This window comes from Mercenaria mercenaria, chromosome 5, assembly GCF_021730395.1.
Source record: "Mercenaria mercenaria strain notata chromosome 5, MADL_Memer_1, whole genome shotgun sequence".
Taxonomy (NCBI): Eukaryota; Metazoa; Mollusca; class Bivalvia; order Venerida; family Veneridae; genus Mercenaria; species Mercenaria mercenaria.
The window spans coordinates 14,662,609-14,732,684 of NC_069365.1; the positions used below are offsets into that span (position 1 = coordinate 14,662,609).

General features: G+C 34.4%; 5 protein-coding genes across 6 annotated transcripts; 1 reads left to right on the forward strand and 4 right to left on the reverse strand.

Annotated features, from left to right (window-relative positions):
• Positions 1 to 9,135: 9,135 nt before the first annotated feature.
• On the reverse strand, positions 9,136 to 12,547 carry LOC128557441 (uncharacterized). The gene is made up of 3 exons (XM_053544815.1): positions 11,829 to 12,547; positions 9,671 to 9,961; positions 9,136 to 9,297 (listed from the first exon to the last, which is right to left on the reverse strand). Exons 1-3 carry the CDS (start codon positions 11,875 to 11,877, stop codon positions 9,215 to 9,217), a joined length of 423 nt encoding a protein of 140 aa, XP_053400790.1. The 5' UTR covers positions 11,878 to 12,547; the 3' UTR covers positions 9,136 to 9,214.
• A 55-nt stretch (positions 12,548 to 12,602) lies between these two features.
• Positions 12,603 to 15,556, reverse strand: LOC128557442 (uncharacterized). 2 transcript variants are annotated; one of them, XM_053544818.1, is made up of 3 exons: positions 15,440 to 15,556; positions 13,898 to 14,203; positions 12,603 to 13,341 (listed from the first exon to the last, which is right to left on the reverse strand). In XM_053544818.1, exons 1-3 carry the CDS (start codon positions 15,495 to 15,497, stop codon positions 13,262 to 13,264), a joined length of 444 nt encoding a protein of 147 aa, XP_053400793.1. In that variant the 5' UTR covers positions 15,498 to 15,556; the 3' UTR covers positions 12,603 to 13,261. The 2 variants fall into 2 exon arrangements, with proteins under 2 accessions (XP_053400793.1, XP_053400791.1); XM_053544816.1 differs by lacking the exon at positions 15,440 to 15,556 and adding an exon at positions 14,679 to 15,094.
• Positions 15,557 to 24,382: 8,826 nt separating this feature from the next.
• Positions 24,383 to 30,093, reverse strand: LOC123556502 (dynein axonemal heavy chain 2-like). The gene is made up of 4 exons (XM_045347267.2): positions 29,962 to 30,093; positions 27,271 to 27,470; positions 25,433 to 25,618; positions 24,383 to 24,853 (listed from the first exon to the last, which is right to left on the reverse strand). The coding sequence occupies exons 2-4, from the start codon at positions 27,457 to 27,459 to the stop codon at positions 24,830 to 24,832; spliced, it is 399 nt and encodes a 132-aa protein (XP_045203202.2). The 5' UTR covers positions 27,460 to 27,470; positions 29,962 to 30,093; the 3' UTR covers positions 24,383 to 24,829.
• Positions 30,094 to 36,674: 6,581 nt separating this feature from the next.
• On the reverse strand, positions 36,675 to 42,356 carry LOC128557443 (dynein axonemal heavy chain 9-like). The gene is made up of 4 exons (XM_053544819.1): positions 42,246 to 42,356; positions 38,759 to 39,006; positions 38,293 to 38,478; positions 36,675 to 37,659 (listed from the first exon to the last, which is right to left on the reverse strand). The coding sequence occupies exons 2-4, from the start codon at positions 38,942 to 38,944 to the stop codon at positions 37,636 to 37,638; spliced, it is 396 nt and encodes a 131-aa protein (XP_053400794.1). The 5' UTR covers positions 38,945 to 39,006; positions 42,246 to 42,356; the 3' UTR covers positions 36,675 to 37,635.
• A 2,280-nt stretch (positions 42,357 to 44,636) lies between these two features.
• On the forward strand, positions 44,637 to 47,853 carry LOC128556882 (cytoplasmic dynein 2 heavy chain 1-like). Its single transcript, XM_053542752.1, has 4 exons — positions 44,637 to 44,712; positions 45,618 to 45,817; positions 46,460 to 46,645; positions 47,523 to 47,853. The coding sequence occupies exons 2-4, from the start codon at positions 45,641 to 45,643 to the stop codon at positions 47,544 to 47,546; spliced, it is 387 nt and encodes a 128-aa protein (XP_053398727.1). The 5' UTR covers positions 44,637 to 44,712; positions 45,618 to 45,640; the 3' UTR covers positions 47,547 to 47,853.
• The last annotated feature ends 22,223 nt before the right edge of the window (positions 47,854 to 70,076 follow it).

Consider the following 70,076-nt stretch of genomic DNA (forward strand, 5'->3'; position numbering starts at 1 on the left):
ATCTTGGTATATAAGTAGGTGAGGAGATGTGCAGAGTGTATGAATAATATCTGTAAGACAAAGATCAAGGTCACAGCAAGGTCAAATCTACCCGTCATACCTTTTTTCACGAGCATAACTAAATAACCATTCAACCCTACAGTACCTCACGCCCCCATTCCATACAAAAAAAAGATGAAATAAATTCTATATTCTTGTGCAGTAGTATTCGAAGGCTTGGACTGGGATTTTATGTCAAAGATAAAGGTTAAAGCATGATCAGATCTGTCCGTCGTGTTTTGTGTCCAGGGCATAACTTGAAAATGATTTAGGTTTTGACTTCAAACGAGACATATAGATAGATGTGCAGAACGCATCAACTTTGTCGGTAGGTTAAAGGTCATGGGAACAAATTGAGTTTTAATCTGTTCTTTGTATTCTGTGTCCGGAGCAAAATTTCAAACAATTCAAGGAATTGACTTCAAACTTGCACATAACCCCCATCCGACCCTACATGTACACCCCTATAGAAAAAGAAAAAAAAACACTTTATATTCACGTGCGCATGATGAACCAAATCCTTAGGTCAAAAATAAAAGTTACAGCAAGGTCAAAGCTGGCCGTCTCTATGTTTATTTACTTTGGTATGTTAGTGGATGCATGAAGTAAGTGTGAAATAAACGAACTGAATTTAATTTTGATCGGAATTTACGATTGTTCTGAAACCTACGAGATATGGTGTCATTATTCATAACATTATATAATCTGCTTTCAACATACATAATCAAAGCAAAACAAAGCACTTACGGATCAACGAATACTTGGAATTCAGACGCCGGAGCCAACACTGTCCATTCATTTATCAGAACACCATTTACCCACTCCGATGTAGAGGAATCAGGATTATGTATTGTAACGTGCCAAGGGTACTCATAACGATCCGCATTGCTGCCCCCAATAAATCTAGGCTTCGTCCCTTTGGTAACGAAAGCTTGACTTAAAACTTTTGATACTTCTACTTGTAACTGTTTCAGACGACCCTCTTCTAGAGTACCTTGAGACCGAGCATGCGCACTCCCAGTCGCATCTGAAGAATATATTGTGTTACCTTTACTAATTTGAATATGAGAAAACACGGAGCATATTTTCAGACATTAACGACATTAACATATCTGGTTTATCAAGCTAATAACTTATTCATTTCCAAGAGAAAGTAGGGGAACGCCGCTTTGTTAACGATAGAATTACCAGATAAGGCCCTAATTCTGTTTTCCAAGAGATCTAAACTGATATAAGTGATGAATACGACCTGGCATAGAAATCGGACGATTACCTGGCGCACTTGCAAACTAGAATTGATTGAAAACACCCTTATCCATCAACTGCACATATAATATAAGAATATAAGAATATTTATAATTTATCTCAGTGCTGAATTGAAATATCTTTTACGAGTGAACACCAGATGCAATATTTTCACGAGTGGCATTGCTACGAGTGAAATGTAAGATATGGTGTTCATTAGTAAAAGATATTTTGATTTTACAAGTATAAACAAAACAAATGTTGTTTTTTATTTGATGCTTTGACCAAATTAACCAATTTTATGGTTTCCTACCAGTGAACAATATATTTGATACTCGTCACTGTGAAAATACCAGATATATTTTACTCTTATATTTCGCAAATTCATTTAAAAACATGTAATAAAGTGTTATATTTCTGTTAAATCAGTTGTCTTTTTTTTATCAAACTATTAAAACAATGCAAATTCATTCATTGTCACTTCCGACGGGTCAAAAGGCCGTCTCACTTAAGTTTTATACACCGTCCGCTACATTACGGCTACCAAATATCAAAGCCACTGGAATCAATTAATTTCTATTGCATTTTACAAAATAGTGATATAGACTGGCTTTCATAACAGAATCTGAAGTTTTTAGGCATAATTTTAAATATTCTGTAAGTGAATGTACGAGTATTTGCCACAGATTCAGTTTATCATTATTAGTTTGTAATATTCTTAACAACTTTTTAAGAAAATTTAAATTGTCTGTAAGTAGTGTTGTTAAATTTTGCATTTGATCTGAACATTTCAACCCGCTTTATACTTACACATAATTCCTAGCAAAATGTAAAATGCCATTTTTACAACAACAAAAACAAACACAAAACAACAGAAATGTCTTCAAAGTGACAGTCGTATAATTCAGATATTTTTGTTTTTGTTTTACATTATGTTAGGCGAAGATTAAATTATAGATATGGCATTACTTAATTATCAAACTATTACAGTCGTATAACATTTTAATTGAATATTATAAAATACAGTATATATTTTAGGTTATGATCCAATCACCAGTTTTGAGTTGTAAATAGACTGGAAAATGATTAAATATAGTGAATATTCGAGAGGAAATGAAATTGTCTACTACAAAAATGTGATGGCAGTGTTAATATTGCTTTTCTTATTATCTAAATGAATAATAATTACAATGTTGCAAAAGTGCCATCACCATAATAAGGCCAGAACATTTATTTCTATTTTGTTTACGTTTTAGTAGTAGTTGTATCCACCAGTCCCATTTTTCGTTAGAGTTTTATTACATTTTTTATTACTTTTTATACCACACAAATTCAGTAGTTAGATCATAATACTATGCACCAATCTCAGGGTGATGTTCTCCAGAGAAATAATGAGGCTAAAGTAATTCATTTTTAGAGTCTGAATCAGGTAAGGAAGTTGTAAAATACTTTCAATAAAGTCACTACTCGTATAGAATACAGGGACTATGCTAACGGAAACAATGTTCCAAAATCAGTCTTCTAGTACACCTTTAACTTTACTTGGGCCATGATACCTCTACCCGCTAGTAGGCCTATTCCGTGATGGGTCATTTGGTAATGGTTCCAGCAGTATTAGTCAGGATTTGATTCTGAGGAAGTAAATATGACACTTGCCGTGGACTCGCCTGGAGATAAGTTGTTCCATCCATTCCAGGTGGGGTGTTACGTCGACTACCCACGTTAAACAAGAAACTTTACCTTTAACTTTACCCTTTTATACATTATTATTTATTATTATCATTATTATAATTCCATGCTTTTCGGAATCTTTAAATACTTTTTACATCACATTGATGTAAATGTAAGCTTTATTCCAAAACGTACATCCTCCATCAAAGAAAAATTGTTTGAATACAAATGATTTTCTGGATACCGAGTGGCCAGAATTCTTATCAAAATATGCATATCATTATTACTGGCGATCTGAATTTTCATTTGGACATTCTTTCTGATCGTGACACCATCAGATTTAACAATGTGTTACAATCTTGTGGCATGTATCAACATGTGAAAGGGTCCACCCACGTCCGCGGTCATACTCTAGACGTGGTCATCACCAGAGACATGGATAACACAGTATCGGCAGTAGTATTGACTGATCAGATAGCTCTGGAAAAATAGCCAAGGACCATTTCGCGGTAATGTTTAATGCACTTGCCGCGAAACCCACTCCGGTAAAGAAAACTGTGACATACAGGAAACTCCGTTCGATTGACGTTGATTCTTTCAAAGCTGATATTCTATCATCCGATCTTTTGAATTTGTCACAGAGTACATCAGATGCAGAAACTCTTGTCTCATCATACAATAGTGAACTTTCAGCTTTAATTGACAATCATGCGCCTTTGTGTTCAAAAACCGTCACATTAAGACCATCTTGTCCCTGGTTCACGGAGGTGCTCGACGATGCCAAACATTTGAAGTGTAAACTATAACGTAATTGGCAGAATTCAAGACTCACCGTTGACCACTTAATGTATAGGAACCAATGCGCAATCGAAAACAAAATGTTAAAAAAGGCAAGAATTGATTATTACTCAGAGAAAGTAGAATCAAGTGAACGAAACAAAAAAGTTTGTTCAAAATAACGAAACATTTATTGAACGGTCCAAGCGAAGTTGCACTTCCATCAGGCAAGAACCCAGAAGTACTAGCACAGGAGTTCAGCGATTTCTTCATAGATAAAATTGAAACAATCAGAACTAATATTGCATCCCAGGATCAGAGTGAATCAGTAACTCCAGAAGACGGACGCATAGAACTATGTGATACTGCGCGTTTGGCTAGTTTCAGTCCAGCAACAGAGGAGGAGGTGAAAAAGTTTGTTCAACAGTCAGCTAATAAGTCATGTGAATTAGACACTCTTCCTACATGGCTCTTGAAATCGTGTATAAACGAACTTCTCCCAATATTGACGAAAATTGTTAACATCTCTCTACAAAGTGCAATCGTGTCAAAATCATTTAAAACATCACGAATAAGACCATTGTTAAAAAAGCTAAGTCTTGACCAAGACACACTCAAGAATTACAGACCTGTTTCCAATCTTCCATACCTCTCAAAAATTCTCGAAAAAGTGGTCAACAGAAGAATTGAGGGACATTTGACAAACAATCAAGTACATGAAATAAACCAATCAGCATACAGAAAATTTCATTCAACTGAAACCTCATTGTTAAAAGTTCAGAACGACATTCTCGAATCCCTAGACAAAGGTGACGTCACAGTACTTGTGATGTTGGACCTGTCGGCTGCATTCGACACCATTGACCATAACACCCTTCTTCATAGACTCGAATTTAACTTTTGATCCGCTGATAAATCTCTTCAATGGGTGGCATCATATCTAACAGACCGCTACCAAACAGTATGCATCGATGGCAAACTCTCTGAACCAGTCCTTATGAAATTCAGTGTTCCTCAAGGATCTGTTCTAGGCCCAAAATTCTACACGGTGTACACTTAGCCAGTCGGATTCATCTGTAGAAACCACGGTCTAAACCACCATTTTATGCTGATGACTCTCAACTCTATCTATCGTTTAAACCAGTTTACCAAGCATCAAAGACAGCCACAATCATGCGAGTTGAACAATGCCTAACAGAAATCATCTCATGGATGAATTCAAACATGTTAAAATTAAATGCAGACAAAACTGAAGTAATTCTTTTTACGAGTCAAAAACACTCTAAACATGTTGAAAATCTAGAACTGAAAGTTGGCGATTCGAGCATAAGACCATCAAAAACATGCACATGGACCATCATGTTAATTCAGTGACTCGAACATGCTATGGCCAAATACGACAAATTGGTCACATTCGACCATATTTGACAACTGATGCCACCAAAACCCTTATAAACACGCTTGTGACCTCACGATTAGATTACTGCAATGCTCTTTTGTATGGCGTGCCAAAATCAACAACGGGCAAACTGCAAAATGTTCAATACACAGCTACACGTCTTATAAGGAAAACAACCCGTTTTGAACATATAACACCAATCCTTAAAGATCTTCACTGGCTTCAAATACAAGATAGAATCAAATACAAAATTCTCGTTCAAACATTCAAGGCCTTGCATGGACAGTCGCCGTTGTATATGAGAGACCTACTGGAGGTTAACGTGCCAACCAGCAAGTGCAGCAACAACCCTTGTGCCACAAAAATAGTCGACTAGTTTCCTACGGTGATAGAAGTTTCAGAGTTGCCGCCGCAAAACTATGGAATTCTCTGCCTGACAATCTCAGAAAAGATTCATCACTAAGTTCATTCAAAAGAGCTCTCAAAACACACCTTTTTAAAATTTTCTACAACACATAGATACAAACTGTGACTGTTTCTACCCATAATAAATATGCTAATGTTATTTTTGTGACACAGAACTACGGCAAGTCATTCGTCGCTGACGAAGATCTCTTTACTGTACAATTCATCATGTAATTGGCAATTCATCCTTTATTTCATCATGTCACATTTTAAGGGTTATGACATTCTATGTGTGTGTTTTGCAAGACTGGAGTTTCACTTGAAGTTGTTCTTATGATTGCATATGTCATGTTTTTGTGAGTTTCCTACATTTCTGCGATAAGTCACATGTTTAATTGTAAAGCGCCCTTGAACGTATATTTCATATGAAAAAGGCGCTCAACAAATCTGGTATGATAATAACAATAATAATAATAATTTCTATTAATAACTTACAACATATAACGCGCGATCGTTATTAGTATACTAAAATATCTTAAAATTTATTTCACGGTCACAAAGTTTACACATTATTTAAAAAGAAAAACGCGGTATAGTATACTCCTATGATTAATAAAAAACTTTTTGAGCCGTAATAGTATTGCAGTAACATAACGTAATTTCTATCTACTTTTTTCAATGTTCATGTTGATATCGGCATTTTCAATACATGTAGTTTACATATTTTGTCCATTTAACTCCCCTTTTTAAGTCCTTTAGTATATGCCTTTAATTAAATAATGTACTTTCAAGACCCAAATATAAACCGTTATATAACAGATAAAGTTCACTGGTTTATTTAAATAACAATTGTTTTAGGTAAAACAAAGGTCCTAACTATGCACACTAAATGCAAGGTCAGGGATCAAATTTAGACAAGCACACAAGCAAAATGCTAGTGGAATTTGAGAACAAGGAGTAGTCTTGGAATGTACTAGCTGATTTTAGGTACCAGGTAGATTTCTTAAAAAATTTAATTAAATTTATTCTACAAGTACATTATTGCCTGTATTTATAAATGAGCTCCCCTTTATTTTGGCTGCCAGAATCCTAAGGCGGTGCACGATTGTTTGTTCCTGCTTATAGGGGTGCATTTGTGTGCTTATGAGTCTAAAGCGGTGCCCTACTGTGTTCTTGTATCTTACTTGTCTGTTTTTCTATGCTAGTTAATTGGATGTGGTTGTGGGTTTATCTTTGGTACATGAATGTCTGCGCTATTGTGTAACTGTGATTAATGAACGTAGCGTGGCTCTGAGGCTTTGTTTTTGGTGCTCTGTGCTTCCGGAAATCTACCCTTACCTATTATCTTTTCTTTAGTTCAATAAAACCCATGTTTGATGTACACATAAGCATTTATAAAAATAAGATAATTGTGCAAAAGAAGAATACATACAATAAAGTAACTCAAGCTTTCACGTAACTAGTAAGTAGATAAAAATGACACTAGCTATTTTAGCTTGCAGAATATTATAATCTGTCACTAGTTGTTGATGTAGATGCTATCCGGTTTATTTACCCTTGAAACGGATATTCCCCTCTGCATCATCAACCAATGACAGATATCTGCAAGACGGATATTTACATCTGTATGGTAGACTATTTTCTTGCATTCTACCATATGTTTCCATATCCTACAATAAATAAAACGAAACGAAATACAATGTACTTATTTGTAACACTCATTCTTAAAGTAAAGTATTTTGACAATTTCAATGTCCGTACACTGATGTGACGTCATGATGTTTCAGTGACGCACAATAACCAAGTTCCAATTAGTATTATCGTTTGTAGCGTACAATAAGGTATTTTGAATTGAGAAATATACTATAAGAAACGAAGATAAACTTTCAAGGTACTAGTATTTGTTTTGTTTCGTATTTTAAACAATATATAATCAATGCATGAATCGTAAGTTGTAATTTACAGCACGAGAGTTATCGTTTGTGAGGCTTTTGTCGGCATAGGTAGAATCTAAGGAAACGCCAGTCTGGTGTGAAAAAACTTGATATTTTTCTTTGTGACTGGTTACTTACAGAACTTAATCATTTAGTAAGTTTGGCAAGTAGAATATCGATAAAATATTTTTGTTAACTTAAGTTAGTAAAAAGGGCTATAGCTAATCTTAACTGCTATAAAATATTGCTAAATTTGACCCCTGCAAGGTACAAACAATCTGACGGGTACAGAAAAGAAGAAGAAACAAAATATATTGTATAAATAAGAAACAGTTGTTCTGTTGTTTGATCTATCCTGGACTTAAGCAAACTATAATTTTACTAATACCAGGTTCACTTCTGAGGCCCACATGGAAGATTGGGAAACCAAATGTGTAGCCTCATTAAATAAAGTCTTTACTTACTTAGATCTACTTACTTACTTACTTTACGAGCTAACGAGCAGAAAATTTCTTTTAAAATGCTCTAGGTGTTCAAACATGTATGCTTGCGTTGTTTAGGTTGGTGTGTTGCGTACACCCCTGAAGCAGATAATGTATACACAGTATTATATATGTGTATGTATGTACACCAGGATGTAGGAGTTTACTTTTTTTCAAAGTTTGGGGACCAGGGTGGGAGTGACTAGGGAGACTTCAAGTTATAAAATATCATATTAGCCTTTGAGAAAAAATATTTTGAGTAGGAATATTTTTAGTGTGCATAGCCTTTGTATGAAGTACAATTGATGATCTGAACATGTCAAATGTCAAATGCTGATTTCTAGGGAGTTTTAGGATATTTCAGTATGGTCTTATATGATTTATATATAGGTATTTCCGTTTTAAACTTGATTCTCTATCAGTACACAAAGTTAAAAGAAATTCTGTCCGTAGGAACGTTTTTGCCTAAATACATTAAGAAACTGTAAGATGTGTCTTTAACGCGGCTGCGGTCTTTGAAGATCGCTACTCATTCTGGATCATTGATCATAGTTTTAGGCTAATACTTACTTCTGGTGAGCCCAAAATAGGCCGTCATGGTCAAGATCATTGACACCAGAAGGAAGGAATTATTTGATAGAAAATTGGAAAAGAGCTATTCAGGAGTTAGTTTGTGATATTGAATATAAAATTCGTACAATTTCATATCTATTGTTATTTATTTGCCAAATGTTTTCAATACCTTGACCAAAGTTGTAAACATTCGTATTTATACACATAATAGGAATGATAGCGTTGACAGACGGATGACATCAAGTACCCAAATTCTTGCAAAATGGATATTCCGACGTTAAGGACAATATTGATGAGTACCTTTCAATAACTTACAGACTTACAGCTCAAGATCGTTTGTTTGTCTTCAAGTTTGATGTTTGTATTTTTTACTTTCTTGATTAGGTACACCTGGTAAACATAAAATAAATTTTAGTAACACTGTAGCCAAGACACAAGATACAACAACGTTGTAAATGTTAAAGTCTCATGCGAGAAACAACTGTTCATAAGTGTATAAGATATCCAAGTATTTCCTTCGTCAGGGATGTATGACAGGTACTGTAAACAGAAAAGCACACTACCGTTCTAGCTTCAAAACTTATCTTAAAAGACAGTTCTTGCGTAGGTGATATAATGACGTTTGCTTAAATAACCAGAATTAATATAAATTTGATTTTAAAGTAACAAGCCTAATCGACTTGCTAGTTTTAACCCAATATCTTCAAAAAGCATGATAAAAATACTAAAGATGTAAATGGTGATATTCCCTGAAACTGTGTAGACTCGCCACCTGAAAGAAAAACAGTAGAAACCCGAATTTTACTAAATGTCAGATAACTATATCTTATAATGATAAAATGCAAATATATGCGTCTCCTGTAAACTAACCTATGAAAGTATTATACAAAATGGAATGGTAATTAACGCAATGCGAATTTTTCACTTAATCTTTTTTTTTTAAATGTGCAAAAGCAAGACGTTGAAATATATTAAAATTTCTTGAACACTTGTCAGTTTGTATCATATTGCCTGTGGTGACGATTAACTTTGTTGGCTGTTCTGACCGTTTCTTTTTATACAAATGTCAAATATTGTTCAATTTTCTTTGCAATTACTTGAGTAGAACACTTAAAATAATAAAACAAACATTACAAAGTTTTCACCTGCTTTTGCAGTATCTACGACTGCCACCGTGACCTGACTAACGATCTCGTTAGAAACCCAACACTTGTACTTCCCTGCATCTTGTCGAACTACATCCTTTATGGTCAGTTTGCTTGTTATGGTCTTTGGTGACCATAACATTGTTGCAGATACCCTCTCACTTAAAGCAAGTTTGCTATAACCTTTGTACCAAACAACTATTCTTGGTGGAGATACCATATCAGTTGCATTGCACGATAAAGACAGAGTGCTTCCGATTTGTACACTCGACGGCCCTTTGATTTTTATGTCTGAAAGAAATAGATTGACAAAAGCTAAGTGCTAGTATCCAAATTCTCTGAAAGAAAACAAATCGTTGTGAAACCATTTTATCGTAATCATACTTTTGTAATTTTCCACAGGAAAACAAGAACAACATTTGATTAACTGAAATATGCTTTTAATATTTCATACCTAAATTCTCACTGGTATACTGGAATATGAAGATATATTAAAATTCATCCTGATAATCTCATTTCATAGTAGTGATATAATCTACAATTATAATAGACCAAAATGATACTACATTAAAAGCTAACCTGTAAATACGTTCATACCAGAACATAAACTAAATACAATAATTGCAGAGACTCAGTTTGATTAAGATTGTGTATGAGAGATAATGTAAAACTTCTAACGATTTCCTACTCCTACCTCACCCTCTCCATCATCAGCATAAGGGATTCCGTAGCATCACAATAGGAAACACTAATCTAAAGTACAATACTGGCCAACATTTTACGGCAACATTTAAAGACCACAGATGTGATAGCTAAGAAAATCTATAAGAACACCCCGTGTCAACGCAAAATAGCTGGTTAATAAAGTATTTTCTTGAAGAGTAATGGAATGTGAATTTTTATTGTCCGTAACAGCTTTTCAAGTAACACTGAACAGATTTCATACAGAAACACCTTCAGCTTTATGGGTCATCCATATTTCACATTTTCGTAGATCACACCTTTCTGTTTACTATGCTGTCTAAAATCTATAGCGTTACGTTTTAATGCGAGAATATAAAATATTTCAACTGCCTGAATGTGTTTTTACTGTACTATATCTTAAAAGGATGAATAGTAATAAATAAATAAATAAAAAAATCAGAAATGAACAAATATCCTACGTGTAATATATGACATGATCAACTGAAAGTCTTGTTTGTGGAAAGAACATTTGTTGTTAATAAAAAGACGCAACATGTCAAACATAGCCTTTGTGCTACAGTACAACATTTTTATGACGACGGCGTTGGGAAGTTTAACTTTGTCCGCTGTAACTAGGTTGTTGTTACAGAGAAGTGAATTTACTAAGAGAGATAGATGTTGAAATTCTTTGCCCATTATTGTGTAGATGTGTCGTAAACTGAAGTTTTACACTAGCGCTTAATCATAAGGACGTCAAAACAATTTAGAATACGTTTTCCGAATGATCTGTAACAAATATCAGAGGTAATTTTTCTTCTGGCCATATTACCTATCTCAATTTCGTAATCTAAGACAAAGTTTACATGACTGCCAAATTCCGAAAACTGGTCTTTTTCTGCTTTATTAGAAATGCCATTAGAAGGTTAAGACTACATTAACGAATCAAATTTTTATTGCACTCAGTACAAAGATTATTGAACTATTTATCCGTTATACATCATATAGGTAAATAAATTTTTATCTTTTGTTTCATTTTAGAACATACCAAATGTGTATGCATTGTTGTTTTTTGTGCTCATAAATGTTGTAATTTCAGATTTCCAGCAAATTATTATCTTACTTATTATCTTTTACTTTCGCGTTTAAGACAAAGTCGATTCATTCTAATACATTCAAAGTTAGATTAATTGGAAGTCTGTAGACTAACTGAATACTTAACAGAATACATGTATATATATGAACTATATCTACTATATAATTATGTTTGTGTCTACATTTTCGCTATGAACAAACGGACTGTTGGTATAGTTTATTCTAAGTGTGTTGATAAAAGTATAATCATTTATCAAGTGGAATATTTGTGTCGGTGAAACACACGTAAAACATTTTGCTCGAAAGTCATCCAGTCGTCTGAGCATTGAAACAATTAATCTTAACAGCATTTAGGAAAAAATCAATAACAATAAATACTTACCCCACGAGCTAACTCCAATAATGCAAATCAAAATAATTAGGTACTTCATAGCTTGTTCGTCTAACTCCTTTTCGTTTTCTCACAGTCTCAGTGATATGTTTACAGATGATTCAATCAACAATAAAAAATGCAGAGATTTGCAGTGTTGCCAAAGAAGTAGGTGTACTAGGTATTTAGATTGTCGATTTATTTGCTTGCTTCCAATTCAATGTTTACAAGAACTCAGATAATTACAGTATACCTTTTGCTAATGACACTCTGGCGAGAATACGCCTATCTGCAAAGGTAAATACTTTTCCATGAATTACATTCTTTGTAAATTAATTTCTTTGCTACAACAAGCATATTTTATCTTCATAGCAATGACAATTAACATGTAAACTGTACTACAAATAAAAAGACAAAATAATCTAATTTTCCACAATTTAAATCAAACATTTCAGATATAGAAGCAGTATAGTAACGCTACAAAAAGCGTTTTAACATCACATGTATTACATCACTACAAATGTTACGGTGGGAAAAAAGTCTAAACATTTCTTTATTGCGTAGGAATGTCTAATTACGGCTAGTTAAGCACGCTTGAGTGTCAATAAAGAGATCAGGGTTGGATTTCCGGTCCAAGAACCAGAAATTACTGAGAATACGCTTGAATGTCTCCCACCCAACTGTGAGGCAGTACATGTGTATCGATGCTCTACAAAAACTAAGGTTTACTTAGTCGGAAAGCCCCCCCCCCCCCCCCCCCCCCCCCCCACTCTCTCTCTCTCTCTCTCTCTTCTCTTCTCTTCTCTTCTCTCTCTCTCTCTCTCTCTGTGCGTGCGTGCGTGTTTGTTTGTTTCACTGTTCTTGGGGCTTTGTCTCACTACGTCCCTCAGGTCAGATCGCTCTGTATCTGCACTGGTAAAGGATGAATGTATGTATGTATGTATGTAAGTATGTATGTATGTTCTTCTGTTGGAATTGTGAAAACACGACACGTTTCTTCTAGAAATATAGAGCACTGGTTGAGTTCAGATGGGAAAAAATACTGTAGGCTTTTGTGCTATTGCTTCTCGAGTTCTCCTGTGTACAAACCAAACGCGGTCCTGTACAGTAAGTACGTGTGTGTGTGTGCGTGCGTGCGTGTGTGTGTGTGTATGTGCCGTACAATAAGTCATGCACATCAGCAAAATTTTATCGCACGTATACAAATAGTTATACGAACAATTGTGTTTTAAAGAAGATGGGTCTACACTACTAACAGGTTGTCAATAGCGGAATTTTTTTAAACTATGCAAACTTTTTATTAATCAAGATGATTACTACAGCTAATATCTTTGCCATCCTTCTAAAAGCATTATGAACACTCGAACGAGATAAACTCTTAAAGGAAAACCATCTCTAGTATATTCAATAGTGTTCTAGTTATAGAGTGAGTTGTGCATTCATCATCATTTTTTAATGCAGAACGCAATCACAGCCAGGGTCAATGCAGCTGTTGACGTTGTCATAAAATACTTCATATCAGCCCCTGAAAAGAAATGAGAAAAAGCATATCAGATGCGGTTCTAAACCACTTCCATTTAAGTCATTATAAATTCGGAATATGTATCTGCAGCATGCTATCCCGTTGTCATTCCTTGATGTATCTATGTTTGATCGACCACAGCCACTTGTCGGCAAGGATCAGACAAATTGTTACTTCTTCTTTCTTTAAACTGTGGAAGGCTAGGTTTCATTTGTTTCAAATTTCTCATCACACTTTAAATACACAAAAATTTAGGCAACGAATTTATCGGTTTACTTGAGAAAAATACCTGCGATTAACGCTATCAATTTGTATGTATTTAGGGTAGATTTCTCGGAAGCGCAATTCAATAACAGCCAGAGAGCCATGCATCGCTAAGTAGACTCGTATCAAAAAGAAACTGTAGTCGAAATATATAGCAAACGGGTTGCTTAAAATTCAACAAAAAGTACATTTTAATTATAAGCAAAATACAAAGGAAAATAACACAGTGGAGCAGAAATGTCGACTGGACACCCAACGTTAAATTTGAATTTAAACGAAGGACAATTATACAAACCTGACTTCATGTCTCCGCTGACATGTACAGTAATATATTTATTCATGGCATTGGAAATCCAGCATTTGTATTGTCCCTCGTTTTGTTTGTCCATATCATTGATGGTTAATGTACTTGATATAGTCCTAACAGATCGATCCATAACTTTTGTATGAACGTTTATATGTATTCTTTCATTCGGAATCAATTTCTCCTCATCTTTAAACCAGTCAAGATTCGCCGGTTGTGACTGTAAGGCAGTACCATTGCATGTTAAAGATAATGTACTTCCAGTCTGAACATGTGTCTTCCCTTCAATTACCAGATCTGTTAATTTAAAGCACGGTAGAGCAAATGATATTGTGCGCGTTATTTTAGATTTCGACATATAATTCCATAAGAACAATATATAAACTATGTACACTATATACGTGTATATGCTGTGGGAGATGTACTTTTGCATGAAATGCAGACTGATTGAATAATGTCAGAACTACAAATGAATGACAATGCAGGAAGAAACAAAGCTTTTGGAAAGCCAACCAGAAACACTGAATCAACAAATTTCCTATTAATTTAACGAAAAGTGTGTACATGTAGTATAAAATAAAAAGAAAAGAAAAAATGTATAGATTTTTATTTGATGATTTTTTAAAGAAATTTAACAGAAAAAAAGTATTATGCTATTTTAAGTAGACACGGCAAGTTGAATATTTGTGAAAACCGCTTCGCAATTTCAAAACATTTGACATTAATATATTGTAAAAAAGAAAAGTTTTCTAAATGATCTACCATGACGTACCGAAGATGTCTACCATGAGGTAGCGAAGATGTCTACCATGAGATAACGATGATTCTACCATGAAGTATCGAAGATGTCTACCATGAGGTATCGATGATGTCTACCATAAAGTATCGACGATGTCTATCATGAGGTATCGAGTATGTCTACCATGAGGTAATGAAGATGTCTACCATGACGTAACGATGATATCTTCCATGAAGTATCGACGATGTCTACCATGAGGTATCGATTATGTCTACCATGAGGTAATGAAGATGTCTACCATGTGGTAACGATGATGTCTACCATGAGGTATCGATTGTGTCTACCATGAGGTATCGATGACGTGTACAATGAGGGAACGATGATGTTTACCATGAGGTATCGATTATATCTACCATGAGGTAACGAAGATGTCAACCATGAGGTATCTTTAATGTCTACCATGAGGTATCTATGACGTGTACAATGAGGTAACGATGATGCTTACCATGAGGTGTTGATGATGTTTATCATTAGGTATCGAATTTAACTGTGTAATGCAAACGATTGTTCGATTACTGCTACGTTACTATGATCATTATACGTCAGGTAATAACAAATAATTGCTGCATTTATGTAAATCAATACTAAAGAGCAGACTTTTTCTTAAATTCTGAAAATGATAAACAATTTTTGTATCCGTAAATAAAATGTGAGTACTATGTCTGTATATTTGGCGACTAAATAATGGAAAAGCAAAAAGATGTTTTTAAATGTTAACATAATCGATGGCTTACCCGAACATTGTAATCCGCTTAAACAAATCAAAACAATGAAACTTATTACTGTAAACATAATTGTTGTATAGCGCCTGTAACGTGTATACACCGAATGTTCAAGATCACAAACACACAGAAAACAACATACAATATTTGCAACGGTGCCAATGTATAAAAGTTGTTAGGTAATAGCCTTGAATGACATAACAGTACACACTACCTGTAGTACTATCGTGCATAAGAAATGAAAAACAAGATGATGAAACCTGGTCGTAGACAAAACTGAATTGCTTATCGGGATCATTTGATGAATACTCAAGATTATAATGCAACACTTCACATTTTCTGGCCTTTTTGGTCATAGAGTCATTTAAAACTGATCAAAACAGACTCGTTTACTTCGCATTTTTCTGGGATAATGGAAAGTTGTAATAAAATTGAGTATGTCTAGTAAAACAAAACAGAAAATGCGCAAGTTTTGTTTGTTTTGTTTTTTGAATTTACATTAATTATCATATTTTGTGTGAAAAGTAAAAAGCGTTTATTTTCGTATTAACAACATTGGCGTAACGATTTCAAGGACGATCCTTTCGCGCAATCTGACATCATTTACACATGAGCAAAATGGCGTCTTGAAAATTGGACACCAAAATTTCAAAAAGTACAGTAAATTACAGCTTAATTTATTTTTCTCACGGTAAAGATTAAAATTGAATCGACAAGACTATATGGTTTTTTCAGTGGATTTAACGTTATTATAAATAATAAACAGGAACAGTAGTTTTATCGGAATGTGAACAATTGAACGTGGGCGGGATACCCATAAAATAAAATGAACAAATGCGCCAGGTTTTTCATACACAACGCATACTAGTAACCTAAACTCCTATACAGCTAACTATAAATTATGCTCAGGTTAAACTTATATAATAGCTATGTTTAACGCGTGTCCCGTATTGAATTTAAGTCACAAATGTTACATTTTGGAGTTCCACATAATGTTGAATCAATAAGTTTGAGACCACAGCATTTCAAAAGAAAGCATGTCTGAAATATATGTACCTACACTAATCGACAGTAAAAGACATGGGACATCATAAGTAGTGAATCATTTTGTGCCACTTCTGAACCAAAATGGCATACAGGCCATCCATTTTTTATTTTGTAAAATTTGCTACATGTACATCCTTTGGTCCTTGTAGAACTTCCTCAACCAGAGTTCCTAAATCTCCTGTGAACATGATAATCATAACAGCAAAAATGTGCCAAATACATCACTTTGTAAAACAAAACAAATACAATATTGATAAAGTATAATTGTTTACATACTTTATGCTATCATTATATATCAGGGTATCCAATAACACGTTAAGATCTACTAAAGTATTTATACGTGGCAAACTGGTCAGAATATTTCGGACAGCTGTATTGTATTTTGTCCATACTTCTTTTGATGAAACCCAACATGTACTATATATCAAAACATAATATCAGCTATTAAAAAAAAAAAACACTATTCTATAAATAACATAGTGAAAATATCATTTTTATTTTTCACTGGTACGGAAGTACACTTGGATGCGAAAGAATATGAATTATAAATAATAGAAACTTCCATGCAAAATATATTTCAGTAAAGATATAGATGTATAGGAATACTAACAGGATCATTTATGTCCATCTGTTCACAACGAAGCACTGACCCTGAGGACTATGTATGGGAAAATATATGAGTGAACTAAGTGTTGAATGAAAAAGGGCAATATTTATTTTGCCGAACAATACCTTAACAAATATATATTTTCACATATCAGGGCAATATTTATTTTGCCGAACAATACCTTAACAAATATATATTTTCACATATCTGGGCGAAAAATACCGCCTTTGCCGAACAATACATTAACAAATATATGTGTTCACATATCTAGGCGAAAAATACCGCCGAAAAATACCTTAACAAATTTATATTTTCACATATCTGGGCGAAAAATACCGCCTTTAACAAATAAATATGTTCCCATATCTGAATGAAGTTACAGCCCAATGCCATAATAAATATATTTATCTTGCCTCCTACAAGTTTCTTGCATTTCTATTGGTCAATAGACGTCACGTGGAGACAGGATATATTCCATATCCTGCTAGTATATTTCAGATATGAATTTTGATTAAAACAAAAAGGCTGCCACACTGCTGGCTTAATTGAACCAAGCCAGATTATTTGTTAGCTACAGTGATAGTATCGTTTCCGAGAGTAAATTTAGTGTTTTCTTGCCGATTTCATTCTACTTAAGTTGAGGCTCATGAAGTTTGACAAAAGTTAGCCGTAAAAGCGGAATAACTCTGTATGGAATACACGGACGTTGAAATCTTGTTTTGGAAGTTAAATAGTTAAATCATCGTGAAATAAAGGAATTGACATATTTGTTGCTCAGCAGTTTGTTGTAGGATCATTTAATCTACGTGCAAGATAAATGATTTAACAGGAAACGGGATGAAAGCCGAAGTATCAAGACATTTATGACATCGTGATATCCGGTAACTTTCGAAGGGATGGAACAAGAAGTTTTTTAATGTTTCTAATCTAAACCAGTTCATAACCTGTGTAAATGAGCTTTTGTGTTTTGTGATTTAACCAAAACACAGGTCATTGTGCATTTTATGGCTGGTGTAAATCAACTAGTGATGACCAAACAAATGATTTGTAGGATTCCAGTCTGCACTGTATAAGTAGCTTTATTAATTTACAAAATGTGTTGATTACTGTATAGCATATAAGTAAAGGGTAGTCGGCAAGATAAAATCGTTACACTGCTTGTTGGTGACAGGATACGGGATATACGCTGTCTCGAAAATCCATATCTCGCCTGATATGGATTTCCTCGACAGCGTATTTCCCGTATCCTGTCACCAACAGAGTAATTTCGAGATTTTCATTTAGCGCAGGGCACCGAACACATCTCTTGTGCAGCTACAAAATATAAAATTTCGTTTACGTTTTGATGAAAATTAGGTCTACTCTTTATTCAATCGATTTTGTACTATAAAATAATAATAATAATATAGATAAGATCTGTAAGAATTTTCTTTTAATTCTGTGACTTTTTTATTTCATCTTTTATCTTAGACATGTTGAGAGATATGCTCCCGTTGGTAAAAAGAATATTATTGTGAAATTTCAAGATATTTCAATATAATAAAAACGATATTTTGCTAAGTGTGTGCTCGGGTGAAGTAGAAAATTATAAAAATAGCCTAAAACATACCAGAGGACGACCTGTGCAAGCTGGAGGAAATCACACCTTCACGCATGTTTGGGTTTTATTGCATCTTGTATAAGATGATATCGGAGGTATTGAAACCTGGTGACTGACTGCCGTGAATTTACTAAGGTAGAAACAAATTTATGACACATAATTTAAGTACCAAGATATTCAGCATTGACATCTATATTTATTAATAAATTGACCAACTGCATGATTTATCAAACACGAAATGCAAATTTCTGATATATAAAGTTACGTTTGTTATTTGCGCTGCGCATTTTGTAAATCGCGCAGGTTAAATTTAAATCGTTGCGCATATAACCAACGTACAAATATTTGTTATATGCGCTGCGCGTTTGGTAAATAGCGCAGATTGGTTATTTGCGCTCAACATATGTTCTAATAATATTCACATATTAGGGCGGATAAAACCGCCGAAAGTATATCAACAAATGTTGATGAATTTGCATATTAAGAGAAATCTTTCAAAATTAGAAAATTGTCACTTGAAAGAGGAGGTGGAATGGGAGTTGGTGGTAAGATAAAACCAGAAATTAGCCAAAATAAAATTAAAGAAAGAAGCGTGCTATTCACTCCTGAATGCTGACGAAGAAGGAAGATGCCGTTTCCAGATTGGTTCAACGGTATCACGTGATAAAAGGAATTCCCAGATTGGCTTTTACCGTAGTACATAAATTAACATAATTCAGAATGGGACCAATTCGCCCCAAATGTACAACAATGACATGCATAATTTTATCTACCTATAAAATTCATTTATGTGCATCTGTTCACAACGAAGCACTGATGCTGAGGACTATGTATGGGAAAATATAAGAGTGAACTAAGTGTTGACTGAAAAGGGGCAATATTTAATTTGCCGAACAATACTTTAACAAATCTATATTTTCACATATCTGGGCGAAAAATACCGCCACGAAAGACCAGGGAACAAGTGACCTGGGATGCCGCCCAGAGACAGACTAGGCCATTTGCGACCAAAATCCTTTTATACTCTAAAAAGTAACCCGAGTATGCGGAAGTTCTTGGATCCGTGCTGATAACAGATAATTTGAGTCATCAACCCGGTGATTACACCGAGAAGTATCTACTTGGTAGCGGCCTGTTTCAGAAGGTTGTCAATGGAAAATATAGCAGATTAGCACTCTTTTGACGTGTTTAAGAAATATCAACCTGTCCGCAAGATCCACAATTGATGATATAACAGTGTTGAGGTCCGCCTCTTCAAGAGAAACCGTTTGTTCCAATCACGAGAGCCACAACGTCCGGAGAACAATTACTCAATGTCCGACAAATTATTCCGTAGTGTTTCGACGTTAGCTCCAGGATAACAAGAATATTTGACCAATGACGACGACGATAGTTTTAAATGGAAATGTCACAAAAGAATGACCCAAAATCTGGATAAAAACCACCATTCTGAATTATTATACGAAGTTTACAGACCATCGCCGTGTACAAGAAAACATCGAAATTTACAAGTATATCCCATCCGTACTGCAGTAAACCACAGTGTAACTGTTAACAAATATGTTGTGTATAAGACTACCATAAATATTCAACCAAATCACTTAAGATAAAACCAGAAATTAGCCAAAATAAAATTAAAGAAAGAAGCGTGCTATTCACTCTTGAATGCTGACGAAGAAGGAAGATGCCGTTTCCCGATTGGTTCAACGGTATCACGTGATAAAAGGAATTCCCAGATTGGCTTTTACCGTAGTACATAAATTAACATAATTCAGAATGGGACCAATTCGCTCCAAATGTACAACAATGACATAAATAATTTTATCTACCTATAAAATTCATAAGTACATACAGTCTGTCAAAACAAAGTGTAACAGAAATCAGGAAACGTAATAGAACTATTTACAGTTTGTCTACATAGATATCCTGACGTCACGACATTATGACGTCATGATGCGATGCACATGACGTTGCGCGGACAAACTGGATATAATTTGGATTAAAACCATTTAAATACATAAAATAAATAGAAAATTTGTTTGTTTCAATGTAAGATCGAATTTTCACCCGTGAACATCATAATTTACATTTTCACTTGTGGCTGCGCCACTCGTGAAAATATTGCATTTTGTTTTACCTCCCACCAGATTCTAGCCCTTTCATTGGTTGAGTAGTGTCACGTGGTTGCCCTCTATATTTCTATAGAGGGTCAGTGGGTGACCCTACATGAGAATTGCAATTCAAAATTGCGTGATGTTGACCATAAAATTAACATTATTATTTTAAAAATTCAAAAGGATCCTACTACCACCTTCAGAGACCTTTCGAGAAGTAATTAAGTGGTCGATAAAACAAATCAATTATTGGGTTTGTTACTGACCCTCTACGGAAATATGTAGGGTCAGTATGCTTTATAGAGAGCTCGGCTTCGCCATGCCCTCTATAAAGCATACTGACCCTATATATTTCCGTAGAGGGTCAGTAACAAACCCAATAATTAATAATAGTGTTCACTCGGTGAAATGTATTTCGATATTACACAAAAACAAACAAATATCCTCTATTTTTTTCAATTTATCTTTACTATTATTTGTTGAATAAGGCATGCAAGAAAAAATTCAATCACTGGTGGTAGGTGCAGATGGAATAATCGGCTCTCGGGTAACTGTTTAAGCGGTAACTCGCCAGAGCCCCGCCACCGCCAAAAACAGTTATTCTCGAGCCGGATATTCCAGTTGCACCTACCATCCGTGAAAGAATCTTATAATGTGCAACACCCTTCACGCCCCCTAGGACCGGCTTAAGCGGAATTCATTTGCACATATATTGAATGGACTCCATGATCAGAAAATATAACAACACTGAATCCAAGTACGGGGGACCTTTTACAGTCGCAATATAGCACTTAAGATAAGTCTACTTGTTTAAGTGCGGTGATGTAAACAGCCGTTTTGTTAAATGCTACGTCTTCATTTACCATTTCGATTCCAGTTTTACCCTACATTCCAAGATCTTAATATACGAGCAATTTTAAGTCATAAGTATAGACTTTGCTTAGAACTGCAATATACATTTTTTTAGCGAATTAAGTTAAATCTCGGTCGAAGTTTTGAATTCTGGACGATGACGAATAGTATATTGTTATGCACACATTCTCATAATATATAAAATGAAAATGTGTTATCGAAAATATACATACCCAGTCGTAAAATTTTGCAGCTGCAAAATTCACTTTTTTGACCTGGTCAGCAGAGTACGAATCTTGAGTATGCCGATGATAAAATTCACTTTTAGAAGCATTATATTTATAACATAACTCGGGTATTGGTATTAGTATTTAAGTCTTCCGCAAAGCCTATGTGATCTTAAAGAAATAATTATATACAACATTTTGTCTAGTTTTACTTTCCAGTTCACGGTTTATCAAGAACTACACAAGAGAAGCCATGCTTTCATAGCTAACTAATATTCATCCAGTTTCTATCGATACGTGAATATTCAATACTTTATTTTTAGTACCCTTGTTTTTAGTACCCTTGTTTCCTTCCCAAGTAAATCACGGTTACTGTCAGAACATCTATTACGGCTGGTGGTGGTTTGAGAAAAAATTTAGTTCCTGTTATTATATCTTTCTTCGACAATTCAGCTAAAGCATTACTTGCTCGAGGAACCATGAAACTCTCAAGCATATCATTTCAATAGTGTTTGAGGAGATGGACACCCACGATTTTCTCTAACCGAAAAACAATTCTCGCTGGCTCCACCATTGCGTCACATGTGAGTCACGTGGGCTAGGTGCTGTATCATCTTATCTGATTAGCGAGAACTAATTGGTACAGCCAATCAAATGAGCGTGTACAGCATATAACCCACGTGACTCATATGTGACAGTATGGCGAAGCCGGCGAGAATTATTTTTTAGCTACGAAAATAACAAAGCATTACAGGACTTTTAGACCCGCTTGTGGTTCAATACCGAGGTTTGTGAGATACATTTTGATCGTTTTGTAAGGAGCATCATTCATTTCCTTTTGTTCGCCTGCCGTACATGAGTTTTACAGGTGATTTTCCATGATCGATCGGTGAACGCGATCGTGTTAGACTACACGTTTTTGATGAAAAAGTACGAATTTTGCATCTTACTGTACAAAAACGGTTTATGATAGCGAGAATTGAGAATGTTTTGTATGGATATTTATATTTAAGCAGTGTATGGGCGTATCGGCTGGTATTTTAACGTATCAAATGAGACTTTTACAGCAACTGATAATGACCATATACCAAAATTGCCATTTTGACAGCTGGATCCCTTGTCTATAAATAGGGGTTACTATACCCCAGACCACCACAAAACCTTTATGTGATGTACCCCTGTAGAAGAAACGGCTTCCACTTAATTGTTTTCGTTGTGATAGAAAGAGGTACAATAATTTAAGTGGAAAAAAGTTGCCAGAATTAATAATTAAGGTAAATTTTATAACAATTTTAGATAAAAAAGAAAATTGTGTTGGTAGTGATCAATGAGAGCGTAGCCGGCAAGGGAGATCACTGCGTAGGAATGAGAGCGTAGCGGCAAGGGAGATGACTGCGTACTTGTTTGCTATTATGGTAGTACACATAACTATTTATCGAATCATACTGATTTGTAAACTCTACCTAAATGACGGACCGTTCTATTATCAAAAGTACAAAAACATCGCTGTTCTCAATGTTTAACCGATTAATTATTGCTAAAGTAAAGGTTAAATTGTGCTACAGCCCTATTAATAGGTATGATAAGTGCTTGTTGTAACAATAGTTAACCATCGAGTTACACTTCTATAAATGGTGGCATTAGACTTTCATATATAGTTTCAGTATTTTAATATGTAACTTTTTAAACCTGCTGAAATAGATATTCTTTCCTACGCTTTTTGTAACTGTAGTGTAATGGCTAGGTTCTGAATTTTAATTTGGATATTTCTTTCAGAGAAGATTTTAAAAATTATACAAAGACTTTACATTTCATAAGGTATAAAAGTCAGACAAGATTGTCAAATCTTCAGTAGCTTGAGGGTGTTGAACATGTACACATCAGTGAATTTTTTTCTACGTATCCTTAAGTGGACAGGAAGTTGAATGATGTGTCTGCGAAGTTTTCCTGTATTCCTATATAAACTCAATGTACACTGTGATGAGAGGGGAACAGTCTAGGTGACGGGCTAGGGACATGGGCCCAGATTTGACTGGCAGCTCTCAGAGGCTGAAACTCAATAATCATTGTTAAAAGCGAGGTTTATAAATAAGAAATTGTGTTCATAGAGTTGGAAACAGAACTGTTGAAAATTGATTACATCTTTGAAATTCAACCGAACATTTACAAGAAACTGTGCATTGCTCTTCTTAAGAAATAAAAATGTTAACTGTTATAATGGTGTTGTGTTTTCAAGAAAGCTTCAGGTACACTGTTTTGAAACAGTGAAAATATCATTTTTATTTTCGCTGATGTATTCTAGTATGAGGGTTGTTCAACTATAACTCTGTTCCTTTTGCATTCAATTTAGTATAACAGGCACCGTAATTACCAGTGACGTGTCCGCTAGCAACTGTAATTATTAGAGTTGAATGCCATCCCATGGAATAAACCTAGAGGCGATTTAATAAACGTAGTAACGCACTAGCGGTCCAATCTACGTTTTGACGTAAAAACAACAATAACTGCTTATAAAATTACACACTTTTCTGTAATAAAAGATAATGTAAACACCGTGAATATATTCTTTAACATTCAAGTGATGTCGCCTTGAAATTTAACGTCAATCGGTCAAAAGATACCATGTATGACATAAAACAAATAGATGTAGTGACAGTATTGAGGCAATATTACACCATGATAAAACCATAATATTATAACGTCAGGACTAATCTCTCTCTCTCTCTCTCTCTCTCTCTCTCTCTGCGTGCGTGCGTGCGTGCGTGTGTGTGTGTACTGCTACATTTCTGTTTGCTATTATTATAAATAAAAGGTTGAAGCTCAGACATTGTAGTAACGTTACATGTTATATCCTTCCAGTAGCTTTACAAATCAAACATATAACATGTAATATGTCCGTTTTGTTAACAGTGTCTAAATGAAGAAAGGTGTTCACGCGAAGTACTCTGATGTCGCCTAGTATTCAGTCACGGCATCAACCTAGAAAAATAAGCAAAAGAAACATATGTTATGGAGTTTTTAGGTCATTTTAATTTTCATAGTTCTTAAAACCATTTCAGCTTACTATCAGGTTTTCATGGATTGGATGTTGTTTGCTGGTCCTTTGGGACCTATTCAATGTTTCTATATATAGAGTTCCGCTTAAGCCTTATGCTAGGGTGTGTAAGGGGTGTTGCAAATTTCATTATCTCTCATGAACAGACTAAATCATACCAAGTGAGCTACCTTTTTTCTTGGTTGAGTTTTGTGCCTCTAAAGACTCCACTTAATGTGTCCATGGTTGTGTTTAATTGGCTTTTCTTCACGTAGTATTTTCTCCTATTTATAAATAATACATGTATATCGATTCTATGATGGTTCTATTCCTCGTTCAGGTGTTAGAATCCGTTTTTATAACACCTGTTTGCTTTCTTGATAGCAGATCTTTTTATTTTCTAGAGATATTACAGGAATGCCAAAACCTGGAGTCGACAAAGCAAGATATTATAAGTTTACATCCGACATTTATTAAATACACTAAGTTTCATAACAGTTATATCTTTGGAAACAAAATCATACCCAAACATAAATTGCCTTGACTGCAAGACTGACTTTTGCTATCTTATCTTCGTCATATTTTGACAGTATTGCTTTGGCCTTCTCTATGTTCTTCTGTGGTATTTTTTCGAGGTCCATATCTGCTACTCTCTGTTGTAATGACTCCTCTCCTAGTTTAGCAAGACATTTCTGAACCATCTTCCAATTCTACACAATAGAATTGAAATCTTTTGTAGCATATTATTGACAACAAAATCAACAGCGTTCATTACATAATTTTATCTGTCTCAAAAAAGACATTTTTTCCTTAGTAAATTGAAATAGAGAATGAAATACTGCCTAGATTTTACAAATGTATGCAACACTCGCGAAGCCGGCCTAAATATCAACTAGAACGCTTATGTTGTAGTTACACAGAAGCTTCAGAGACTACATACTTCTATGTTGCGTACTGCTTAGTGATGTTACATATAACATTCTTTGAACTGATGTAGTAAGCATGAGCATTGAATGTCTCAACAGCACTTTCAGGAAAATTAAGTTATACAAATTTGAATGTTAAAAATTTGAAAACAGTCAGACACACCCAATGTAGTAAATAACCCCAAGTTACATCTACAAAAACGAGTGCAGAATGTAACATTGCACCATGGCAATGTCAGAATGCAAAACGTTACGTTTCAGTTTTCAGTATAACGAATGAAGAATGTAACAATGCAGTATACTTTAAATCGGAATAGCAAGTGTATTTTACACGAAAATGCAATATATAGAATTCAGCATTCCAGTGGTAAAATCATGACATTCACTCGGCAGGTAGTGGCATGGCTCTGTCATACAGCAATATGCAATTTCTACTTCCGTACTGTTCCATACATTACTGCTGATTTCACGTAAAAGAATTTTGATGCTGAAAATGTATACAAATCCTGATGCAATCTGGTCATTGTTGGTCCTTCCCAACGGCACTATCTCAGAGAGAGAACGGTTCTCAATTATTTTGTCGAAAATGCTCAAATGTTAAAACTAAATATGTTGACAACAGATAATTTAACGAAACCTTCTGCTGCGTATATTTGTGAGTGCTTTTGAAGTGGAAATTCTTTACTCAGTATTTTCCAGCAGCACAATTTACTCAACAGACAAATTTCGAAATATATTTTATGACTGGATATCTGTCATGAGGGATATTGAAATATTGGAAAAGTTCGAAAGCATGTTTTCTAATGTAAATCAGGCATTCGTGTCCTTGTTAATCTAAGCCTAGGTCCAGGATAACATGGTGTTATAGGCCTGAATTTCACCAAAAGCGTACATAAAACTTGATAATGTAAGCTTTAAAAATGTCAAACAATAGAAATAAGGTGCATATTGACAAGTTATATAGCGATAGAAGTTCTAAAAATTTTCCTTTAGATTACCTCCCCTGATAATGTTGGTTTTTCATGAGTTATCTCCCCTGAAAACTAGAAAAAAATGATTTTCTCCTTTTCCCTACGGGGAATTTTAGATTTCTTTTTGATATTTGTATCAAAATCATATAATGCAGTTTTCTACCGCAAAATTTTCTCGAAACTCAAGTTCAAATTCTCATAATCAAAGAAATTATATATTTCCCATAGGAATCAATGTTAACTTCAATACCGATTATCTCCCCAAAAATGATAAAATTTCAAAAATCTCCCGGTGAAAAGTTTTTAATTTTGAATGCCTTTAAAGTGACCAAATTTCATTTAAATATTACCGTCCAGTTACAAGACATGAAATATGGCTATTACACCATATTATCCTTAAGAATTTACTACAAGTACAAGCAGATAATAAATAACTATTCGATCTAGGACGATAACGACATTTACCACTTCCGATTCCTGGTGACCAAGTAATAACATAGCAGCCGATAGTACTTCTTTAACAGCTTCAGGAGGCTTTGCATAACTTTTTATTTCCTGCAAATTCCCCTTGGGTAGTTGTGATACAGCCATACTTGCTTGGGAAATAATTGACATTCTTCTGTCGTGCTCCACTGGCTTTCCGGAGCCTTCCATTGTCGTGTCGTCTGTAAGACAAAGAGAACCTTGAAACAATCACTTTGTGGATTATATACTTGTAGATTCCTTGATGTTATGACCAATACTCGTTGTATCCGTTCGACTATGCTGTTGCATACTATATTATACAGCTACGTTCTATTTAATCTTTGTAAAATTAACGAACCTTTGATATCACACCTGTACACGTTGTACGTGCCTTTGATCGACATTTTCTTGAAGTATGGAGTCATTTATAAAAACAAAACAGAATATGAATTGGAAATGTTTGATGTAAAAATACCTAATAACGTCTGGTCTGCAATAACATCATGACGAAATAATACTACCAATAAAGTAATAATCAAACTGACATGTAAATCCAGCAAAATACGACAATAAAAGTAAGAAAAATTCGGCAATGAAAACAATGAGAACTTAGCACTCACCATTATGATTTCGCTATTATTTCGGGGCAGGCGTATTTAGATGGGATTTGTTGTCTAATTTTTTCCTATGAAAACCAAACGACGTTTGTAACCAAGGTGCCGAATGGTCCAAATGTCGTTACAACTGTATCGCCAGTACCTCGTGACTGTAACCTTTTGAATTTGTTTTTATTGAACTATTATAGAATCGGGTCATGGGAAGCCCGGACACAAGCATTATAGAGATTATATGTCCACGTAGTATAAAGTTAAACTGATGCCACTGTAATAAATAATTACCTTATCCACTTACTTAATTTTTATGGAATTTATATATATGTATGTCAAATAAACAGACAAGTTTGTTTGTCAAAACTTGGCATGTGATATGTTTGTTTTTCTCTCTCCTGAAGTAAAAAAATACCGAAAAAATTACCATTTGTTTATACTTCCATACGGTAACTTTATTGTTGTCATTGTATCTTTAAATTCCAGACAATTACATTCATGTGGTAGTTTTTGCTTCTGAAGGCATAGTGTATCTCATTGCCTGTAGACATAGCAAGAAGAATTGTATTGCATTAAAAAACATAAACTAAACTATACTGACATGGAAAAAATATCAACAAGTCAAACAGTCACACGCAGGTTTACATTTGAATCTAGTAAATATCCGAAAACTTCATGAAATTCAGTTAATTATTGACAGCATTTGGACACTATTGGACGCCAAATATGTACATATAACAAATGCAGTTTAGGACGCTCAGTATATAGTATACCAGAACTGCGAAGTTAAAATCAACATTTAGTCAATGTAATGAAGACCTTATTAATTTCTTCATTATCAGTAATATGTATGTTATATGTCTGAAATGTCCCAAAGTAAGTCCATATGAAAGAGTATACAGGCTACAATACTTTCATTTTCTTAAATACTTCGATCATTATCAATAGTAACAGAAAAGCATGTTCGAACACTATTTTATCTCAAATGTAGTGATAATTGTGTTACAATGCAATCACATATCAAGAAACATCTTTTAAAAAGATGCTGGGCGTGGTGAAGTTGAAATATAATGGGAAAAAAATGGCGAAAACGGCAGGTTATTCGTTATGCAAGAATGAAAGAAAGTCATGGTCACGTGACTGAAACAGCTGATGTTAACAAACCCATTCTTCCGTAAATTAACCAAACGGGATACCTACTTCGGATCTACACCTTTGGGATTAATCATCTGAAGTAGTTCCTTAATCTAGAATGAAAATGGCTGTAGTTTATGACGCATAAGCGAAAAAGGTTTTTACCAGAATCTAGACTTAAATCGATTGCGCCTGAAAACCACACCAGTTAATGTAACATGCAGTACGTACTAGTATGACAGTACACATCTCTCTAAAAATTTATAAAAGGAATTTAATTGTATTTGTTAGACATACTTATTATATTTATTTTGACATACCAATATACCTACTAAATGTACTGACCGACACACTCCTTTAAAGCTGAAAACAGTGGAATTCAGGATGAACGGTTTATCACTGTTGCATAAACCTTTCGTTCTTGCAAACTTTGTCACGTGACATAGGTCATTGTATGTCATGAAAACGAGGTTAATACGTATACGGCTGCCCCGTAAAAAACGTATTCTTTTCAATAAGTACATATGGTAATTCTACACGTTCAGATCAATTTTTTCCTACAATGTAGAATTTGATTAACCTTGATTTTTCAAAACTTCAGAAAATTCTTTTCAAATCGGCAAAAAAAAAAGATTAGGGTGGTAAACTTGACCTTTTGCTAGACTGATTAAAAAAATCGATCTAATTTAAGTTTTCATAATGGGCGTCTACGGGAAAATTATTTTCGCCAATAGGTTTTTTCCTAATTCTCATTAACTCACAAAACGATTTTCATTCCCGTATACCAAGCCCGGGTTTTGTTTTACGTTATTCGGATAAATGACATTACCCCATTAATTCTAGTTTATTACTTTAATTAGCTCTTGAAAAGGTTTAAACAGACGTATTTAGTGTCAAACCCAGTTTTTAATCATTGTTTACTCGTAGATTGTAACAATATTATATATACCTTTCGTATCTGAAGTGTTGTTAAAAAATCCGTAACTAAATGATCATACTCGAGAAATTAACACGAAGTATTTAAATTGATTTATCGGGCTGATTGCCATAAACCATTGAGGTATGATCAATAATATATTAGTATTATGTACTTTAATCTTTTAGACATCTTGTAAAAAGTTAATGGGGACTTTCTTGAGTCATTAACTTTTTGTTGGGAAACTACCTTCACGTAGAGCGACAGGCTGACGCAGTTTTGAAAAGATAGGGATCGTTCACGCCGTGCCTCTTTTTCAAAACAAAACCGGCTGAAATTTTCAGTTTGAGGAGAAATTGTAAACAGTCCGAATTTGTACGCACACAAAGATAATATGAACGGCTAACTTTATAAAATGCTTTAATTTGGTTTAAACAAGTATCCTTTAAAGGTCTAGTTGTAGATGATCAGATATTTTACAGCCTTTTATTGAGACAGTATGTGTTATTTTGTAAATATATCTGTATCGTGTTATTTTATGGATAAACTTACTGTCCATTAGCGTATCATTAATGCACATTCAGTCAATATAAAACATACAAATACATAGCATTTGTATTCATGCACTCATGAACAACTCATAATAAAAGATCCCTGACTTTTATTAGATAAAGATCTTTTTATTAAAATCAATATTGATTTTTATTCTTCTTTAAAGTTGGCGTTTCTCAAAATCTTTTATCGAAACGCTATAAAGCGAATATTTCAAACACCAACAAGTTACACGGGAGGGGATCCAACATATGTATTCCCAAATGGGCACCGCTTAAAATCATATGTTGTGCTTCCGGTAGTACATATGTGGTAAACATTTCGCAGAAAAATACGTGAAATTTTTATTTGTGATTGAATATTGTGAAAATGACATTGTTTTGCCAAAAAATCGCGATGCAGTGCAACTGAGTAAACATTACCTAGCATGTAAGTGCATTTACCTTACCTGTATTTGTAGAAATGACGGAGAAAAACGTATCCTCCGTGAAGCGGTATGACTGAAAAATAGCAACATTTTTATAAATAGGTGGAAATATGTTGTTTTGTTGCCCTGCGCCTGTTTAATTTTGCCCTCGCAACCTTTCGTATGCTAAACCCCATCCTGAAGAAAAAATATTTGGCGATCACTTTGCTAGAAATATATTTTTGGGCGAAAAACCGAATGGGATACATATGTTGTATATGGGTTACATATGTGGTGCATTAGACTTTTTTAGAACTCCATAGATCTTGAGCTTAAATGGTACCTGGATAAAGAAACGAACAGGAAATACGTGCCAAGTATATGTCACATCAGTCCAAAAATTATATACATTGGTATGAAAGTGATAACTTATAAACGAGCACAGCTTTAAGCTTATATTAGATGTTGCAGAACATTTCCACTCAGAAGTCAAAGCATCTCTCCTAAATCCACAGGCGTTAATGTGGTGCTTATGCGTGTTGACCTGTGAATGTCGGAAATATGTATGTATAGTTTCACACATTAACCCATTCGGATTTAGGAGAGATGCGTTGACTCCTAAGTGGAAATGTTCTACAGCATCATATGGAAGCTTAAAGCTGTGCTCGTTTCTATTATGTTATCCCTTTAATATACATGTATATAATTTTTGGAATAATGTGAGATATACTTGGCACATATTTCCAGTTTATTTCTTTATCCAGATACCATTTAAGCTTACGTTTTGGCAAAACAATGTCATTTCCGTAAAATTCAATCACAAATAAAAACCTCACCTGTTTTCTGCGAAATTTTTACCACATATGTACCACCGGAAGCACAACATATGAATTTAAGCGGTGCCCATTTGGGAACACATATGTTGGATCCCCACCACCCCCCGTGTGATTGAATTTTACGGAAATGACATTGTTTTGCCACAAAATCCCGATGCAGTGCAACCGAGTATACATTAACTAGCACGTAAGTGCATTTACCTTACCTGTATTTTTAGAAATGACAGAGAAATACTTATCCTCCGTGAAGCGGTATGACTGAAAATTAGCAATTTTTTTTATCAACAGATGGAAATATGTTGTAATTGCCCTTAACGCTTGCTTCAGTTTTGCCCTCGAAAGCTTCCATATGCAAAACCCCACCCCAAGGAAAGAAAATTATGGTGATCACTTTGCTAGAAAAATGTTTTTGGGCGAAAACCCGAATGAGATATATATGTTGTCCACAGATCTTAATCTTTATCTGGATAAAGAAATGATCTGGAAATATGTGCCAAGTATATCTCACATTATTCCAAAAATTATATAGATGTATATTAAAGAGATAACATATTAGAAACGAGCCCAGCTTTAAGCTTACATATGAGGCTTTAGAACATTTCCATTAAGGAGTCAACGCATCTCTCCTAAATCCGAAGGGGTTTATGTGTGAAACTATACATACATATTTCCTACATTCACAGGTCAATAAGCATAAGCACCACATTAACGCCTGTGGATTTAGGAGAGATGCTTTGACTTCTGAGTGGAAATGTTCTACAACGTCTAATATAAGCTTAAAGCTGTGCTCATTTATAAATTATCACTTTCATACAAATGTATATAATTTTTGGACTGATTTGACATATACTTGGCACGTATTTCCTGTTCGTTTCTTTATCCAGGTACCATTTAAGCTCAAGACCTGTGGAGTTCAAAAAAATCTAATGCACCACATATGTAGCCCATATACAACATATGTATTCCATTCGGTTTTTCGCCCAAAAATATATTTCTAGCAAAGTGATCGCCAAATATTTTTTCTTCAGGATGGGGTTTAGCATACGGAAGGTTGCGAGGGCAAAATTAAACAGGCGCAGGGCAACGAAACAACATATTTCCACCTGTTGATAAAAATGTTGCTATTTTTCAGTCATACCGCTTCACGGAGGATACGTTTTTCTCCGTCATTTCTACAAATACAGGTAAGGTAAATGCACTTACATGCTAGGTAATGTTTACTCGGTTGCACTGCATCGCGATTTTTTGGCAAAACAATGTCATTTTCACAATATTCAATCACAAATAAAAATTTCACGTATTTTTCTGCGAAATGTTTACCACATATGTACTACCGGAAGCACAACATATGATTTTAAGCGGTGCCCATTTGGGAATACATATGTTGGATCCCCTCCCGTGAAGTTATATTGATGTGGGAGAGTCATCGAAATCATACTCGACAGACTGCGACTCTAAGGTTCCGTGTTTGAAACCACCACGTGAACGTTTTATATTTTCAGTTTTTATCTTTTAACTGTGTAACGACTTAAATGGATATTCGAAGTTCTTATACGGCGACGAAAACCGAATCTCTATATATCTGAACAAAAACACTTAGCCAAATATGAGCTTCATGTGCGGTCGTCACACTTCAGTTAGCACAAAAATATTACCTTTATACCCTTATCAATTTTTCATAAATATATGAATTACGAAAATATTCTTGGATCATTTTTTCCAATGAATAGATGGGGCGTTGTTAAAGTCCTGGAGTGTACGCAGATATAAACACTATGATCGACTCTGCATTATTTGTTTAGAGATTAAAAATATGTTTCAATGTATAGTCCAGAAAATAAACAAACGTGTTTGTAAACATGGACGGATCCAAACGGAAGGGGAAGAAGCATTTTATTGAAATATTCCGATGGCAAAATACAATACATATCCGTAGCCCTGACCAACCTATAAACCGGGCAAGTCTATTTTATAAGTACATCAACACGGCTGACCCATTTAAACGAGCTGTAGATTAATGTACTTTCCAACTTTTATAAATACACAGTCTTATTATATTTTGATCTAAACTTCTTGCCTGGCCTTTTGGACATACGGGTATCAAATATTTCACTCTTTAACCAGTATGCAAAATTCATACAGGTTTCTTAACATTTGAACATTGATTTCTGTTAATGTAATAATCGATTGTAAGAACTTGCACTCCGGTGTGCCTTTTAAATATTTAACATCATTTAGTTCGTCTGTAGGGTCGAAATGTGGAGATGACTATTTTCTCATCATCCATTTATATATGCACTCACCAGTTGGGGAGTTATTTTTAGTGCAATAGACGCAAAAAGTCCTGCTTGAAAGAATATGCGTCATTTCTAATAGAAGATACACTGAATTATCACACACGAAGACAGCCTCGAGCATTACTAACATGTAACAAATCAATCTGCTGATTAAGTCCACAGTAAGTGGGAAAAGTGCTAGGTATTCCTTCAACTTTGTTTGAACAATTCAACCGCCACAACAACACTGACAAATATTGTGGCATTTCGATCTGATGTATTGTCAAGATAAAAACTGAGGTCTCCACTGTTATTATTTCATACATGTTTTCAAAACATTACACAAATTACGTTATTTTACATGTCTGTATCTGAAATTCATAATATGACATTATAATACTTATATAAGTGTATTATACAGGGAAGATGGAAAGAGAATATGAGATTTAGGTGACTATATTACAATGGATATTAGCGGGTATGTGAATTTTAATGTCCTTATCAAGTGTTCCGTATCTGGCCGGAAACGTATGTCATTTATTTATCTAAAACATGCTTATATTAAGGAGGTAGGTTACCTTGTTACATGGGTTAATTCAAATTAGTTGAACCGCAGCAATATTATATATTTCGTGTAATATGATGTTTTAACTGCTACAATCTCAATTTCGTTTATCTCAGTCCCTTCAAGTTCAATTTTTATCCAGGTTTAAAGAACATGACCCTCCAAAGGTATTTTATATTGAATGAAGAAAGAAAATACGGATATTTAAAACTTTTCAGTGTATTTTAGTTTCATTGATATTCGCAGAAGTCTGCATAGTTGATAATTGTACCAGTATGCGCATTAGCTTTCTAATATAAGCTTAAAATGTATATGTCACGGGGCTCGTGTTTTCATGGTAACGCATTCTCTCTTATTTTTAAAGAACAATGTATAAAAACGGCGTTTTTCGACGGCTTCTGTGCCATTCTGTTAATGACCAACATGGAATATTTGGGTAATATTATCAGCAAAATACAAAGCACTTTACTTTGTACCCTTTTTCTTAAAGTCTAAAGTAACCATGGCAACAGAGATGTTTATAATAGCTTATGTCTTGCTTTTTGTCGTAATTTCTTATAAAAAAATATTGAATAAAATTATCTATCTTGTTAATGTAGCTTTAAAATATATTATTTCTAACGTTATTTTTTCGTTTTATATGCATTAATTTAAACAATTTTCACAGCTTAAAATACTAACAGCAGTACTCTTCGTCTGGCATTTGACATGGAAAAGTCGTTCAGCATGCTGCTATTATTCTCAAGGATATTGTTGAAATGAAAATAAAAAGCTGAAGCTGTGTTCCTTAAATAGACCGGTGTCAACGCTTTTGAATTTTACATTCAGATATATAGGTCACGGGCTTCGTTTCCATGGTAACATCAATTCAATTCAAGAAACCACAATTTTCTACTGAAATTTGAACAATTTTAGATTTTAGTTTTAGTATCAAGTAACAAATTATCAACGGAAACTGAAAAATAGGTATTACAAATCAAACTGCTAGTTTTTTATTTGAAAATCGCCGTAACAAGTATTATAATCCAAATAACATTGGTTACAATCATCAATTTTCTTACATTCCGCATAACATTTCAATATAACTACAAAAAAGAAGCAAAATTTTAATTATTAATCAGAGCAAAAGACTCATGAAAAATATTTCAGCAAATAATGGTTATTTGAAAATAGTTCAAATAAAGAAAATGCACAGAATTACGTACTTTTAAAATAAAAGCTATTAATTTTGCGCGGTGAATGACACGTAACGTCATGACGTCAATGACGTCATTTTAAGGCAACATTATTTTGAAGCGTTTCTTTGGCAATTTATTCATTATTTCTGCATTATAGAACCATAAAGCATCAGATCGGAGACAGGTTCATAATTTGTTTTCAGAAGAATGGATATACAAACACATTTAGTCTGTCGTAAACGTCGTCGTAAATCGTCACGTTAACTTCCGGTTGGACATGCGCACATACAAATATTAAGGTAACCTACCTCCTTAATGCCACTTTCTTTTGTTGGTGGTGGTCTGTATGGCACTGTTAGTTGTGCGGAAATACCACTGATAAATATCTAAGTAACACTCCATGTTACAATCAATGTATTCAAAGTGTTTAAAACCCTTGCAATGACTAGATTCTGTCACACTCAGGCGTAAAAGCAGATCTATTTATCCTGGCATTTTGCCAAACACTCGATAAATAATTTGTCCTCATGTTTCAGCTAGTGCATAGAGCTACTTACTCAAAGTGGTATGAAGCTAGTTAATCACTTAACGAAATGTCTTGTTTTGACAGGTCATAGTAGACAGTAGGGGTACTGCGACACTGAAGTCATCTTGTTACATTTTAAACATTTGACTTTCCATATAACATTTTCGTGTTTGTATAATTATTACTTCGATGTCAGTCAATGTTTGCAGTGACCTGAGGCAGAACTTACAGAATTATTCAGATGGACCTCTTTATTGAGATCCCTTACTGATGATCTCTCTTGTATCTCTATTCTTGCTTAATCTTTTCCTACAGTATAATTTTGTTGCGAAATCCCTCCAGGAAGTTTTCCTGCATTACGAAAATCAATTGCATTTCTTGTTGAAAGTAACAACTCACTGCACTGGTTAATTTAATCATATTTTATTACTCTTTGATATGAAGTTATTACAATAACAATATCAACATATATAATTAAAGGGCAAAAGGATCGGACAACAAGTCCTGACAACATTAGAGACTGTCCTTCCCTTTAGCTGTAGAAAAAAAACGAACACAAAAATAACATCATATAAAATCGAGCAATAATAAACTATAGATGATGGATAAAAAACATTTACAAGAGATAATAAAACAATAAAAAAACACTGTTTCATGATTAAATGAAAAAAAAAAGCGTTCGATGTGATGGCATGAGTCTTTCTGTCTGCCTGTGACTGTCACGAGATGATATATGTATACATATAATTTTGAATAATGGTGGATAACTTAAGTCAAATATTACTAAAATGTATGTTCAATGTCAACTGATTTGTTGTTAATACTATATGCATTATTTGAACCTGTCTGTATGTTTTTTTTAAACTTTTGCACTTCGGTGAGTTTTTCTCTATTGTCAATACTTCTTTACCAAATAATAATTATTGATTTACTTGAAGTATCTAACAGAAACTGTAATGTTATTTTAATTGAAAGACATTTTTTTAAAGTACTAGATCTACGCAGTAGTGATTCGATCTTCTATGTTCGCTATTTTTAGTTAGAACATTGAATGAATGGGAGTGCAATGCAGTAAAACTGGCACTGATGCAAACAACTATAACTTACTTTTATATTTTGAAACATGTTCAGATATATAATACTTTTATTCTATACAAATGTAGATCAACCAATATTGCACTCTGGCAAAGCATATAACTGTTCTGTTTTGTTCTGTCGTTGTACACAAATAAAGTTTTGAACAATTATCGTAGAAACATTATCTATGGAACGCCGTTCAGTTAGACAGTGTTGTTTCGTAGTTTTGTTTGAAAGCTTACCAATAACATCCTCTTATTGCATATTTTACATGAAGCACTTTATTTTCACCTAGTCGTCTGTCACGGCACTAGCCTAGAAAAAGAAGAAAAAGATATTAAATTTTAGGTCATATTACTTTTTCATTGGCAATCATAAATCTTGAAAACATAGAGTAAGAAACAAAGCCTCCCTACACCAAAAGACCATAACTTAGTCAACCGGTAAAATTTTCCGTATTTCACAGCGGTGGTGTATATATATATATTATTATGTCTGTCTCCTATACAAATGTAATGCCAGTCATGTCAATTATTCTGTTGATATTCTTCTCAACTTTATACAAAAGCAAAGTAAAACAACATTACTGTTCTATCTGTTTTTCATTGTCACCTTGTTTCGGCCAGATAAGTTGAAATTTTGAAAGTACTTTCATAAATTAGTAATTGCGAAGCAAAAGTTAATATAAAGTGATTCTGCTTTGTATACTATACAGAATTTATATTGTCTGTTACAAATCTAATAAGGCTGTAGAGTCTGAACATGGTAAAAGCATTAATCACTATATAGCTGATGTTAAATATAAGAACAGTTTACATGATGATATTACCAACTTGAATTGATTTATGACCTTTTGGTATTTAATTCAATGTAATCTGGATGTTGATCTGAAATGTTTTAAATACATAATGATTCATAACAACTTCATCATTCAAATCAAAAACATACCCAAATATATAATTCCTTTAATGCTTGACTGACGTTTGCTATCCCGTTTAAATCATATTTTGCCAGTATATCTTTAGCCTTCTTTAGATTCTCCTCTGGCATTTTCTCCACGTTAAGGGCTGCCACTCTCTCTGGTATTGATTCTTTTCCGGTTTTTCCAAGACAAGTCTTAATCATTTGCCAATTCTAAATAAAAATAATTTGAATAAACGACATTTGATACTAACATTAAATGCATTGCCATTTTTCGACCTTACAATTCCTATCGGAATAAAAACGAATATATTTTTGTGTTCATATCATTATCTTAAGACTATTTGATATCAGATTCTAGTTCCTTTGCTGAATAAGTGCTATGAAAAGTATTCTAGATATTAATTTCAATGTGTATATTGCGTATCATTCAATTTTCTGCAAATGTATATAGAAGTAACAGATAGCACCGTATCTATGACGTGATATTTACTGTTTCTGATTCCCTATGCCCCAGTAGTAACATGGAGGCTAACAACACGTCTTTAACAGCTACAGGTGGGTTAGCAAAACTTTTCATTTCCTGAAAGTCCCTTTTAGGTAGCTTCGATACAGCCGTGCTTGCTCGGGAAATAATAGACATTCTGTCATAATCCAATGGCTTTCCGGAAGCTTCCATTCTTGGATCGTCCGGAAGGAAAAGCGATTCTCTGTATGCTCGTAATTTGTGAAAGCACGAACCTTGAAATAGTAAGATTGTGGGTTAAACACTTGCATGAATACTTCGGTAAAATTTCAAGTATAGTCTTTAGTATCTGTCCGACCGTAATTGGGGCCATGTAAGTACATGTAAATACTATGCATAGCTTATTTGTTCATATTTGAAATTAAGATAAGAAGATAAACTTGAGAATCAAAATAAATATTAATATGCTTGAGGCAAAAAAAAATCATAGTCAGAGATTTTCAACGAGGAGATACGATGTGTGCTCGGGTAATAAATTTTACGGTGAATATAAGCCAAAACCTACTATACGACGCCGATGATATGAAAAATATTTTTCAACAGTTCTTACTGAATCCTCTATAATACATATGCTGTTTATGATTTAAGAAATAATTTATAGCAAAACAGTATTTTAACACTATTTATACACGATGGGCGGTTATACGGCGCGCGTAATAATTTCTCTGAAGCCTGCTGAGAAGAGTTCGCAAGGGGCATGCTCCTCCGTATCTATTTGTAAACGTTGCAATCTAGCGCATTTAGGATTATAATTTCTCTGCTTTATTTTCAACTAGATATCAACTAGCGTATGACAAGTTTGGCGCTCAGTCTCAGTATTTTCAAATGGAGCCGACCATTCGTTCGCATGACTCTAACGTGACGAGCATTGACAACGATGTATGTTTTGGTGTACTGATAACTGTTTCTAAATTATCATAAGGAAACTTTTATTATCATTCTGATCTTGATCTAAATAACGTGTTTTTGCAACAAGTTTGAGTCCAGAAGCATGAGACGCCAGGGTTGGGTAGGTAAGGAGAGGGCTCTGATTAATTTTGAAATCCTAGAATTTGAACGGTGCATTTAAGGCTATTTAATATATTATACTGAGCAAAACTATTTGTGATTTATGTTGCAACTCTGGTTGAAACGTACACTGCATCCACGAGATTTCTTGAAAATATGGAACAGTTTGTCTGTAGAAAACAATAGCTAACTTAGCGTTTTTAAGTCAGGATATAAAAGCATGGCACGTTGTGGCATATGTGGTAGTTATGTAGTGGAGAGAGTGTTCTGGAAAATTTGAAATCAAACAAGTAAAATGATGCATTTTTATGCTATAGGAAATGTAAAGAAGATTTCAAAACGTTTTGTAAGTTGTGTCCACAACAGTCTCGCCAGGGTAGAATTTCGAAAACAAAAACCACAACCAGAGGAACAGACAATATACTCATGTAGCCATCTGTTTTATTTAAAAAGTACATATATAGTATTCCTAGATACTAGCAGTGTTTTACTCTTTTAACATAATAACTTACTCAAGAGAGAGAGAAGTATAGTGATTGTACTGCTCTTTACAAAAATGCAGTTTCCTTAAAAAAAAAACAAAAAAAACACTGACTGACTTTTTTTTTTTACTTATTTCAAAACAGACTAGATTCCTATTTGATTTTTCTGGGAAAAAACGTTTAGGATATCTGGGTTGTTTTTATTTTGACCAGTTTTAGACAACTACTGGGAAACTACGCTCCGAGAAAAAGTACTATTAATCCCAAATAATATTATCTCAGTGTGGCCGATAGATCTAAGGGTTTCTGGGAGCATTCATTCACTACTAAATGTTCTACCTTCTGAAAAGAGTGACGTTATTCATTGCAAATACACTGAGAAACTTATATTTCAGTTCAATCAATATTTGTATATGTAAGAAGTTTCAATACACGGGCATGTAAAGGGAATGTTTTAACCAGCTTTTTTGAGAAAAAAAATCTGACTTTTTATACATGCACATGACCTTCACTGGGGAATGCCCGACATGTCACAAACCAGCTCATGTAAGTACTCATTACATTGATCGATATATAATTACAGCGGGATTACAATAATAGCTATTTATACAATGGACTTGGTCAGATTAGCAATAGAGTCCAATACATAGAGGATATTACATGAGTGTCTTTTCATATTGAATTTATTAAACGAGTTTAATGAAATGATAAAATGAGAGGCTCTGTCGAGCATTTTATCAATTTTATTCAACGAGTTTAATAAATTCAATGTGGAAAGTGACAAATGTAATATTCTTTTTATCGCATGTTAGCTTTTCCTGTCGAAACATTAAAAAATCTACTTTCTTTAACTATTATAAACAAGAATTAGTCAATTTGATCAACGTCTTCTATACTGTAAAATACGTCGACGTCAAAGCTTTATTACACTATATAAAAAAATAGAGAATATTAGGTTACTGTCTGATAAATTTAAATTTATTAGGCGAGTTGAAGAAAATATATTAGGCGAGGATATGCCGAGCCTTATATTTTTTCGTAGACGAGCCTAATAAATTCAAATTTTTCAGACAGTAATCTAATATTCTATTTATCCTACCTGTTCAGTAAATTGGGAAAAAGTCGTTGGAAAGAGCAACAGCGTGCAGACTTGACGTCATATAATATGACGTTTGCTAGTGTAATTCAGTTTGTGGAAAATTGAAAAAATGCAATAACTTTTTTGTTTTTGGATAAAAACTTTTGATTTTACCACTTATTTTATTAGTTAGAACATTTCCAATACAATGATAATAGTTTCATTGAAAAATTCGGAAAAAAATTGTTTTCAAAAAAAAGCTGAAGTGCTGTAAAAGTGAAAAATAGCAATAACATTTTTGTTTCAGGATAAAAACTTTTGATTTGACCACTCATTTTCTAAGCTGAGACATTTCCAATACAATGGTGATGATTTAAATGCAAAATTTTGATAAAATAAGTGATTTCAAAAGTTCCCGCAAAAGTGATATCTTGACACTGACTAGATAAAGCAAATTTTATTAGGCAGGCCGATATTGTGCTATATCTTATATGAGGGTTGGATAAATCATGTTACATTGTTTCTATATGATTACATATCTAGTAAACCATTCTTTACAGAATTATAAAAGACTTTAGTTTTGATATTAAACTACGGTGTTCCGTTAGGGCGCAGTGCCAGCTAGCGCGAAGGTACAACGGTACGATGGCGGAGCACGACAGTACGATGGCGAAGCGCTACAGTACGCTAGATCGAATACATTACAGAATACACTAACAGGCAACTATGAATAATAGCGGTAAACCCAAATATTGTAACTTAATGGTAAATGTTTAAACAAATGCATTTTTTCTGTCAAACGCCATTCAAGAGTGAAATTGTTAAATTAAAAACACGAAATATGTAATACAAAAATGAAAATAAAAATAAACAATTAATTTCTTACCTAAAGTGAGGTGGAAAGTCTGTAAGTATAGTTATTTTGCATATAACTCTATCGTATTTATATTGAAATTTAGCTAGGTGTAATTGCTATAAATAGTTGCTCTACTTCGACGGGGAATCAATAACCTATTGAGACATTGTTTATCTATTAGACGTTTATACCATATTACTAGACGATCTCTTTTATGTTAGGGAAACTACCTTGACGTAGAGCGACAAGTTTAATTTTTACACATTTTACACCAACTGAACGCCCACGAAAAGTGTCATTTAGCAATGTTGATTAATTCGAGTATATCATTTTTTTTTATAGGCTCGCTATTGTTTATTTGATTTTTTATTTCGTTTAAAGCCGTATTGAAAACGTTAATTTAGATCAGGGAAGAAGACCATAGGGCAACTGTATGTTAGAGTAACATAGCTCTGTCCAGATTCCACTTATTCATTTTCAGTTCATCTTGATTTGATTAGGAGGATGAATAATGCATGGAGGACCTGGGGTCTTCCTCCACCATCAAAGCTGGAAAGTCGCCATATGACCTGTAATTGTGTCGGTGCGACGTTAAACCAAACAACAACAACAACAACAAAAAACCATTGTCTGGTCCAAATTATATGACGTTTTGGGACAGCGTGATATCTTTTACTGTCGCTGTCCCGTATGATGGCAACGGTAAGATATCAAACCAACGAGTAAGGCTACCATTTCAAACCAACGAGTAAGGCTACCATCTGTCAAGTTGAAATTAATATTTCTGTCTGACCGTGTCAATCATGTAAGACAGAAGCGTTAATGGTAGGAAAGACATCAGTTTAACATTCGGTGGCAGGCAGCTGGAAGTAGTAATAAACATTTAAGCACATACAGTGTGCAGGTGATTTGTGTGTAACTGAACTGAGTGGAAAATTTATATGACAGCACCAATGCACTAACTTATACTTAAGCAGTAATATTGATGTTACTGTTATAACTTCTAGATGAAATATTCGCCCAAGTTGCTCTGTCAATGGAATTGCTCCATTTCGTTCAAATTTGGCCATTCTATTTCATACAGTTGTCACATCAACTGTATGTATTAAGTTACGATTTAATAGACCCTGCCCAATAACACTGTACCTGAGTAGGGGCTAATTGTAAACCGGTTATAAGTTGAATACAGCAGTCTTAAGATATTATTTTCTCGCTTCGCTAACGCTGGCTGAAAAAAAAAGAGAAATTAGTATTTTAAAACTGCTGTATTCAACTTATAACCGATACTAACGTTCTAGCAAAACCCTAATTTGTCGAGTTTTCGTGTTTTCATGTCGGCAGAGCGAAAACGTGAAAACACGAAACATGTTACGCGAAAACTCGACGTTTAGAGGGCACCGACACGACAAATTTATCTGTCGAGTTTTCGTGTTTTCTCCCCGCCAACACTGAAACACAACATATTTGTCGAGTTTTCGGTTTTCGCCCCGCCGACACGACAACACAAAAACACGAAAACTCGACAAATAAGGTGTTTGTCGAATTTTCGTGTTGTCGTGTTTTCGCCCCGCCGACACGACAACACGAAAACACGATAAATACTTTTCAGACATAAAACGTAGAGTTATTCTGAAACCAGTGGCAAATGGTTTTAGAAGCATTTTTATTTCTATTCGAACGAACCGTCAATTCAGAATTTATTTACAATTCACTAAAGCTGCATCAGGAGATATGAGATTATAAAACAATACAATAATATGTCAGATGTCAGTTATCGTTTTAAGAATACAAAGTGTGTGTAAAACAGACCCGGTTCCAGAAATATTCCATTGGGGTGCGGTGAGCGGCAACAGGTAAAGAATGAAGGCGGCATAGGTGAGCCGAGTGGGGTTAGGTACGGAATGGGGTAACCCCTCATGTTAGGTAGGTCAGAGCGTGTCTGCCTGGAAATATTTGAAATATATGAATAAAACGGTGGCCCCTTCTGCATTTTTTGAGTCCAAAGTTTGAGGTACGGGGGTTAACCCCCTCCTGACAGTGGAATCACAGGGTCTCTCCCTTGTCATTTTTGAAATATAGGTATGGAGAAGGGGCCACCGTTTTATTCATATATTTCAAACATTTCCAGGCAGACACGCTCTGCATTTTTGTCCAAAACTTGAGGTACGTGAGGTGGTCATGCCCTCCTGTTTAGGGGGTCAGATGGTATTCCCATGGGCATTTTTTAAATATATAAGATATTTGTTGTGTCGGCGCCCTCTAAACATCGTGTTTTCGTGTAAAATGTGTCGTGTTGTCGTGTTTTCGCCCCGCCAGCACGAAAACACGAAATGGCAGAAATCAGTCACCACAGATTTCAGACTTTTCAATGACTGTATATATGACTACAAGACGACCCTATGTTTATTTTTTTATTTAATATAGCAATTTCACACACAGATTTTCAATATAAATACGCAGCGGATTTAACCGTGGAATATCTATACCTTTACTTCAGGTAAGAAAGGAATATTATAACAAACTTAAATGTTTATTTGGATTGTTATCATTATGAATATCAATAACGTGTAAAACAAATTTTGAAATACATGTATAATCATTTCACTTTTCACTTTTAGAATTTGTTTGGCAATTGGACTGATTTTTGTTTTTATTTTGAGAGTTGATTGACAGGTTTTATTTTTATATTTGCGCGTGTTTTATGTTACTACAATACAAGTAACAAACTAAAGAATATTAAAGATGTGGGGGATATGTTAAGTTTCTTCCTTTAGAGATGTCATTAAAGCTGCATTGTCATCGTGGTCTTATGAAAGACTTTTTTGTTTCTTCATAAATATTGAACGTGTTCTGGTTTTCGAACTGAGTGCAAAATCGAGTTACATATTTTAGAGTGCTTCAATCAATGTGTACATAGTGATATCGAATTTTGTTTTGTAATCTTACAATTCTGGTATATCTTATATTCGAACGATATAATTTGCCTGATAATGTAAAAATAATCTAGGAGTGATTTGTTAATAACTGTGGCCTAGTCTGATCACCTACTATTGTATAGTATAGTAAGAAAGATGAAATGTTTCTGCACATTTGTGTGATGGAACGAATATTTTGTTGTTGTTGTTGTTGTTGTTGTTGTTATTGTTGTTTTTAGGAGTGATCAGGTTATATTTTAAAATGTAAATCTATGGAAATCTGTCTGTATTCAGCAAGATCTGATGCTTCTATTTCAATAAATCACTACAAAATATACTGACGCATCCTAGTAAACAATGCTATTAAATGTTATTGAAAATTCAATACTAGTTGAGGTCGCTATCGAGATGACCTTAACATAACATTTAAAATCATGATATCTTAATCTACAGTATATTATCCACCAAATGACTGTTACATTTTAAGGTTACAGCTATCTGAAACTACAGATGGAAGCCTCCAAAAAACCAGTTGAGTATGACAGAATTTCCCAAGCAAGTGAGGCTGTGAAAGAAATACCTAAGAAGGACTTTCAGGAAATGAGAAGTTTTAATGCGCCACCTGAAGCTGTTAAGGATGTGTTATCGGCAACTATGCTATTACTGGGACACCCTGAATCGGAAGTGGTAAATATCATTCTCTTCATGCATTGCATTGTTTTTCGCTATTTCTGCACGGAGAAAATTATTTACAATGTGATATATGAAGTATATGCAGATCTTTACTTGAGCCACGCCATGAGAAAACCAACATAGTGGCTTTGCGACCAGCCTGGATCCAGACCAGCCTGCGCATCCGCGCTGTCTGGTCAGGATCCATGCTGTTCGCTTTCAAAGCCTATTGGAATTAGAGAAACTGTTAGCAAACATTATGGATCCTGACCAGACTGCGCGGATGCGCATGCTGGTCTGGATCCATGCTGGTCGCAAAGCCACTATGTTGGTTTTCTCATGGCACGGCTCACTTGTATTCAGGAAAGAAAACAATTTTCTTTTCTGACAATATTAAGATTAAGTTTGAAAGGAGGAAACAGATGTTGATTTATCTAAAAATAACAAAATGGGATGAATATGAAAATATACTCAAGTCCAACATTATCGTTCTTCATTTCATTCAACCCAGGTTTCTGAATCAGAAAACACATGGCGTTACAGATATTTCGTTCTTATGCGTTCACGAAGACAAAAGCTGGTCATGGTATACTGAATTAGCCTACTACATTAGACTGTTGCAAAAAATATGTCTTTAATTCAGTTTATTTTGTGTAGAACTGGACCATGATTAAGAAATATCTTGGAAAATCCGGAGAAGAATCATTACAACACAAAGTGGGGTCCAATGACTTTGCAAAAATACCTCAGGAGAACATAAAGAAGGCGAAGGCAATACTGAGCAAATATGACGCAAATAGGATAGCACAGGTCAGCCAGGCAGCTAAGGAATTATACATTTGGGTATGTTTTTTGTTTTGATCGTGTATGTTTGAACGATGTAATTGTTATACAACATAATGTAAGTATGAAATATTTACAAATTGCACTCCTCACGGGATGACCTCGATTTATAAAGAAATGAAATAGAAAATTGCTAACTTAAGGTTATTGCACAATTAAGGGTTTAAACTTCTTCTTGGCGTTTGGCCGCTGACCATTTCAATGCAGTTGTTTGCTTGTTTGATACCTGCTTTATGTGCGTTTGTTTTACTTTGTGTAATTATTTTATGTAGATTTCTATCAGTTGTAAATGAAATTGCATCTACACTACTGAAGGTTTCATAGTTAGGAGGATCCGTTCTAGGATGTTTTCCTGTGTTCCATATAGCTTTAAAACCCACCCGCTTAGCTCAGTAGGGGAGCGTTGGTCTACAGATCGCGGGGTCGCGAGTTCTATCCCCGGGCGGGGCGTATGTTCTCCGTGACGATTTGATAAAAGACATTGTGTCTGAAATCATTCGTCCTCCACCTCTGATAATTCATGAGGTGAAGTTGACAGTTACTTGCGGAGAACAGGTTTGTACTGGTACAGAATCCAGGAACACTGGTTAGATTAACTGCCCGCTGTTACATGACTGAAAAACTGTTGAACAACGACGTTAAACCCAAAACAAACAAACAAATCCATATAGCTTTAAATATTCATATACAATGTATAAAATAAACGCAATGGAAGGTGTACATACAAAACGCAACATACATTTATTATCTTAAGCTATGAGACATAAAAGATATACCGTCATAAGAAAAGTTGAAAGAAAGTTCAGAGGGGATTTCATAACAAAATGAAAATGACCTAATTAGCTTCTGTAATGTTTGTTTCTGCATTTCTTTCTAGGCTGATGCCGTGGTGGACAACTAGGTGATATAAAACTGCTTTTTGTAAACATGTCCGACGATGAAGTCTATTGTCAAATCTGTAGCGATGAAAGATGACAGGCGCTTCATACTAAAAATTACAAAGACGTTTCATGTATAAAAAAATAGTCTGCATGGCGTATTTAGAGAGAGAGAGAGAGAGAGAGAGATCGTATGGTTCTTATAAATATCAGTTTTGTCATTATGCAATATTATTCAAAAGTATGAATAATATGATTATTACCTATACATGTAGTTTTATTGAATATCTTCACCATATACCAATCAAGTGAACATGTCGCAAAATAAACAAGAGGGCCATGATGGCCCTATATCGCTCACCTGTTATCATTGCACTTAAGGACAAGTCTTCAAGGTCAAAAGATCATAATAGAAATCAATGAAAAGAATTATGAGAAAATATAGTTGAAATTTTCTTTAAGTAACTTTAAAAACAAGATTTGAAAACTTTTTGTAGAGGTCCACTAGGCAATGCTACATGTCAAATATCTAAGCTCTTCTGGTTTATTTTTAGAAAATTTTGAAGATTTTTCTATGTACAATCAAGTAACCCCATGGGGCAGGGTCAATTTGACCCCAGGGGTCATGATTTGAATAAACTTTGTAAAAGTCTACTAGGCAATGCTACATGTCAAATATCTAAGATCTAGGCCTTCTGGTTTATTTTTAGAATTTTTTTTAAAGATTTTCCTATGTAAAATCAAGTGACCCCTAGGGCGGAGTCAATTTTGACCCCGGGGAACAAGGTTTGAACAAATTTTGTAGAGGTCCACTAGGCAATGCTACATGTCAAATATCTAGTCTCTAGGCCTTCTAGTTTATTTTTAGAAAATTTTTGAAGATTTTCCTATGTAAAATCAAGTGACCCCTGGGGCGGGGTCAATTTTGACCCAGGGGGTCACGATATGAACAAATTCTGTAGAGGTCCACTAGGTAATGCTACATGTGAAATATCTAAGCTCTAGGCCTTCTGGTTTATTTTTAGAAAACTTTTGAAGATTTTTCTATGTAAAGTCAAGTGACCCCTAGGGCGGGGTCAATTTTGACCCCCGGGTCATAATTTGAACAACTTTAGTAAAGGTCCACTAGGCAATGCTACCTGTCAAATATCTAAGCTCTAGGGCTTCTGGTTTTTGAGAAGAAGATTTTTAAAATATTTTCCTATGTAAAATCAAGTGACCCCTGGGGCGGGGTCAATTTTGACCCCGGGGGCCATGATTTGAACAAATTTTGTAGAGGTCCACAAGGCAATGCTACATGTGAAATATCTAAGCTCTAGGCCTTCTGGTTTATTTTTAGAAATTTTTTGAAGATTTTCCTATGTAAAATCAAGTGACCCCTGGGGCGGGGTCAATTTTGACCCCGGGGTCATGATTTGAACAATTTTAGTAGAGGTCCACTAGGCAATGCTTCACTTCAAATATCTAAGCTCTAAGGCTTCTGGTTTTTGAGAAGAAGATTTTTTAAGATTTTCTTATGTAAAATCAAGTGACCCCTGGGGCGGGGTCAATTTTGACCCCGGGGTCATGATTTGAACAAACTTGGTAGAGGTTCACTAGGCAATGCTTCACACCAAATATCTAAGCTCTAGGGCTTCTGGTTTTTGAGAAGAAGATTTTTAAAGTTTTTCCTTTCGGTTGCCATGGCAACCAGTGTTCTGCATGGAATTCAATTCTTTGAACAATTTTGAAAGGGGGCCATCCAAGGAACATCCCTGTGAAGTTTCATCAAAATTGGCCTGTTGGTTTAGGAGGAGATGTTGTTTAAAGGAAAGTGTGGACGGACGACGGACGGACGGACAGACGGACGGACGGACGCCGGACGGTGAGCGATCACAATACCTCACCCTGAGCACTTTGTGCTCAGGTGAGCTAAAAAGTGGTATGCGTATTCTGTTCTACTTTGTACAGTCTGGGCTAGGAAAATTTCCACGAAGAAAACTACATATATCGTGTGTCATCTAAAACAAGTAGATATGTTGAGTGAGTGAATGAATGAGTTGGATTTTACGGCGATTCGGCACATAAAAGGTTATACTAGTATATCGCCGAGAAAGAGGAATAGTGAATTGAAAACAGAACATATCCAAAATCAATAATGTAAAACATATATATAGTGTAAAAATACAAGTTGTAAACATAACAATACCGCAATAGATGTGAATAAAGATATTCCTTGTTCAGATTTTATGATAGGACTGCATGTCCAGTTTTAAGAATGATAAAATGTTGTTGACAGAAACCTTTTTATTCAACTATTTCATTGACTGAACGTCAAAGCATGTACTGTGGAGCAATTATGATATGTTTACTAGTAAATGGTGCTTGACACGGTACTAGTCATACGTAAGACGTTATTTTTATCGGTGCTTTGACCATTCGTACGGTATAGAAAAGTATCGACAAGTGTCATACTTAGCTTCGGTAGGTTCCCGAGTAGGGCAAATAGTGTCGTCCGTGACATATTCCTCACAACGGTATTCTCATAGAACCACTCGATTAACTGGTCGTCTTCAGATATCTTCGTTAGACACCGGACATCTAGTTCTAGTTCTAGTCGGTACTCCCGAATAATCAATTAAGATTATGACTGGAAGGCGCTTGTCAGGGAAAGAGTGTTAATCTATAAAGGTTAAGCGCAAAGGTTAAAAGATAAAGATAGAATGCAAAGATTAAAAAATAAAAACAGTATGTTATGAGCTAAGAAATGACCGTCACCATCTGTAATACCTGCGTGAAGGTGTTTTGAACAAGTTCAAAATACTTGATCTCAAAGCACTTTAACTAATACTAGAAAATAGGGAAAATTAAGATAAATTCGTGCGCGGCGATCTCTATATTAAGCCTTATGCGATATCGGATTTCTGGTTTCAATAGTGAAACATTGATAATTGTTAAATTCGACGTACTTTCAAAGATTTCAATGGTAAACTACTAACTGTCGTCGACGACACTTAGCTGTTATAAGATAACCACTTTTTGGCCGACAGTAACAGAAACAGCAGTAACATCGTTTGCAAACACTAACGTTTATTGGTCGACGGAGCTTAAAAATGTGCGGCACAGGTTCCTTTTCAGGGAATATATAATAAAATTCACCATACATCATTTTACAGATATTTAAAGATATTTACTGTCTTTCAAATTCATTATGGCCCAGGTTTTTATCTCTGGTATGATTTAGGTAGTTCATTCAATCTTCTACCTTATGTCTTCTATGAGAATGCCGTTAGAAGTACTTTCCCCAAGATAGAACATTGCATATTCAAGCATTTGAAAGACATTATGAATACCTTTAAAATGGTGTACAGTAAGTGGTGTCACATTCCCTGGCATAGTAATTGTTTGCTCTTCATTATGTTCACTAACGGCGTTTCTCCCTTGACAGCTACGTACAAAATTGATTAATACACCCTATTCATTCTCAAGGTATGCTATAATAATGTTTAATAATGTATAATAAGTTGTGTCACATTCCCTGACAGTTTAAGCTGTTGAAAATACCCCCAACGAAAATTTACATTGCATATAAGGCCGTGTATTAGAATATTCGCCGTTAAGTACCGAATTCCTTTACAAAGAAGCCTTACTGTGCGCTAGGGCAGCCATTTTGTTACTTTTTGCCAGCTGGTTAGAGACCACCAATTGTTTTCCCATAGACTTACATTGTAACATTATGGTGTGTACGGCCTTCCATACATCGAAACATGTATATCTAATTACAAGTTTTTCAAGAACTATCTTAGTTCTACCAAAATATCGGACGAAAAACATATGAATAGTGATACTTTATTTAAGTAATTTTCGTGTGAATGAGATGACCCCCTGTTTACATCATTGACATGGCGGAAGAAATTCGTTCGATAAAACTTTTTTCAATACACATAAAATGTAGCAAATTTTGTTAAAATGTATAATGAAATACTGTAAATGCAGTGAAAAAATATCAATTTTGAAAAAATAATCACACCCTGGGTTTGTTTACATGACTGATCCATCAGAACGCACAGACGTTACCTTATTCCCAGGTATACACTTACCTCATTCCCAGTAAGTGCCCTGTACTTTTTTGAATTGGTGGTCTCTGACCAGCTAAGTGTGCGCTAGTCTACTTTCAATTTCACATTCTAAAAATAGGTTTCGGTACTCCGAGGAAAATAAGCGATTACAAAGTAACAAAATGGAATTTAGATAAAATAATTGCTATTTGCATAGTCTGAAACCATAAAGAAAATATAGACAAATGATCAGACTGCTTGCGATTCTATGGAAAGTAGCTTTAAGTACGTATTCCTTCGTGGTTTATAGATAAAATTTTAAAAATAAAACTTTCATTGCCAAGCGACCCGGCTTCGATTCCCGAGTAGGGCATGCATGCTCTAATTTCTTGCTTTTTTGTTTTGGTTTGGCAGATAAAGTTTAGAAACAAAACCTGATGTTCTAATATTCATAATGAGACCAAACTTCAATTTTAAAGCAACATGCCTCCAGATTTGGCTAAAAATATTCATTCTTTCAAATTGAAGTTTTGGTCATATTATGAACATTAGAATATGAATTTTTGTTTCTAAAATAATTTTTAAAAATCCAAATCAAGAAAAAAAGATGACCGCGTCGGGAATCGAACCCCAGACCGCCGCGGCAATAAAGACATTTTCCCGTCGTCGTAACCAATACCGCCATAGCTGAAGTAGTGAATAATGACTGCAAAATATAGATATCTATATTAAATCGAGACAGTTTACCTGGAGTAAAAGTGTGACAAACTCTTTTCGAGTTTCATCGTAAAAAGTAGTAAAAGCAGCAAATTCTCTTGTGTTTCCGTAACATAAAGTTTGTCAGTAATTAAGTTTTAAAGCCTTCTTAAGAAATATAGCATTTATTTCAAGATCTCTAAAAAACATAAAAAAATTTGTCGAACGATCTGGAGGCATGCCGCTTTAAATCTAGAGGTCAGAGCCTTTAATATGCTGGACTATTACTCGAATGTCATTGTCTGTCTGACGGTTTAGCAAACCTACTTTATTCAAAAAACAATTATTCTAAAGTATATGTTCCTGCTCGGTCACCCCACCCCCGCCCCCACCCGAAGTTCTGGCTTCCTTAACATCTCATCTCACCTCTCTGAGGGTTGCACGCTCTTTACTATGTCTTCAAACGCTCTGTATGCACTGCTTTGCTGCTTCGATCATCTATATATGAAAAAAAAAATGTACTGGAGACGAGATGTCGTGAGAAGGAGACAGGGGAAAACATGATGATAGGACACACGTGAGACCGTGATAAGCAAGAGCTGTGACAGTCGGAGATGACAGCAAGCTCCACTATTTCGATCTAGGGCATATCTGAGGAAACTAGAGCTATCACTGCAGTGATTAATACCCCCAACGATGGATGGTGGTGATGGTCAACAGTTTTAGTATGAGTTTGAGTTAAATTCCTTTAATTAACAAATACTGAGTGAGTGTGCATCAACTTGAATACAAATATAAAAGAGTCATAATTCATGAATTATTTCTCTAAGAGTAAAAGCCTTATGTCATATGCTGTTGGACATCTATTTCAAGTTTTAATCATATCAGTTTAGTAATAACCGGTATAGATTAAAAGTGCATCAAAACTTTCAGCTGAAATTCAACGTAAAAGGGGTACTTAATTCATTAAATATCGTTTCCAGGGTTATGGAATTTCTGTCTGTCATCTGACATGGGTGATGATATGGAACAACATTTTTAGTTTGAATCAGTTCCATTTAGTAACAGGGAAAAAGTGCACTAGAAATTAAACTTTAAATTCTAAGTAAAAAGAGGTCATTTTTTGTGCAAGAGTTATGAGACTTTGCGTGATGTTGAGGAACAGCTATTGTAAGTCTGAACCAAATCCGTCAAGTAATAACTGAGATAAGATGAAGTCAAAACTTTATACAAGGCGCGGACACCGACGCCGACGCTGGTGTGAGCAGGACAGCTATCCATGTATTTCGTATAGTTGTACCAAAATGAAACTCGGGATACTTTCTCGTTAGAAATAGATATAAAAACGAGGTGAAATATAAAATTGAGATACTCTGACGTAGGGGAAAGATTTCTAAAAGTAAAATGAACTCTGATTACCTATCTGAGCGTCCGTATAATCATAGATTTCTCTTTAAGTTGATGAACATACCTTGTATCAGTGTCTTATTTTCCAATAATATAGATTATATTTTTTTGAAAACTCTTTTGAATTCCCTTAGGCCAACATCATAGGAGTTTTAACAAGAAATACATCAATTGTGCAAAGTTTTTTTTTATTTGTAACAGCCCAATGATAACTAATGTCTGATCCACTAAACTTGTGTGATTTTTTAATATATCCATACATCAGATGTATTTCATTCTAAAGGTCTCCGTGAATGGTAGTACCATCTTTTGGAAAAGTATGTCGATTTCACGACCAAACATGTATTTACCTGTGAAAAAAATCTGGTTTGAAACCATTCATAAAATAATAATAATAATAAATAAAATAAAATAAAATAAAATTGAAATTTAAAAAATGTGTCCACAATGGGTGAAATGGTGAAAAATATCATGGCAAATATACCCCCATCAAAATACTGAAAATGTGTTTCAAACAGTAATTTCTGTAAAATTTGATTTATCTAAACACTCTGTACACTTGTACTTCTTAACCTTTACCCTGCTAAATATCTATAATGGACTGGCCCGTCATTCAATTACGGTGTTCCGTTTGGACAATCGTGTCTTTTTATTTAATACTAAACCGTGATGCACGATGGTGCGATGACGAAAACGCGATGGCACGATGATGAAATCGCGATGGTGCGATGGTACGATGGTGAAATGTCGATGTAATATCGCATTTTCATCATCGTACCATCGCGTTTTCACCATTGTATCATCGTACCATTGCGTTTTCATCATCGTACCATCGCGTTTTTACCATCGTTTCATCGCGTTTTCATCATCGTACCATCGCGTTATCACCATCGTACCATCGCGTTATCACCATCGTACCATCGCGTTTTCATCATCGTACCATCGCTTTCCGGTGGTCATGCGCAGTGGTACAGTATATGTGTCAGTAAAATACAGGCTTGATACAATCTCATTTTCACATTGCACTATGTACCTTCTACATCCTAACAAGAATAAGTTGAGTTTGAATAATACCATGTGACTATTACGCCCAGCTTTTTATTTACTTTCATGCATACATAAAATACTAAGGACGTGGCCTTGAAGATTTTACAGTTTTAATGAACTGATCGAGCACTGAACATTTTGTAAAACATTTTGCAAAACAGAAGAATCTAAATGGTAAATATCGTCTCACAAAATACATTGAGATACATTCTATTCTATCTATTGTTGATAAAAATACATGTGTACGGGACTACGCATTTCTAATCGGAAGGTGATGGTACGATGGTGAAAACGCGATGGTACGATGGTGAAAACGCGATGGTACGATGATGATAACGCGACGGCACGATGGTGAAAACGCGATGGCACGATGGTGAAAACGCGAAGGTACGATGGTGAAAACGCGATGGTACGATGATGATAACGCGATGACACGATGGTACGATGGTACGATGATGATAACGCGATGGCACGATGGTGAAAACGTGATAGTATGATGGTGAAAACGCGATGGTACGATGATGAAAACGCGATGGCACGATGGTGCGATGGTGAAAACGCGATGGTACGATGACGAAAACGCGATATTACATCGACATTTCACAATCGTACCATCGCACCATCGCGATTTCATCTTCGTGCCATATCGCGTTTTCACCATCGTTGTTTCACCATCGTGCCATCGCGCCATCGCGTTTTCGTCACCGTACCATCGTGCATCGCGGTTTAGTATTAAATAAAAAGTCACGATTGTCCAAACGTAACACCGTATTCAATTTGGGCAGTACTATTTATCATTCGAAGGGGTGTTCACTGAAAATTACTGACTACAGTAAATGAAAATAGTATTTATACTCGGACATTTTAAAACTGCATATTATATACCTCAAATTGCATAAAGCTTACAAGAGAGGTCGTTGGCACAAATCACTTGCTGCCAGCAGGCAAAAGGTTAAACACAATTTATCGACCTGGCACGTGTGCAGTTTAATGTTTTAATAAGTTAATCAGTTTAACGGATAGCTCAAATTAAATGAAACGTTAAAGATATTAGGCCACTCCTATTTTCATTTACTGTAGGGATTTTGCGTTAAAAGTTTAGTATCCCATGACAGCACCTTTCTCCATCACACCAATTACGTCTCACTAAATTTTATGGTAATTTTTAGAAAAAAAGACTCCGATTAAGAATTTTGATTTTGTACATACAGTTAAATTACAAGATATAATTACACATTAATTCCACTTTCCTTAGAGAGCTTTATGCGAAATAAGGTATATATTGTGCAGTTTTAAATTGTCCGAGTATAAATATAATGTTGCAACTTGTATCTCTTGTATATTTTATATTTGGCAATTTCAATGCAAACTTCAGATGCGTCTCACATTTGTGTTTTGTGCTCGTGGATTTTGATATATCTTTAGAAGTAGTACGCTGTTGTATTCCGCCCACACGTTTTCACCTCATTTCTTTTGTTTTATGTGACTTTTTGGGGCAATTAACAAAATAAATCATTCTTTATATACATGTACATTCAGAAACTGATATGGCAATCAAAAAACTATATTTATTGAAAATGTAACATATTATTAGGCCCCTATTATTATTATTATTATTATTATTATTATTATTATTATTATTATTATTATTATTATTATACAAGATTCATGCATCGCAATATCGTGTATTGTCACCGCATCTTGCCATGGTGTTGATGTACAATGCGATCGTATCTTCGAACATCACGCTGAGCCATTGCACGATCAGATATTCGCCTTTAGCCAGTGCACAAAAACACATGCAAACTAGATCTAGTGCAAGTGAAGAACTTGGTTCAAAATTTTAAAGTTATTTCATACTGTCTTTTTCTAATTGACTCTGTAAGAGAACTACAAAATACGTCATAGGGTATGGGTGAGGTGGACCTGGCATCTCCTACCTAAAATCTGCCAAGCATATTCCCAATCCGTGACTCTAGTTACCTCCCCTGACGGTCCGTCCACATCTTGTCACTAGCAAAGGGGTCCGGCACATGAGTGGGTTGAGTTTAATGACTTTTTGAGTCCTAGAGCCATAATTATGAAACAATCCATACTAATTAACTAGTATGGATTGTCCTAGAGCGATAATTATGAAACAATCCATACTAATATAACTAGTATGGATTAGGACTCAAAAATAAGTCAATAAACTCAATCCGTTCATGTGCCGGACCCCTTTGGTCACTAGCATCGGCGTAATCGAGGTAAACCTAGTCATTCTAGATCTAGTTCAATTGCTAGCATAATGTCCAGAGATATAATGACGAAAAGAAAATATTTCTGAATAGCAAATTTATTCTTGTACTTGTTTTTGTGTAATATGGTGGGCACTCGCAGTTCCCCACTGACCTATATTATCGATTTTCTTTCGCCATTAGTGACGTCATAGCTTTATAACGTCACTATTGTCGCATTTCATTCACCGTTATGTGCCGTACCGGATAGCGGCCCGGAATAATGGGGAGCACAACGTCTCAGGCTAATTATAAGTGTATTAGCGCAATATTAGTTATACAGTTACAGGTATCTAAAGTAAAATTACAACATTTGAAAACAAAACAGATCTTGGGAGAGATATATTCATATCTATTCTCATGTGCTTGTTCCTTCATGAACACACGTAATAAAGTTTAGTGAACAAATCGAATACGGCTTCGAATTGTGTTAAATGCGTATATTTGATAGCTGTTTTTCTTGGGGTTTTATGCAGAACATTTCAAATAACGTTTCTGTTCACGAGATCAATATATTACCTGCAGCAAATAAAATATTAATTTCTTTCGTTTTTTATACTATCAGTGTCACAGAGGGGGAACCAACAGATGTATTCCCAAATGGGCACCGCTTAAAATTGTATGTTGTACATCCGGTAGTAGGCATATGTGGTAAACATTTCAAGATTTTTAATTGTAAGTGAATTTTGTGAAAATGACATTGTCTTGCCAAAATATCGCGATGCAGTGCAACCATGTATATATTACCAAGCAGGTAAACTTGTGCATTTACCTTAATTACCTGTATTTGTAGAAATGACGGGGAAAAGCTTATCCTCCGTAAGCGGTATGACTGAAAATTAGCAACATTTTTATCAACAGATGGAAATATGTTGTAATAACCAATCGCCTGCTTAAATTTTGCCCCGAAACCTTCCGTATGCTAAACCCCACCCAGAAGGAAAATTATATGGCGATCACTTTGCTAGCAAAATATTTATTGGCGAAAAACCGATTGGGATACATATGTTGTGCATTATTGTGCACCCCCCCCCCCCCCCCCAATGAGTGGTGGGGGCATATAGATTTGGTCTTGTCCGTCCGTCCGTCCGTCCGTCCGTGCGTGCCTCCGTCCGAAGTTCTTGACGCGCCTAGCTCGAAAAGTATTTGATATAAATGATCAAACCTTGCATGAGTCTTTATCATGATATAAACTTGCGCATCTCCTATTTTTCGTCTGGCTCCGCCCCCTATTTTCAGAGTTATTACCCCTGAAATAGTCAAAAATGCACATTTTACCTTGTGACATGCCTAGCTCAAAAAGTGTTTGATATAGATTCTCGAAACCTTGCATCAATCTTAATCATGATATGAACTTGCACACCTCCTATTTTTCATTTGGGTCCGCCCCCTATTTTCAGAGTTATGGCCCCTCAAATAGTCAAAACTGCACATTTTTACCTTGTGACACGCCTACCTCAAAAAGTATTTGATATAGATTCATGAAACCTTGCATGAGTCTTAATCATGATATGAACTTGCGCACCTCCTATTTTTCATTTGGGTCCCACCCCTATTTTCAGAGTTGTGGCCCTGAAATAGTCAAAAATGCACATTTTCACTTTGTGACATGCCTAGCTCAAAAAAGTATTTGATATAGATTCATGAAACCTTGCATGAGTCTTAATCATGATATGAACTTGCACACCTTCTATTTTTCATTTGGGTCCGCCTCCTATTTTTAGAGTTATAGCCCCTGAAATAGTCAAAAATGTACATTTTCACCTTGTGACGCACCTAGCTCAGAAAGTGTTTAATATAAATGGTTGAAAACTTGCATAAGTCTTTATCATGATATAAACTTGCACACCTCTAACTTTTTGGCTGACTCAACCCCCTATGTTTTAAAGTTATGGCCCCTGAAATAGTAAAAATATTCACTTTTTCACCTAATTATGTGTCTAGCTCAAAAAGTATTAGATGTAAATTCAGGAAACCTTGCTGGAGTCTTTAACATGATGTGACCTTGCACACTTGGCATTCTTCTTGAGAATCTTAGCTCTTATTACAGAGTTATGGCCCTTGAAATAGCCGAAATAGTACTTTTTTGTTTGTGATGCCCATAGCTCAAAAAGTATAGGGCCTAGAATAATGAATCCTTTTCATAAAATGTTGTAAGACTGCAAACATTTGAATTATTGCCCCTTATTTGTGACAAATGTACCAGTGGGGAGCACACCCTGTGTCGTACAGACACATTCTAGTTTTTTTAAAACTCCACAGATCTTGAGCTAAAATGAAGGCTTGATGCCTTGTTGTCTTCAGTTTGTTTCTTACACTCAAATTCTCCATCAGGCTAATGTCAATATTGTTTGACAACTTCGAAATGACATTTTCAAGGTTTAAGAGTATGTTTTGATGAGATAGGTGCATTAATAAACTTTGATAATGTGGCAGCTGACCTAAATACAATCGACACTGATTATTTTCTAACACAGGTAACTAATACTACTTTGCAATATAGTTCTAAGATAATTTTATGACGGATTATCTTTAAACACCCCTGGACTTATTAGATTCAACTGCCACATTATCAAAGTTTATTAGTAGTTTTTCCCCTGTTCAAGGCATAACATCAATAAAAGAAACTATTTACTAGCATTTTAAATGAACAAAAGTTCTATATTTTTGTAACATACAGTAACTCTGTAAGTAGTTATGATTCCCGGTACAAGAGGTGGGCCGATGGTCTAGTGGTAACAGGCTTGACTGTCAATCCAGAGGAACGGGGTTCGAATTCCGGTCCAGGCACTGGAAATTTCTGAGATGCTCTTGAGTGTCTCCTACCTAACTAGAGGCCTGTACACGGGTATGAAACGTTGCCTGCGGCACAAAATGTGCCGCACTGAAATGAAGGCATCGCGCCTCCGGCGGCGCAGGCATTGCGCAGGATGTTTACAAAAATAACGAGCAAGGTGAGTAAAATTGAATGTTTTTGGTTATTGTCTTTTTACAGTAAAAACTTTTTAGAAATCGGGGAATGCAGCGGGATGTAGTTGTGTCTTGCCGACAAATCCATGCCCAGTTTGTGAAGAAATATGTAATATTGTTATTTTGCGCGTGTTTTTCATTGGATATAGTAACGTGAAAATTACAAAAGCAGTGAATATTCAGAGTCATTTCATACCCTGCTGTAAAAGGAATGATGTATTTCTGTAGTATATTATATAAAGGCATGACCTCTGATCGACTGAGATAAGATACATGTGAAGGAAAAGGCATATCCCCACGTTCTGCCGATTTTTCAGTCCAGTGCCGCAGGCATCTCGATGGTGCCGCAGACATCGTGAGAGGCGCAGTCATCTTGAATACTATTTTAGTCGGTAGTACGTGTAATTTCGAACTGAAAGATGTATTTAAGTACAAAAATATCAATAACAATGTTGTTCCTCCAGTTATTGTGTAAGACAAATCTTCTCAATCCGAACTTTGTAATATAAATAGCTATTTTAAGAAGTTTGCAATATTTTTTCTTGCTCTTTTGGGAGATGGGACCAGGTGCCTCCCAGTTGAGAAAATCACGTCATTTTATATCGAATTAGGATTATTTTCTCCTGAAAAACAATATTCAATTACCAAACATTCCCATTTGTAACAATTATTGATGCTAAGTTCAAAGCAAGGTATGGAAACTAGCATTTGAGCACAAAAACTGTCATAACTTTTGTCAGTTTTCAACCAATTTTGATGTTTTTGTTTCAGCATCAAGTTTTTATTTTTTACACCAAAGAGCTTGTATTTTTAGTTCTTTGTTTACAGTTTGGGCGTACTATTTTGATAAGCGATGAGCTGAATTTCGCCCCCCACCCCCCCCCCCAACCCCCCGAAAAAAAATGGCGAAATATCACTGTTTTGGGGTTTTCCGAAGACACAAAAAACGTAAAAACATGAAACTTCCCTTAAAACGATACCGTTCCCACGTTTTGTGTGGAAAAGAAACAATGAAGTTATCTATAGTTAAATATCTTGTTTATATTATATTTTCAGATGGATGTACATGCATTCAGTGTATATAAAAAGGAAAAAGAAAATCATTTCACCTTATGATCAGACGAAAATTTTATGTGTACAGTCAGTGCACAGACCTAAATCATAGTTGAACGACTAAGAGTGAGTAAAATACGTTAATATTTTTGTAGAATTTCAGAAATGATTAGAACAAGTTAAGCCCCATTTTGGACATTTTTTTCATTGGTTCTTTTCAACACAAAACTTTGGAACAGTATCGTTTTAAATATTCTTCGTTCGTATGTAAATATCTTGACTTAACAGTGAAATTTGTGCTGATATACGTTATAGAAAAACATAGCGCGAGATAAGCGAGAGAGATTTCATGTTTTTGTGTGTGTGTGTGTTTTTGGTTTTTTTTGCTCACCATTTAATCATTTTTATTATTTTGTTTTTATTTATTTTTATTATTTTTTGGAGGGGAGGGGGCGGGGGTGAAATTCAGCTCGCCGCTAATAAAACAGTACGCCTAAACTGTAAAAAACCTCTATGCTAAAACAAAAACATTAAAATTGGTTGAAAAATGGCAAAAATTATGACAGTTTTTGTGCTCGGACGCTGATTTTCATACCTTGCTTTGAACTATAATCATCAATAATTGTTACAAATGGGATATTTAGTAATTGAATATTGCTATTTTACGGGAGAAAATGAATCCCAACTTGATACAAAATGACGTGATTTACCCTTGCCCCATTCCCAAACACAACGAGAAAAAATACTGCAAACTTCTTAAAATAGCTATTATATTACAAAGTTCGGATTGAGAAGATTTGTCTTACTACTATAATAACTGGAGGAACAATTTTTGATTTTGATATTATTGTACTTCAATACATATTAGAAGGTCGAAATTACACGTACTACTGACTACAATAGTATTCAAGATGACTGCGCCTCTCGCGATGTCTGCGGCACCATCGAGATGCCTGCGGCACTGGACTGAAAAGCCGGCAGAACGAGGGGATATGCCATTTCCTAGGCATGTATTTTATCTCAGTCGATCAGATATCATGTCTTTATATGATATACTGCAGAAATACATCATTTCTTTTCCAGCAGGAGGTGAAATGACTCTGAATATTCACTGCTTTTGTAATTTTCACGTTACTGCATCCGATGAAAAACACGCGCAAAGTAACAATATTACATATTTGTTCACAAATTGGGCATGGATTTGTCGGCAAGACATAACTACATCCCGCTGCATTCCCCGATTTCTAATAAGTTTTTACTGTAAAAAGACAATAACCAAAAAGATTCAATTTTACTCACCTTGCTCGTTATTTTTGTAAACATCCTGCGCAATGCCTGCGCCGCCGGAGGCGCGATGCCTTCATTTCAGTGCGGCACATTTTGTGCCGCAGGCAACGTTTCATACCCGTGCTGTACTGGTTCTTCCCAGGAAAGACGGCTCCGCTTGTATCGGTGCTGTACATCGGGCACGTTAAAGAATCACACTGTTTATTCTTTTTATATTTATAAGTCTGTATCTGAAAAGTTCTCTCTGTCTATTCTGGGGGCTTTATCTCACTCTGTCCCTCTGGTCAGATCGCTCTGTGTCTGTACTAGTAGAGGATGATTTCGCGCCCTGTGTGGCTGTAGTATATTTAAAGCGCCTTTGAACGTGTTTATCATGAAAAGAGCGCTATATAAATCTGGTATAAAAATAATTGTTAATGTTGAATTGCCTATTTCTAGATTATGTCAATATTTCCATATTTGTTAAAACTTTACTTTTTTGTTACGTGTTTGCACTGTTTTGGCGAGTCCCTTGAAATATCAAAATTGTTAACAAGGATCTGCAAGCACAGTTTATGCTCCATACATGTATAGTTACGGCTTTCTTCACGGGTAATGATGCAAAATACCGCCGAAAATATATATAGAGGCGCACATGAATGGGTAGAACAAACATGAAAAAACACACACATGGTTCAAGAACATATATTTTCGAAGACCATATCGGCAACTAATAGATCTATACTATACACAAAACTATACATGTATATTTTCGACACACATAAGCAACACATAAACGGAATATTCTACATCAAATTTAAGCTTAAACATTGATTCTCCACTAAAGATGTAAATTAAAATGTCAGAAAACTCAAAAATGAACTTTGGTCAAAATAACTTTTAAGTACATTATTTTGAGGTTTAATGTTTGAATAACAGTGAATGAATACTAGATTTTCTTAGCTTTCGTAGACAAAGTCGAAATTTAGGTTGAAATCAGGTCATCCTAAATACTTATTTCATTTTAAATAGATACGTTACTAATCTATTGTTTAACTAAAAGCACCTGTTTTATAACATGAGCATATGCATGTCTTATTTAGCTTGTGATTTACATTCACACAACTATTCTGCTTAAGGAATTGCTAAATCGACGAACTTGTGTACATTTTCGAAGAAATATTTTCAGTTTATCTTTTTATACCAAACAATGTTTAAGGTTTAGTTTTCAAATTAATCAGTTGCCTTCTTTGCTGTTTTTAATATATACAAATGAAAGCTGTAAGATACAATAATACAACCAACATTTAATGTCTTGATGCTGACATAATTTAGCCTGAACAAAATTGTTAACTATCTTCAAATCACTATTTGTAATCAAAGGTCATTAAAATGGTAAACGTAATCATTCAAATAAATATATTCTTTTAGAAAGATGTGAAATATTAAAACCATAAAAAATGAAAACAAATTAACTTGTGTTTAAAAGTAGTTTTAGATTAAAAAACGGACACATACTTTCAATTTTAATGTTTCAAGTGGTGGTAACGTATCTATTGTCTATTTTGCATAGATTTTAACTTAGCTCCAATTAATTCAAGTGCATGGTCCTTGTGATCTGCCAATAAATGTAGAGATGCTATATTACAAATGACGTTAGTTAATGTAACCCACAAGTCGTCAGCAAGTTTTTGCTACTTATACTTCACATCATGCTTGATGACCATATCAGCTAAAGAAATGAGGCAAATTTCGCATTTCATGACTTCTCCTATAAACCATTAGTTGATGTAGAATTGTGACGTTTAATTGTTTCTTTCTCTCATGGCAAGGCCAATGCATTTCGACTCCGAGTTCGCCATTTTTATGAAAAAATTTTAAATTAGATTTCAAATTGGTTTATTTTTTTATTTGCAAATTATAACATTACGACGCATAGAATGGTTATGTATTTTCTAATTATTGCCCCTAACACGGCCCTGTTTCTGAATCCAAGATATAACTGATATTAGAAATTTATCTACTGTTAAAATTTTATAATCTATACAAAAATATAAAAGAATATCTAGTCGTATCCTGTAGTAAAACACACTACTTAATATGAAACAGATACTTTACAATAAATGATAGATACGTTACCAATAGTGACATTGGCACAGTTTTTTTTATTTGACTGTAAATCATGGTAACCAAGTTCGAATATATACATATATTTATATCATAATATTACCAGGTAAATACAATATTTTTTTTTTTATTATTGTATACAAAGCTTTAGAAAAATTATACTTACCATGTTATCCAGGTTCGTATCAGTTCAATATCCAAGTTTTAAGTAAAATAATCATAAAAATGGATTTCAAAACAATATGTACAATATGTAGCTTCCCTCTCGTACTGTGACAGAAAAATAATCACACAACATTATTAAAACACGTGAAAAAGTCAACCAAAGGCTCGATCAGTAAAAATTGGTAACGTATCTATTGGTAACGTATCTATTGTGCAAAAAAGAAAAATTAATTTATAGATCCATTTTTGTTGTCACATTTACAAAAAAGACCTTCAGTCACGTAGAAAATGTGTGAATGTTTAATGTGTATCAATATTTCTAATGGACTTGTAATGGTAAATGATACTTGGTTGGAAAGAGTAGTAACGTATCTATTCCGATTTAAATGATTATTCACATAATGTTGCCTGTTAGACAATATCATTGCTTTTGCAATTGCATGGTAAAAAGTTTGATTATTACATGGAGAAACATAACAACTTATGGTTTTTAAAACATAATATTAAAGCATATCAGGTGCATGCATGTGGTTCTCTGGCTTCTCCAAAGTTTGGTAACGTATCAATCCGATTTTCAAGGGACAAAAGTTTAGCAGCCACACTTTATGCAAAAGCCTTTTTATACAGGTAAAATGTCTTTCCGCTCAATTTTTGAAACAAATAGGTAGGAAAAATTGAGCTTATTGCTTGTCATACACAAGAATAAAGTGACATTATTTCAGCACAAATGTATGCATCCGAGCGGGGGACAAGGCAAAATCGTCCATATGAAGCTCATTATGAAGTTGTAGTTCGCTCAAATGTGTCAAACACATTATAATTTGATATGATTCTACTTACTGTACAATAGTTTGACATGTATAAAAGTTTAAACATACATTGTTACAGTTGTATTAGCAAATGCACACGTGGGACTGGATTTTCACTAATTTGCATGTTTAGTGGAGAATCAATGTAAAACTATGTTCGTTTCTAACTGTCCCGAGGTCACAGGTTAACCCTTTAATATGTATACATGTATATAATATCTGGAATGATTTGACATATACTTGATACGTATTTCCAATTCGTTTCTTTATCCAGGTAGATCTACAATGTAAGGTCAAGATCTGTCGAGTTTTAAAAATATTAATGCACCACATATGTAGCCCATGCACAACATATGTATCTAATTTGGTTTTTCGCCAATAAACATTTTTCTAGCAAAGTGATCGTCATATAATTTTTCTTCTGGGTGGGGTTTAGTAGGGAACCTGTGATGTTACCCTTGGTGACTAGATCTATAAATAAAAATACCCTACGTCATGTGTATGACGTAATATGCCGTGACAACTGTAATTAAAGCTTGCGAAGATACATGTACAGTTATCATTGCACTAGTTTATTAACAGGCCGGTAACTTTAAACAGAGGGCGGTTGCTGAAGACCCCAAACCAGGCCACTTCACATAGCAGTGTTAAGGTATATTATTAGTATTTACATCATAAAATATCAATAATGAATATTATGAATATAATTAAATCTGGATCTATGACATGCGTAAAAACTGAGTAAAATTTTTTGAGGACTTAAATAACTACTCATAGTAAATTTAGTAACTCCGAATTAGAACTTTAGTAAATATTTTCGAGTCAGAAGTCCTAATTAGAATATGACTTAATTTTCTTCTAATTAAGACTTCTTAAGACTAGTTAATTACTCCTTCTTAGGAGATAGAACTTTATTCCTAGTCATGACCTAGTAACTCCTTATAAAGAGGTTGTTTGTGCCTTCTTGCCATATGGCACACCTATTGTCATAATTGCCCCGGGCCAGGGGCCATTATGAAATTAGGTGTGTCATTATGGATAGAAGACACACACCCAGGGGTACTTTATTTGATATTGAAAAAGGACAGGTTTTGTGACAAAATCAACCCAAATAACATGCTAAACTATAGTCCATGTATTTATGACTTTTCAGACTTATTCTTGTGTAAGTATCTTGGAATTCTTAGCTCAATGTCTGATGATTTTTATGGGAGGGGTTACCAGGGCTATTTAACATAGAAATGGTAAAGAGCGTTATAGGAGCTCGTGCAAACTTCGTAGATTGAGTGGTCTTTTTCACTATGTTTTGCGCTATTCATTTCAAATGCAAATCAAACAAAAACTTTTTTGTGGAAATAATTTATCAGCAAAATTCAATTCAAATATTACATACAAGCTCTATGCTTTTTTCAATACTATACTAACATTGGTGTTACTATTTACTATATAATCATTTTTAATAACACTTTGATAATTTCGTACAAATATTACTACATGTATTCGATTCTACATTTCGAGGGTTCAGCGCAATAAGGGCGTATGTACATATAATAATCATATGTAGATACGCCCTTATTGCGTTAAACCCTCGATTTCTGATTATAAAATGTTGTTATTCTACCCCCTTTTTTATACATATTCAATTATCTATCTGCTTTTAAAACTACATTTCAGTTCTATGTCTATGTAATTCTGAATGTTACATATAATATAAACAGTAACAATTATTATGAATACCAAAATTAATGTTTAAAACATCTTTCAAAAAACATTCACCACGAGAGAACAGCATGACAAATTGATCAATAAGACATATAATTATTCAGACAAAAGTTTCTTGTTCACACTAATAATTTTGTGCTTAAGTTGGAATTCAACTTAAACATTGAATAAAGCTTTATAATGGCTTAGAAGTTCTACAAGAGCCCATCCTTTTTGTTTATCTATACTCTACATGTTTGGTTAATTATTACGGTGGCAAATTTAAAGCTCGCTTTAAGTCCATGTAAATATGGTTTAACATCTCTTCACAACACACAAAAATGAAAACTTCTAAGTATTGAATGGGACTACAAACACTGGAAAGTATTGTTTAGGGGAAACACACAAAGAATGAAAATGTTTGAAAATAACGTGCATGTGTACGATGAAAATGTTTAGGTTTCATATGGGAAAATACACATAAAAATGAAAATTTTATAATTTTATATGGGTCAACTCACGTAAAAATGAAAAAAAGAGTTTCATATGGGTCAACTCACATAAAAATGAAAAATGTTAAGTTTTATATGGGACAACACAATATCAAATGAAAAAAATGTACTGAATGGGGCAACACACATAAAAAAAATGAAAAAGTTTGTTAAAAAAATGTGCCACGTGCGTACCCTTCTTTCCAACCAAAGTTTTTTTTTATGGGACATCGCACATAAAAATGAAAAACTTTAAGTACATGTATTGTATGGGGCAACTCACATTGGTAAACTCATAAGTATTATATAGAGGAAACACACAAGAATAAATGGAAAAGTTTGAAAAGAACACACATACATACGATGAAAATGTTTAAGTTTTATATGGGACAATACAAATAAAAATGAAAAATTTTAAGTTTTTTTTTATGGGACAACGCACATAAAAATGAAAAACTTTAAGTATTGTATGGGGCAACTCACATTGGAAAACTCATAAGTATTGAATAGAGGAAACACACAAGAATAAATGGAAAAGTTTGAAAAGAACGCGCATACGTACGATGAAAATGTTTAAGTTTTATATGGGACAATACAAATAAAAATGAAAAATTTTAAGTTTTTTTATGGGACAACGCACATAAAAATGAAAAACTTTAAGTATTGTATGGGGCAACTCACATTGGAAAACTCATAAGTATTGTATAGAGGAAACACACAAGAATAAATGGAAAAGTTTGAAAACAACGCGCATATGTACGATGAAAATGCTTAAGTTTTATATGGGACAATACACATAAAAATGAAAAAAATTTAATTTTTCATAGGATAACGCACATAAAAATGAAAAACTTTAAGTATTCTATGGGGCAACACACATTGGAAAACTCAGAAGTATTGTATAGGGGAAACACACAAGAATAAATGAATAAGTTTGAAAACAATGCGCATACGTACGATGAAAATGTTTAAGTTTTATATGGGACAACACACATAAAAATGAAAAAATTTAAGTTTTATATGGGACAACACACATAAAAATGAAAAAATTTATGTTTTATATGGGTCAACTCACATAAAAATGAAAATTTTTATGTTTTATATGGGACAACACACAAAAAAAATGAAAAATTTTAAGTTTTTTATGGGACAACACACATAAAAATGAAAAACTTTAAGTACTGTATGGGGCAACACACATTGGGAAACTCATAAGTATTGTGTAGGGGGAAACACACAAGAATAAATGGAGAAGTCTGAAAACTACGCGCTCGCGTACCCGGTACACCTTCACTTATGGCCCGATCTATTCGCACTTTGAGTAGTTATCTGTAATTTCATATGACACATGTACACTTGTTGCCCACGCTTGCTGTGCTGTGATTGGTTGATCCCAGGATGTTGGAGGGCATCTGGAGGAAGTGTTCTGATGGGGGGGTTTTGATCATTTGGAATCGAACTGTACTTATCAAATTTACAAAACTCTTCACTATATAACATGATTAAATTTAGAACAAGAAATCATAGGTTACCAATAGAAACGGGAAACTGGACAAGAATACCATTAAATGAACGTTTATGTAATTCATGTAGAAACAAAATCGGGGACGAATTTCACTACCTTTTCGAATGTGATCAATTTACAAATGAAAGAAGACAATATATTAAACCTATTTATTATAGACGACCAAACATGTTTAAATTGGAAAAACTTATTTGTACCAAGAATAACTCAGAATTTCAGAAATTGTGTAAGTTTGTCATGATAATATTGCGGAATATAAGAATGTAGCTAAATATATTCATTTTTTCTGTATTCGGTATTATTTGATACATTATTTTCTTAAAATGTTGAAAATGTCCGATTTTTTATAAATGAAAACCACATATAAATGTATAAATGTGATTTTGTATTGCAGCCTCGTTTACATGTATTATTGTTGTAAATACCTCATATTGCATGTTTTGTACATGTTTGAGAGAATAAAAGAGATGTTCTGTTCTGTTCTGTTCGGTTTGATAGGCATTCAACATTGTTCCTGTTTCATTGCCAGTGCCAGTTAATACAAACATATTCTTTGAGATCTGAACAAAATACATAAACACAATTTTTTCTCATAGAACACAGTTTTCCACAAATAGGAACTATATATTCAGACCATTCTATAGATCAAAACCCAATATCTTGGATAAAAACTAGAGATTTGGTTTTTGCTATGTTGGATAAGAAATAAGGTTAACAGACACAAGATTCCTGACAAATTCATTTGTGTAATTGGATGTAATTTTTCTATTTTGCAGATCTGTGGGAAACATATTTAATTAACATCTTTTATGATGATGATTGTTGGACAAATCATTTTATAAGTTTTTGTTTTAAATTGACATTCAATTATTTTTGTGTGGAAGGTATGAAGAATCTTTAGAAAAAGCTTTACCACTAAAAGCTTACTTAATTAAATTAGTTGAATAAGCATAACATAAATTTGTGGTGTTCGGTCTAAAATT

Excerpts from the sequence above, each read along its gene's own strand:
- LOC128557441 (XM_053544815.1), bottom strand. The coding sequence starts at position 11,877 with ATGAAGTACCTAATTATTTTGATTTGCATTATTGGAGTTAGCTCGTGG. Across the intron at positions 9,962-11,828 it reads TATTGGAGTTAGCTCGTGGG|ACATAAAAATCAAAGGGCCG; the intron begins GTAAGTATTTAT and ends TATTTCTTTCAG. Across the intron at positions 9,298-9,670 it reads CGTAGATACTGCAAAAGCAG|GTGGCGAGTCTACACAGTTT; the intron begins GTGAAAACTTTG and ends TTTTTCTTTCAG.
- LOC128556882 (XM_053542752.1), top strand. The coding sequence starts at position 45,641 with ATGGAAGCCTCCAAAAAACCAGTTGAGTATGACAGAATTTCCCAAGCA. Across the intron at positions 45,818-46,459 it reads GACACCCTGAATCGGAAGTG|AACTGGACCATGATTAAGAA; the intron begins GTAAATATCATT and ends TATTTTGTGTAG. Across the intron at positions 46,646-47,522 it reads CTAAGGAATTATACATTTGG|GCTGATGCCGTGGTGGACAA; the intron begins GTATGTTTTTTG and ends ATTTCTTTCTAG.
- LOC128557443 (XM_053544819.1), bottom strand. The coding sequence starts at position 38,944 with ATGGAAGCTTCCGGAAAGCCATTGGATTATGACAGAATGTCTATTATT. Across the intron at positions 38,479-38,758 it reads GGCATAGGGAATCAGAAACA|AATTGGCAAATGATTAAGAC; the intron begins GTAAATATCACG and ends ATTTTTATTTAG. Across the intron at positions 37,660-38,292 it reads TAAAGGAATTATATATTTGG|GCTAGTGCCGTGACAGACGA; the intron begins GTATGTTTTTGA and ends TTCTTTTTCTAG.
- LOC123556502 (XM_045347267.2), bottom strand. The coding sequence starts at position 27,459 with ATGGAAGGCTCCGGAAAGCCAGTGGAGCACGACAGAAGAATGTCAATT. Across the intron at positions 25,619-27,270 it reads GTCACCAGGAATCGGAAGTG|AATTGGAAGATGGTTCAGAA; the intron begins GTAAATGTCGTT and ends TCTATTGTGTAG. Across the intron at positions 24,854-25,432 it reads TCAAGGCAATTTATGTTTGG|GTTGATGCCGTGACTGAATA; the intron begins GTATGATTTTGT and ends TTATTTTTCTAG.
- LOC128557442 (XM_053544816.1), bottom strand. The coding sequence starts at position 14,739 with ATGGTAGAATCATCGTTATCTCATGGTAGACATCTTCGCTACCTCATG. Across the intron at positions 14,204-14,678 it reads CCTCATGGTAGACATCTTCG|ATCTGGTAATTGAAGGGAAG; the intron begins GTACGTCATGGT and ends TTAAATTAACAG. Across the intron at positions 13,342-13,897 it reads CAGCGGAGACATGAAGTCAG|GGGCTGATATGAAGTATTTT; the intron begins GTTTGTATAATT and ends ATTTCTTTTCAG.